This window comes from Hyla sarda, chromosome 9, assembly GCF_029499605.1.
Source record: "Hyla sarda isolate aHylSar1 chromosome 9, aHylSar1.hap1, whole genome shotgun sequence".
Lineage (NCBI taxonomy): Eukaryota > Metazoa > Chordata > Amphibia > Anura > Hylidae > Hyla > Hyla sarda.
In genome coordinates this window covers 132,520,243-132,592,331 of record NC_079197.1, presented here as the reverse complement: position 1 = coordinate 132,592,331, position 72,089 = coordinate 132,520,243, and the positions used below count along the sequence as shown (strand labels likewise).

The 72,089-nt window shown below is 43.5% G+C and overlaps 1 protein-coding gene across 1 annotated transcript; it reads left to right on the top strand.

The window, feature by feature from the left end:
- The first annotated feature begins 12,945 nt into the window (after window positions 1-12,945).
- Window positions 12,946-48,204, top strand: LOC130290907 (protein FAM162B-like). The gene is made up of 4 exons (XM_056539115.1): window positions 12,946-13,177; window positions 36,142-36,247; window positions 37,008-37,116; window positions 47,256-48,204. Exons 1-4 carry the CDS (start codon window positions 13,024-13,026, stop codon window positions 47,361-47,363), a joined length of 477 nt encoding a protein of 158 aa, XP_056395090.1. The 5' UTR covers window positions 12,946-13,023; the 3' UTR covers window positions 47,364-48,204.
- Window positions 48,205-72,089: the final 23,885 nt, after the last annotated feature.

Genomic DNA, 72,089 nt, shown 5'->3' with positions numbered 1-72,089 from the left:
AGACCATCCCGCTTTGCGGCGGGCTCTGGTGAAAACCAGTAGTGGCTTAGAACCGGTCCACTAGCACGGTCCACGCCAATCCCTCTCTGGCACAGAGGGTCCACTACCTGCCAGCCGGCATCGTGACATGTGTAATGAAAGAGAAGGCCTTGACATTAGTACCAAGCTTGTCCTTCTGCAGGAGTGGTGGAGGGTCTGGAAGCTGTTGGAGCACTCCTTGCCTGGAGGCTACAGAATGGCTTGCACACTGGAAGTGGTGGTGTGTGCTGGAGGCCAGGAGATGTGACCTGGGTCTGTAGGGAGCTTTGAAAGAGAGGGTAGCCTTTCAGCTGCTTTGCAAAGGATGAGGGTTATAGGGGGGGGGGGATTTCTATTTTTCTAGACAAGCTTGGAATGTCTGTCCACTGAGAGGGTGGCTTAAAGGGGTACTCCACTGCCCCAGCATTTGGGACATTGTGTTCTGAATGCTTGGAGCAGGTGGTGGGGGTTGTGATATCATGGCCACACCCATCATGATGTCACACTATGCCCCCTCAATGCAGGACAAACATCTCTACACAATTTCCAATCTATAGGCCCCCAAAGTAGGTAACTAGGTAGGTAGGTAGCTCAGTAGGTAATCAGGTAGGTAGATAGCTATGTAGGTATCTGGTAGCTATGTAGGTAGACATGCAGCTATGAAGGTAAGCAGGTAGCCAAATAGGTAGCCAGGAAGCTAGACAGGTAGGTGGCTAGCTAGGTAAGTAGGTAGGTATTCAGATAGGTAGGTAGGAAGGTAGCTATGTAATTAAAGGGGAACTCTAGTACTTAATAACTGTGGGTAAGGGATAAGTGACTGATACGGGGGTCTGACCACTGGGACTTCCCGCAATCTCCTGCCCGGTGCCCTGGCTCTCCTCAGCCCACCGACATGCATCCTCCATGCATATCTCTGTGGGTAGGGGATAAGTTAAGTACTAGAGTTCCCCTTTAAGTAGGTAGGTAGCTAGCTAGGAAGGTATCTATGTAGATAGGTAGGTAGCTATGTAGTTATGTAGGTAGGTAGCCAGGTAGGTAGCCAGGATGAAAGAGGAGGAAAAAAAACTCATGCTTACTTTAGGTCTCATGCAGCAATATCTTCACAACGCAGGCTGGCTTCTTCTTTCTTCCCCCACAGTACAGGCATGGATGAGTGATGTAATCACACATGCACTGTCTTGCTTTAGAGGTCTCCTCTTAGTGTAGATAGCCGGCCCTATGGCCTGGGAATCTTTAAATTGTAAGCACGTGTGCCCCCTCTCTTCCTCAGAACATTCGGCAGTCATGAGCCTACTCTTCAGTGGCCTGCATTCCCTTGGGTGTGCACCAATGGCGGGTTACGGTTTTGCCAAAGTATAGGTGCACCACTGGTTGGGAAGAGCATGTCACCAAAGCATGATACTTTTCTGTAAGGTAATCGCAGAAATGTTAACCCTTTACACTCTGTAAGACCTTAGTGTATGCAATTAAAGGGGTGCAATGCACATAAATACATTTGCAATATAGTCTCTAGAAGCTTGTAAACATGTGTGCCTTATGCAAGACCTTTTATGCACATGACAACTTCTTGTGGAAAGTAGGTGAAACAGTTTGACTAGAACACTCTATCTTTACTTAGGGGTATATATATATATATATATATATGAAGAAAAGCTCTAACTGAAAGAGGGCAAAAACCACACATTATTTTCTTTGAGCGTTAGTTTGCAGCAGTAGGCAATGTTTCTTCTGAAGTGTAGTCTATAGGACATGTATAGGAGCTTTACCCCCAAAAAGACTCAAGTATTTACAAGAATGTTTAACCACTTGTTTTTTTTTCTATCTTTTTGGATTTTCCAATAATCATATTCTATGTTGCTCGAAGGATTTCCTTCATGTGACTCTGTTCTGTTTACCGTGTTCCTATCGGCATGACTCTGCCCAGCTTGTCTTAGAAAATCCCGCTTAGATCATTCAAAAGTGATTAAAAACAAGTAAGAGCGCAAATGAAATGTTACAAAGAGATCAGTAACATAGCCTGCATATGAGTAGGAACACTGCAAGCGATGATATATGGCAGGCAGATGGCAGCCTGTGAATCACACTAGAGATCCAAGGCCCACCCCAGGGGAGAGCAGACCTCCCTGAGCACACTCTACATTTATGGCTGTCTCAGTGCCATTTTAATGATATTAAGAGACAGAACCTTGCAGATTATAATGACTTTGTTCTTCAGCTCCCACCAGAAATACATACGATGAGAAGAAAAGTAATGCATCAAGTGTCCAGACTAATTTGCCGGTAATTCAATAAAATTGATGAAATCTGTGTTAAGATTTGATTAAACTTACAAAAGCCAAATAATGTTTTTAGCTAATATGGTAACGGTAATGGAACAGAAAACATGCCTCACCTAAAACATACTGGGGATGATTTATCAAAACCTGTGCAAAGGAAAAGTTGAGCAGTTGCCCATAGCAACCACAGATTGCTTCTATAATTTTAAATCCCTAAAATACTTAGGACATGCATGTACCCCTGCACCCGCTTAAGAGCTGAGCGTGATTCATAACCGGTTGGTCCCAGGTGCTATCAGCAGCTGGGACCCATGGCTAATGCCGGACATCATCGACTAGGCTGATTTCCAGCATTAACCCTTTAGCACTGTAATCAACTAAAAGTGCCAAAATCCAGTTGCCAGTTAGCTCTGGGTGCTGATCTGGACCACTGTGGTGATGTCATGGGGTCCTGATCAGCTGAGAGGATAGGAGGACTTCCCTAACCTAGCTCTGTCCCGTCCGATCGGTTCTCCATCTGTGCAGGTAGCATCAGCAGCCTATACTAATGGATAGCCAATGACATTGATCAATGCTTTGCTAATGCACAGCATTGTTCAGTGTAGGCAATAAAAAGTCTCCTCACCGATGTCATGTGAATCAATACAAGGTCTCGGTGTAAATGGGGAAAAGGTTTCCTAAATTTCGTGTGATCTCTCTCACACTCTCTAATACTGGTCACTAAAAGTTCAACATAGTACCTCATGGCAAAGAACTCTCTGAAGATCTTAAAAAAATTGTTGCTCTTCATAAAGATGTCCTAGGCTATTAGAATATTGCAAAGACCCTGAAACTGAGCTGCAGGACAGTACTTTGACAGGACAGATTCCATTCAGAACAGGCCTTGCCATGGTTGACCAAAGAAGTTGTCAGAGGTTGTCTTTGGGAAATAGATATATTATTTGGGAAATAGATATATGAGTGTTGCCAGCATTGCCACAGAGGTTGGTAGGGTGGGGCGGAGTAATCCTATCAATGCTCAGTCCATACGCCACACACGGCATCAAACTGGTCTGCATGGCTGTCATCCCAAAAGGAAGCCTCTACTAAAGATGAAACGCAAGAAAGCCTGCAAACATTTTCTGTAGACTGTGGACATGCATTACTATAGCGGTGTCCTGTGGTCTGATGAGACCAAGAAACACTCCAGATGAGGAGTACAAAGACAAGTGTGTCCTGCCTACCATCAAGCATGGTTGTGATCATACAATTTTTTCTAATCCTGGACAATCCCTTTAACCTCTTAAGGACCCAGGACGTACGGGGACGTCCCCGCACCCTGGGCTTTAAGGACCCAGGACGTCCCCGTACGTCCTGGCGTTTTCCGGTCTCTGCCGCTCGCCGGGCAGAGATCGGAACCGGATGCCTGCTGAAATCCTTCAGCAGGCATCCAGGGCAAACGCTGAGGGGGGCCATGTAGGCCCCCCATGTCGGCGATCGCCGCAAATCGCAAGGGAAATCGCCCTTGCGATCTGCAGCGATACCGGGCTGATCGGGTCTCTGGGACCCGACCACCCGGGAATTTCGCATGATCCCGGCTGTCACAGACAGCCAGGACCATGCTAAAGAATAGGAGCGAGGTGGCAAGCCTGCCACCTCCTCCGATCCCCTGCGATCCGTCGGTTAGTTAACCGACCAATCGCAGGAGGGGGGGCAGTTACTTCCTCCCGTCCTGCCCGGCCCCTTGAAGTCCGGAGAGGAGGACGCGGCAGGGGACGGGGGAGTGCTGGGGACCGGCCCCGGTACTTACCTCGTCCCTGAAGACCCGGATCCAGACGATGAAGACGGCGGCGGCGGCGACAGGTGAGTATATCTTCAGCCGCGGTCAGGCCCTTTACAGCAATGCACGTCGCCGTAAAGCGACATGCATTGCTGTAATAGGACCCTGTAAACTACAACTCCCAGCATGCCCAGACAGCCCTTGGCGTCTGGGCATGCTGGGAGTTGAAGTTTTACAACTTCTGGAGGTCCACAGTTTTTGGACCACTGTGCCCTTCCAGATGTTGCAAAACTACACATCCTCAGCATGTCCTTACTGTCCAGGCATGCTGGGAGTTGTAGTTCTGTAACATCTGGCCCTTCAGATGTTGCAGAACTACAACTCCCAGCATGCCTGGACAGTTTTGGCATACTGGGAGTTGTAGTTTTGCAACATCTGGAAGGGCACAGATTGGGAACCACTGTATTAGTGGTCTGCAAACTGTAGTCCTCCAGATGTTGCAAAACTACAACTCCAAGCATGCTGGGAGTTGTAGTTCGGCAACATCTGGCTCTAAAGATGTTGCCGAACTACTACTCCCAGCATGCCTGAGAATGTTTGGGAGTTGTGGTTTTGCAACAGCTGGAGGCACACTGGTTGGGAAACATTGTTTCCTAACTCAGTGTTTCCCAACCCATGTGCCTCCAGCTGTTGCAAAACCACAACTCCCAAACATTCTCAGGCATGCTGGGAGTAGTAGTTTTGCAACAGCTGGAGGTCCCCCCCTGTGAATGTAAAGGGTACATTCACATGGGCAGGGGGCTTACAGTGAGTATCGGGCTGCAATTTGCAATGCAGAAAATTTTGCGCGGCAGCTCAAACTCGCAGCGGGAAACTCGCTGTAATCCCCGGCCCGTGTGACTGTACCCTAAAAACACTACACTACACTAACCCAAAATAAAATAAAAAGTAAAAAACACTACATATACACATACCCCTACACAGACCCCCTCCCTCCCCAATAAAAATGAAAAACGTCAGGTACGCCACTCTTTCCAAAAGGGAGCCTCCAGCTGTTGCAAAACAACAACTCCCAGTATTGCCGGACAGCCGTTGACTGTCCAGGCATGCTGGGAGTTTTGCAACAGCTGGAGGCACCCTGTTTGGGAATCACTGGCGTAGAAAACCCCTATGTCCACCGCTATGCAAATCCCTAATTCAGGCCTCAAATGCGCATGGCGCTCTCACTTTGGAGCCCTGTCGTATTTCAAGGCAACAGTTTAGGGCCACATATGGGGTATCGCCGTACTCGGGAGAAATTGACTAACAAATCTTGGGGGTCTTTTTCTCCTTTCACTCCTTATGAAAAGGTGAAGTTGGGGTCTACACCAGCATGTTAGTGTAAAAAAATAAACTTTTTACACTAACATGCTGGTGTTGCCCTATACTTTTCATTTTGACAAGAGGTAAAGGTGAAAAAAGCCCCCCAAAATTTGTAACGCAATTTCTTCCGAGTACGGAGATACCACATATGTGGGCGTAAAGTGCTCTGGGGGCGCACAATAAGGCCCAGAAGGGAGAGTGCGCCATGTACATTTGAGGTGATTTGCACAGGGGTGGCTGATTGTTACAGCGGTTTTGACAAACGCAAAAAAACCAAAACCCCACGTGACCCCATTTCGGAAACTACACCCCTCACGGAATGTAATGAGGGGTGCAGTGAGAATTTACACCCCACTGGTGTCTGACAGATCTTTGGAACTGTGGGCTGTGCAAATTAAAAATGTTGTACAGCCCACTGTTCCAAAGATATGACAGACACCAGTGGGGGGTAAATGCTCACTTTACACCTTGTTACATTCCGCAAGGGTTCTAGTTTCCAAAATGGAATGCCATGTGGGGGTTATTTTGCTGTCCTGGCACCATATGGGCTTCCTAAATGCGACATGCCCCCCGAGCAAAATTTGCTCTCAAAAAGCCAAATATGACTCCTTCTCTTCTGAGCATTGTAGTTCGCCCGTAGTGCACTTCAGGTCAACTTATGGGGTACCTCCATACTCAGAAGAGATGTGGTTACAAATTTTGGGGGGTATTTTCTGCTATTAACCCTTGCAAAAATGTGAAATTTGGGGTAGAAACACACCTTTTAGTGTTTTTTTTATTTTTTTTTATTTTTTACGTATGCAAAAGTCGTGAAACCCCTGTGGGGTATTAAGGCTCACTTTATTTCTTGTTACGTTCCACAAGGGGTCTAGTTTCCAAAATGGTATGCCATGTGGAGTTTTTTTTGCTGCCCTGTCACCATAGGGGCTTCCTAAATACGACATGCCCCCGAGCAAAATTTGCTCTCAAAAAGCCAAATATGACTCCTTCTCTTCTGAGCATTGTAGTTCACCCATAGTACACCTCAGGTCAACTTATGGGGTACCTTCATACTCAGAAGAGATGGGGTTACAATGTTAAGGGGGTATTTTCTGCTATTAACCCTTGCAAAAATGTGAAATTTGGGGGGAAACACACATTTTAGTGAAATTTTATTTTTATTTTTTTACATATGCAAAAGTCGTGAAACCCCTGTGGGGTATTAAGGCTCACTTTATTCCTTGTTACGTACCTCAAGGGGTCTAGTTTCCAAAATGGTGTGCCATGTGGGGGATTTTTGCTGTTCTGGCACCATAGGGGCTTCCTAAATGCAACATGCCCCCCAAAAACCATTTAAAAAAAAAGTACTCTCCAAAATCCCCTTGTCGCTCCTTCTCTTCTGAGCCCTCTACTGCGCCCGCCGAACACTTTACATAGACATATGAGGTATGTGCTTACTCGAGAGAAATTGGGCTACAAATATAAGTATACATTTTCTCCTTTTTTCCCCTTGTAAAAATTCAAAAATTGGGTCTACAAGAACATGTGAGTGTAAAAAATGGAGATTGTGAATTTTCTCCTTCACTTTGCTGTTATTCCTGTGAAACACCTAAAGAGTTAAAACATGGACTGAATGTCATTTTGAATACTTTGGGGGTTGCAGTTTTTATAATGGGGTCATTTGTGGGGTATTTCTAATATGAAGACCCTTCAAATCCACTTCAAACCTGAACTGGTCCATGAAAAATTGTGTTTGGAAATTTTGTGAAATATTGGAAAATTGCTGCTGAACTTTGAAGCCCTCTGGTGTCTTCCAAAAGTAAAAACACGTAAATTTTATGATGCAAACATAAAGTAGACATATTGTATATGTGAATAAAAAATTTTTTGGGGAATATCCATTTTCCTTACAAGCAGAGAGCTTCAAAGTTAGAAAAATGCAACATTTTCTAATTTTTCATAAAATTTGGGGATTTTTTACCAAGAAAGGATGCAAGATACCACAAAATTTTACCACTATGTTAAAGTAGAATATGTCACGAAAAAACAATCTCGGAATCAGAATGATAACTAAAAGCATTCCAGAGTTATTAATGTTTAAAGTGACAGTGGTCACATGTGCAAAAAATGGTCCTGAGGTGTAAAATGGCTGGGTCCTTAAGGGGTTAATGATCTGTGGATTTCCAGTCAAGCAAATAGTTACACACTCTTTCAGTAGTGATATAAAGGCTATCACATGCAGACTGCTTAGTATTGCCAGAACTCAGATAAGCTACTGTAGTAAACTTAGAAGTTTATGACATAATTGAAACTGACAGAGTCGTCTTATTCTAGAAGTAAAAACTCAGCAAGTGGGGCTGAAGCTATATAGTAAATACACGTGACTTTTTAAAATGTATAACTTAAAGGGGTACTCCACTGGCCAGTGTACTCCACTGGCTATGTGTGCACTGCGGGGGTCGGCCATACCCCTCAATGCAAGTTAACGGCCACCACACCCCCTCACATAGACTTGCATTGAGGGGCGTGGCCTGACTTCAGGATGACACAGAGTTCAGAACTAAATGTTCCAAACCCTGGCCAGTGGAGTACCCCTTTAAGGAGTGTCTGTCGTGTGACAGATGTGCTTTGCAATATTCCCTGCTAAAGGAGAGTAAGTGGGTACATTCTCACCTACTAAAGGGCCCCCAATTGGAATATCGGGGAAAAAAAGTTCCGCACTTATGTGCACATTTGGTCACAAGAGCTCTCACTTCACTAATGGAAAGAAGCTCATGTGAACACTTCATACACAGCACATATGTTGCCCTAGGCACTGAACCTAAACAGCTATCCCAAGTCCTTCATCTAAATAGATGTCACATGTGTGCACTATCAATCCATTCCCGGTCTATGGGACTGCTGAAGATAGCCACGGACCATCTTTGTAAGAAGCTCAATACCTAACCAAGATTGATTTTCAATTCCTCATTGATAATGCATATGAAAAAATACCCGCCTAAAAGTGCACTTTTTTTGTACAATTTTGGGTGGTAGACTCAAAGAGGTTTCACTGTACACCTTAAAGGAGTACTCCGCCCCTAGACATCTTATCCCCTATCCAAAGGATAGGGGATAAGATGTCTGATCGCGGGGGTCCTGCAGCTGGGACCCCCACAATCTCTGTGCCTCACCTGGCGATTGTTTAGAACGCTGGGTGCGGGCGTCGTGACGTGGCGGCCACGTCCCTCGTGATTTTTAAGTCTATTATTATTATAATTACCTGCCAAAGCACTTTCGTGGTGTACTATCTAAGCGGCCCGTGCAGATTTTATTGTACAGGCAAAACAAAACGAAAACTCCACATACGGATCAAAGAACATTTTAAATCAGTTAGAACAGGGATTGGAGTCCAAGGGTTCATAACCCATATGCAAACTGTACATGGGGGTGATACCAGGGATTTAAGATTTGCAGGCATAGAAAGAGTGATGTGCCCGGATAGAGGTGGAGACATGAGAATCTAGCCCGTACAGAGGCACTATGGGTTATAAGAGCTGAAGCTTTAGGAGCACTGGGTCTGAACGACCGAAATGAAATGGGCTCCTTCCTTTAAATTGTTGCATTAAGTTGCTGTTATAGGTACAAGTCTGCTTTATAATGCATATTTTTAGATATTTTTCTATGTATTTTCTATTTGTTCTTATGATGCACATAATGGGTGTATACTATTTAAAGACCGTACTGAGCAACAGAAAGCTGTCACCAGGGACCTGAGGAAACACCCGTGAGCGTGAAACAGCGCTGTCATCCAGGTGTGTAGCTCCTGCCGCTCCAGCTCTGCTTGGTCTAGGGGTGTCGGAAGTTGAAACCTGCTGTTTTTTGTTGAATAAATCAGCACAAGCAAGATATCCAGGTGTGTGCTCTGCTTCTTTCTTCTTTTCATTGACATTTGTAAATTACTTCTATTTAAAAATCTTAATCCTTCCAGGACTTATCAGCTTCTGTATTCTCCAGAGGAAGTTCTTTTCTTTTTAAATTTATTTTCAGTCTGACCACAGTGATCTCTGCTGACACCTCTGTCCGTTTCAGGAACTGTCCAGAGCAGGATAGGCTTGCTATGGGGATTTGCTCCTGTTCTGGACAGTTCCTGACATGGACAGAGGTGTCAGCAGAGAGCACTGTGGTCAGACTGAAAATAAATTAAAAAAGAAAAGAACTTCCTCTGTAGCATACAGCAGCTAATAAGTCCTGGAAGGATTTTTAAATAGAAGTTATTTACAAATCTGTTTAACTTTCTGGCACCAGTTGATAAAAAATAAATAAAAAAAATTATAATAATGTTTTTCACCGGAGTACCCCTTTAAGAAAGCATGACAAAAGAGCTGACAGGCCACTATACATGATAATACTGGCAGCACACCCTAAGGTGTATGTATGAGCATCTTTGTGTATCTCCACAATTCAAGTAGAGGCAGGGTACCTAAGAACCAGTACCCAAAGGACAACAAACCTTATTTACCCCCATTCTGCAAAACATAACTTATAAAAAATAAAGAGTGGGTTGTGCTTATGACCTTAATCTAAATCTAAGTTCAGCTCTTCACCCTCTTATAAACCTACATTAGGAGTAGCTAGCAGCCATAAAAATTGCAAACAAACAATCTCCAGCATAACATAGCAGAAAGTTCCTACAGTGTAGTGAGTGCTAGTGATGAGTGGCAGGGGCCATATTCGAATTATGGACGAATATTCGTCCTATGTTCACGAATAGAGATGAGCGAACTTACAGTAAATTCGATTCGTCATGAACTTCTCGGCTCGGCGGTTGCTGACTTTTTCTGCATAAATTAGTTCAGCTTTCAGGTGCTCCGGTGGGCTGGAAAAGGTGGATACAGTCCTAGGAGACTCTTTCCTAGGACTGTATCCACCTTTTCCAGCCCACCGGAGCACCTGAAAGCTGAACTAATTTATGCAGGAAAAGTCATCAACTGCCGAGCCGAGAAGTTCATGACGAATCAAATTTACTGTAAGTTCGCTCATCTCTATTCACGAAATTTGCATATTCGCTATAGTAACATAGTTCATATCATAGTTCATAAGGTTGAAAAAAGACCAGAGTCAATAAAGTTCAACCTATAACACTAATGAGTCCCTACTGAGTTGTTCCAGAGGAAGGCAAAAAACCCTCATACTAGAGGTAAAAATTCCTTCCCGACTCCAAATATGGCATCAGAATAAATCCCTGGATTATTGTTCTGTCCCTATAAATCTAGTATACATAACCAGCTATGTTATTATTCTCCAAAAAATGCATCCAGGCCCCTTTTAAATTCTTTTACAGAGTTCACCATGACCACATCCTCTGGCAGAGAATTCCACAGTCTCACTGCTCTTACAGTAAAGAACCCCTGTGCTGGTGTAGAAGCCTTCTTTCCTCTAAACGTAGAGGATGCCCCCTTGTTATAGATACAGTCCTGGGTATAAATAGATCATGGGAGAGATCTCTGTACTGCCCCCTGATATATTTATACATAGTTATTAGGTCTCCCCTAAGCCTTCTTTTTTCTGAACTAAATAACCCTAATTCTGATAATCTTTCTGGGTACTGTAGTCCCCCCATTCCCTGTATTACCCTAGTTGCCCATCTTTGAACCCTCTCCAGCTCCACTATATCTTTCTTGTACACTGGTGCCCAGTACTGTACACAGTATTCCATGTGTGGTCTGACTAGTGATTTGTACAGTGGTAGAATAATTTCCTTGTTGTGGGCATCTATGCCCCTATTGATGCACCCCATGATTTTATTTGCCTTGGCAGCAGCTGCATGACAATGGTCAGTACAGCTAAATTTACTATTAACTAAGACCCTTAAGTCCTTTTCCATGTCAGTTGTCCCAAATGTGCTCCCATTTAATACATAATCCCAGCCCGGATTTTTCTTCCCCATGTGCATTACCTTACATTTATCAGTGTTGAACCTCATCTGCCACTTCCCAGCCCAAAACTCCAACCTATCCATATCCATTTGTAACAGTGCACTGTCCTCTATAGTGTTTACCGCTTTACATAGTTTAGTATCATCTTCAAAGATTGCTACTTTACTATTCAACCCCTCTACAAGGTCATTAATGAATATATTAAATAGGACAGGACCCAAGACTGACCCCTGTGGTACCCCACTAGTAACAGTCACCCAATCAGAATAAGTACCATTGATAACCACCCTCTGTTTCCTATCTCTAAGCCAGTTACTTACCCACTTACACACATTCTCCCCCAGTCCAATCCTTCTCATTTTATGCACCAACATTTTATGTGGAACCTTATCAAATGCTTTGGAAAAATCCAGATATACGACATCCAGTGATTTCCCCTGGTCCAGTCTGGAGCTCACCTCCTCATAAAAGCTGATCAAGTTAGTTTGACAGGACCGATCCCTCATAAAGCCATGCTGATATGGAGTCATACATTTACTTTTATCAAGATTCTTTCAAACAATTTACATACAACGGAGGTTAAACTAACAGGTCTATAATTTCCAGGGTCACTTTTTGACCCTTTTTTAAATATTGGTATCACATTTTGCCATTCATCAGTCCTGGGGAACAGTCCCTGTTACTACAGAGTCCCATAATATTAAAAATAGGGGTCTGTCTATTAAATGACTTAATTCCTTTAGAACACGGGGGGGTGAATGCCATCTGGACCTGGCTATTTTCTATTTTGATTTTTTGTAGGGGGCATTGTACTTCTTCCTGGGTTAGACAGGTGACCTGTACTGGGGAGTTTACCTTATCTCGCTGTATTTCACTTGGCATTTCAATTTGCTTTTTCCTAATCCCCGTTTATAGTTTCTTCCCCATCATTTTTTAAAGGGGCCCACACTTTCATTTTTTTACCTTTTTGCTATTTATATAGTTAAAGAACATTTTGGGGTTAGTTTTACTCTCTTTGTCAATGAGTCTTTCTGTCTCTATTTTTGCGGCTTTTATCTGTTTTTTTACATATATTAAATTTTTATCTATAACTTTTTAATGTTTCTTCACTGCCGTCCTGTTTTAGTAGTTTAAGTGCTTTATTTTTGTCATTTATTGCCCCTTAACCTTTTTATTCATCCATATTGGTTTTCTTTTATTTCTGACCCTTTTATTTCCATAAGGTATATACATCTTACAGTGAGAATTTAAAATATTTTTAAAAGTCTCCCATTTAGTGTCAGTATTCTTGTTTTTGAGGACATTATCCCATTTTATATTGTTAAGGGCGTGTTTTTAGTTACAGTAAAACCTCATTCAGACGACAACCCAAAATTGTCCAAATAAAGGTGGTCTTCTGAAAGGTTTCCCTGTACTGTACCTTCCAGGCAATGTTTTCAGACAGGTGACCAGCTGCCTACGTGCAATTTATCTTAAGCAGTTCATAAAAGTGCAGCTGTAAGTTGTCTGTCTGGGAAGAATTCAGACATTTGTAGCTGTCACTGTGACTAAGGAGAAATGTGCAGCCAATGGGACTGGGACTTTCACACTTCCTAAAGTGACGTATACACCCTGCACTAACACTGAGCAGTAAGGGGTTAGTGTGCAGACATGCCTGCTGGAGCTCAGCTGTTTACAGAGGCCTAGCAGAAGCAAATCCACTGCAGACACAATGTCAAGACTGACTTCTGTCGCTTTAAGATCCCTAGTTAGGGGCACCCTATTTACTCCTAGGACTAGTACAAGGAATACCCTGCACACAAGATCATACTGCCAGAATGCTAATCCTGCCACAACAAGTGCGACTAAAAACGAAGCCTATGCTGGTGAGTACAGCGCGCAATGCGATGCACGTGGAAAGTATCTGCTAACCTAGTAGTTTGCATGTCAGATTTCCTTGTTATATAGAAATATTATGTTATGCACAGTTTGCGTTACTACTGTAACTTTATAGAGGTGACCTTTTACTTTGTAACTACTGTTGCTGAGCTATAGCTGGCGATATATGGGAAACAATGGCCTCCAGTCTATTCTGTTATCCTATGGAGAGCAAAAGAAATCATTCCGAATCAGATATGTGTGGCAGAGAATGGATTTCCACATTGAAATTTGAATATGCGAAAAATAAAAACAAACAGATCAACAGTCTGAGTGCTGTAACCCAATACATATATATATATATATATATATATATATATAGATATAGATATATATATATATATATATGTTGCAGAAAGGTGGAATGTGCTATGCTCAGGGGTGCGGATGGTGCTTGCGGGGTGCCGATGGCTGCTGGTATCCTACTGTCAAACTCCAGGGAAAACTGGATACTTGTCTGGGCGATGATCGGTAATATATCAGATGAATAAGAACAGTCCTGGAGCGTGAACGGGAATGCTATTTTATTTAATATAAAAGACAATGCGTTTCGGGACGCAGCTCCCTTTTCTGTCAGGTCACCATGAAATCCGTAAACACAACTCTGCAAAAATGCCACAAAATACTCAATGGAAAAATGCTGAGTGGATTCTATTCCATGTAGTGTCTTATCTGTCACTACAGAAGAAGGTGTACAAGCCCTCATGTCATGCTTTTTCAAATACAATAATAACATAAGATCAGTGTTTCCCAACCAGTGTGCCTCCTGCTGTTGCAAAACTACAACTTCCAGCATGCCCGGACAGCCAAAGGCTGTCCGGGCATGCTGGGAGTTGTAGTTTTGCAACAGCTGGAGGCGCAATGGCTGAGAAACACTGTCAAAGGCTGTCTAGGCATGCTGGGTGTCTTAGTTTTGCAACAGCTGGAGGCACAATGCCTGGGAAACACTGCCAAAGGCTGTCCGGGGATGCTGGGAGTTGTAGTTTTGCAACAGCTGGAGGCGCAATGGTTAAGAAACACTGCCAAAGGCTGTCCGGGGATGCTGGGAGTTGTAGTTTTGCAACAGCAGGAGGCATACTGGCTGGGAAACACTGACAAAGGCTATCAGAGCATGCAGTTGTACAGTAGTTTTGCAAACGTCAAATATACATAATTTTGGATTGCAAAAAATACATTATTCTTTTTTTTTGGGGGGGGGGTGCTTATGACTTGGTTAGCTTTGTACGTCATTTATTTTTTGGCAAGTATCGACATTTTCCAATTTTTCTATCAAATTACATCAAGAAAAATTATTGGTGCTCTTTATTTCATCAAATTCTTTTGATTGTATTTCACATGGCAGTGAAAGCTATTTTGCATAAAGTAAAGTGGGGCACTGACATTCCAGACTTCTGACAGTGTGGTGTAGGGCTGGAGCAGCTGAGCCAAAAAATAGTTTTGTTAGCAGAGCTCCAGTGATGCCTGTCTTCTTTATTTCGGGGACAGGCTCACACTGCAGCAGCTGTAGGTTTTGTTTGTTTTTGCAGTACTGATGTATGCAGTTCACTTTGTGATGTTTTTGTTGTAACATTTATTTGGTTACAGAATCTGTTGGTGCTATATTTAAATATAAAAATTATTATTATTATAAAATATTATTATTATTATTATTATGACATGACTTTAAACAAATATTTACAACCTCAGCAAAAGCAAAACCTTAATATTAGCTAGATTCCAGAACAATCTTAAAGGGGTACTCCCGTGGAAAACTTTTATTTATTTTTTTTAAATCAACAGGTGTCAGAAAGTTAAACAGATTTGTAAATCATAGAATAAAATAATGTATGGAGTGGCTCTTGTTATATCTATGCCAAAATAGACCTGGGCAGCCCAATAATAACACCTATACCCACGGTGTTTAAAGTTATATAAAAATAAAACACAGGAATTGGGGCTCAAAGGTCAATGATAGTGGATACCAAGTGTAAGTGAAAATAAGTATAATAATTTATTAATAATCGGCAATATTATAATACTATAAAATAATGGTATACAGTGGTAACCGTAACCCACAGGGCCCTTGTGGAATCACAGTATTCACTAAAATAATAGTATCAGGATAAAAGTAAATATTTGCTCAAATAAAAAATATAACAAACTCGCAGCGTTTCTGCCGGCGGGGGTGCGATTCGCATAGCGGGACGCGCCCGCTCGCGAATCGAATCCCAAGTCACTCACCTGTCCTGGCCCCCGGCTGTCATGTCCTGGCGCGTGCGGCTCCGCACCTTAGGGCGCGCGCACGCCAGCTCTCTAAGATTTAAAGGGCCAGTGCACCAATGATTGGTGCCTGTCCCAATCAGCCTAATTAGCTTCCACCTGCTCCCTGTCCATATTACCTCACTTCCCCTGCACTTCCTTGCCGGATCTTGTTGCCTTGTGCCAGTGAAAGCGTTTAGTGTTGTCCAAAGCCTGTGTTCCAGACCTCCTGCTATCCATATTGACTACGAACCTTGCCGCCTGCTACGTCTGACCTTGCCTCTGTCTAGTCCTTCTGCCAACTCTTCCTTCTCTGCCTCGGCCTTCTTGGACTCTTGGTCTTCTGGAAATTTTATTCTGGCCTCTTTGGTGAATAAGTTCTACATCCCGGTGATCCGTCTCGTCAAGCCGCTCTACATTTCCTCGGTCAACGGAGTTAAATTGGACTGCACCGTGCGGATTTCTCCTTCTCAACTGTACCTCTGAAGTCCTCCTCGGTCTGCCATGGCTCCAGCATCATTCTCCCACCCTTGACTGGACCACCGGGGAGATCAAGAATTGGGGCCCTGCTTGCCGCAAGAAATGCCTCACGTCTCCTCCCAGTCCCGTCAGGCAAGCCTCGGTGCCTCCTCCTACACCTGGTCTCCCCAAAGCCTATCAGGACTATGCTTTGCCTTCTCATAGCCCCTGTCCTTGTAACACTCTGCCCCGTGCCAAGCTTCACCCTCTGCCCCCCTCCCCATTCCCACTCCTGCTGAACTGCCTGCATTTGATGAGGAAACCCTACAATCGCTCCCAGTGTCCTCGTCCCACATGAAGCAATTGCCGGACAAAAAAAGGGGGAGACCTAAGGGGGGGGGGTACTGTTACGCCGAGCGCTCCTGGTCCCTGCTCCTCCCCGGAGCGCTTGCGGCATTTCTCTCTCTGCGTTTCTCTCTCTGCGATTCTTTCTCTCTCCCGGTCAGCGGGTCTGACCGGGAGCGCTGCACTGACATTGCCGGCGGGGATGCGATTCGCATAGCAGGACGCGCCCGCTCGCGAATCGCATCCCAAGTCACTCACCTGTCCCGGCCCCCGGCTGTCATGACCTGGTGCGCGCGGCTCCGCTCCTTAGGGCGCGCGCCAGCTCTCTAAGATTTAAAGGGCCAGTGCACCAATGATTGGTGCCTGGCCCAATCAGTCTAATTAGCTTCCACCTGCTCCCTGGCTATATTACCTCACTTACCCTGCACTTCCCTGCCGGATCTTGTTGCCTTGTGCCAGTGAAAGCGTTTAGTGTTGTCCAAAGCCTGTGTTCCAGATCTTCTGCTATCCACATTGACTACGAACCTTGCCGCCTGCCCCGACCTTCTGCTATGTCTGACCTTGCCTCTGCCTAGTCCTTCTGTCCCACACCTTCTCAGCAGTCAGTGAGGTTGAGCCGTTGCCGGTGGATACGACCTGGTTGCTACCGCCGCAGCAAGACCATCCCGCTTTGCGGCGGGCTCTGGTGAAATCCAGTAGTGACTTAGAACCGGTCCACCGACACGGTCCACGCCAATCCCTCGCTGACACAGAGGATCCACGTCCAGCCTGCCGAATCGTGACGCAAACCTCATAAAATAACATGAAATCAATAATAATTGTAAAATTGCCACCAAAGTATTGCAAATTAGCCTATAATAGAATATTATCCACACAGTTATTAGCAGCAAATGGCAGTCCTCATGCAAACACACTGCTTCAGCGTAATTTGGTCTGCAGCTGAGGTAACCAATAGCAACCGTATATATGTCCTTATTGGAATAATGGAACTTAGTGTCTGATAGTCTCCACTGAATAGATATAGCAATGGACTGTCGGCAAATGGCTAGTTCATAGGCATATACACTGTAGCAATGTAGAAAATGAGATAGTAGCGCTTAGTGTAGGAAGATGCTTTTAGATCTCACCGCTCCAGGGCTGCTGCGCTGGATGTCACAGGGAAGCCGCGATCTCTTTTTTGTGTCAGCGATGTGTCACACGCTCTCAAGCATGAGTGGGCCTGCCGGAGACTCGGCTGTCTCCAATGGTGGCAGTGCCGGGTTGCGGTGTGCTCTCGGCAGCGGTCTTTCAGCGTTGCATTATAGTGGGCTCTCGGCCGTGGTCCTACAGCGCTTCTATCTCCTGGATGGATGGACAAGATAGCGGCGTCCTCATGGCAGCGAGGCGCGCATATGGCAGACTAGGTGGCGAAAAAAAATAAAATAAATGCCTCTCGTCTGGTCAGTGTGGTAAGTGACCGACTAGGGCTTAATAACTCTTAATAGAGGTGGTCGCAATGTTCATAAAACGGGATGCTGGACGCGTTTCAAAACTATCTCAGTTTTTTCCTCAGCAGCAATCATAGATACATAGATGATATAGGGCTATATTGTGAACTTTATATATAGTTAACTCCTCCTCTACCAAATCGTCACTTCCAGTGTCAATAAACTGTAGTAGTAGTAGTAGTACAAAATCATGAATGAAGGTATTTTGCTTCAATGGAATATATAGAGAATAACTATATTTAATAGAATCCATATAGAATTTATAATTATGAAAGTGTATTGACACTGAAAGATACAATATGATCTGAAATAAATAGGTGCATTATCATTATAAACATAAAATAGGTAGATACATATATATTTTCACTGAGAGCTACATATGTATACTCTACTACATATAAAAATATTAAAAATATGAATCAATTGATATGAATAAATCTACCTCAAATAACTATATAAAATTAATATAAAAATAGAAGTATATAAAAATATACAAAAATAACACATGATGACAGATATAAATATATTCAGAGCAAAATATAAAATTATTATAATGATCTATAATTGTGTGACACATGATGGCTGGAATATGGAAATGTAAAAATACATATAAAAAATATACCAAAAGTGTATGATTAACCCCTTAAGGACCGGGGGTTTTTCCGTTTTTGCATTTTCGTTTTTTGCTCCTTGCCTTTAAAAAATCATAACTCTTTCAAATTTGCACCTAAAAATCCATATGATGGCTTATTTTTTGCGCCACCAATTCTACTTTGTAATGACGTCAGTCTTTTTGCCCAAAAATCTACGGTGAAGCGGGAAAAAAAATCATTGTGCGACAAAATTTGTAACTTTTGGGGGCTTCCGTTTCTACGTAGTACATTTTTCGGTAAAAATGACACCTGATATGTATTCTGTAGGTCCATACGATTAAAATGAAACCCTACTTATATAGGTTTGATTTTGTCGGACTTCTGGAAAAAATCATAACTACATGCAGGAAAATTAATACGTTTAAAATTGTCATCTTCTGACCCCTATAACTTTTTTATTTTTCCATGTATGGGGCGGTATGAGCACTCATTTTTTGCGCCGTGATCTGAAGTTTTTAACGGTACCATTTTTGCATTGATAGGACTTATTGATCGCTTTTTATTCATTTTTAAATGATATAAAAAGTGACCAAAAATGCACTATTTTGGACTTTTGATTTTTTTTGCGCGCACGCCATTGACCGAGCGGTTTAATTAATGATATATTTTTATAATTCGGACATTTACGCACGCGGTGATACCATATATGTTTATTTTTATTTTTATTTACACTGTGTTTTTTTTTTTATTGGAAAAGGGGGGTGATTCAAACTTTTCATAGGGGAGGAGTTAAATGATCTTTATTCACATTTTTTTTCCACTTTTTTTTTGCAGTGTTATAGGTCCCATAGGGACCTATAACATTGCACACACTGATCTTCTATGTTGATCACTGGTTTCTCATAAGAAACCAGTGATCAACGATTCTGCCGCATGACTGCTCATGCCTGGATCTCAGGCACTGAGCAGTCATTCGGCGATCAGACAGCGAGGAGGCAGGAAGGGGCCCTCCCGCTGTCCTGTCAGCGGTTCGGGATGCCGCGATTAGCCGCGGCTATCCCGAACAGCCCGACTGAGCTAGCCGGGAACTTTCACTTTCACTTTTAGCCGCGCGGCTCAGCTCTGAGCGCGCGGCTAAAGGGTTAATAGCGTGCGGCGCCGTGATCGGCACTGCGCGCTATTAGAGGCGGGTCCCGGCTTCACTATGACGCCGGGCCCGCCGTGATATGACGCGGGGTTACTGTGTAACCCCGCGTTATATCAGAAGAGCAGGACCAAGGACGTACCGGTACGTCTTTGGTCCTTAAGGGGTTAATATTTGAAATTGTAAAAAAGTTAAAAATGGTAACACATATAATGTGGACTAAGAAATATAGAGAACTAGAGAACACACAGGGGGAAAATGGCAATAAACTAGCTATATAGTAAAAAATAGCAAAAAAATTGCAGTAAAAAATAGCAATAAAATAGCAGTATAATAGCAGTAAAATAGCAATATTGCTAGGATACTACACCAAATAGTTGAATAATAAGCAGTACTAAATTAATGCATTCATGTAGATGTGAGAAAGGGCCCGATAAAGGGTCGGTCGTGTTGCTGATAATACAGCCAGACACACGATCGGCCATCCAAAGGGACCTCCCCACATAATTTAGTCTAAAAAGCCGAACAGTTCAATATCGTTATTAAAATTAGGGGAAAAATTTAAAATGTGCCGACAAGGGGTGCTTTTGGTTTTGCTTTTTGATGTTATACTTATGTTCTAGGATCCGAGTTTTAAGTGCACGGGATGTACGTCCCACATATTGTTTGTGGCACGGGCACTGAATTAGATAAATCACCCCCTTGCTGGCACAGTTTAAACAATCTTTAATAGTGAAGCTAAAATCATTGGAGGTTGAGTTGACTTATACTGTCCTTTTTTCAAAATTGGTCACTTTGCAGTTAGGACCACATCTAAAAAAAAAACCTTTTAAGATCTACTGGGGTGGAAACCATATTTTTTTGTATATTTTGGCGAACGGTGGGAGCTATCTTAATTGCTAAATTAGGGGCTCCGGTATAAATTATAGGAGGTCTTTCCGGAATAATATCACCTATCATTTTGTCCTGTTGGATTAATGGCCAGTATCTTTTAATAATATTTTCAATTTTTCGGTATTGGGTGTTGAATGGGATGATTAGTTTGGCATTATCAATAGTAGTATTAGTGATGGGACTTGGATTTTTAGGTTGGAAAAAGGGGACTCTGTCCAACTCTCGTATTTTATCCAGAGACTGTTGTATTTTATCAGGTGGATACTGTTTGTCAAGAAATTGTTGGGTAAGATTTTCTGCTTCAATCTGGAAAAGGTATGCATAGATACCTAGATATCCCTCAGATAAAGACCGCCTCTCATTTTAAGGGGTGGGTCTGTCCCAACGTGTTTTCCTTACACTTGGGGGATTCATCAGAAAACTACAATTGGAGAACAAATAGTCACCATAACAATTGATAGCATGCAAAGTAAACATGATAACAAAAAGTTAGAAGTGGGTACCAGTTGAGCAGCCGATCCTGGGTCACATGCCCAAATGGGGTCACTTACAGAACATGCCGTAGAACATTGCCGTAGACGGCATGTAGAGGGAGATGTAGGGCAATAACCAGTTAACTTTCTCTCTATGCCCATAATTCCCCTTCACTTGAAGTTTCTGCAGAAACCAGCAGCCTGGCAGTGGAATTTTGGCGGGTATTTCATAGGACATAATACCAGCCCTGTGCTTTCTGCAGCCTATTTCATCCTATACATCCACTATTCATCCTGGTTCCTGAGATGTTGATATCCTACTAAGCCTTTTCTCTGGCCCCTTTTTGAGTCCCCCAGCTGCCATGACAACCCATTGACACCCCTTTGATGCCTCTAATAAATAATCAGCAGTTCAGGTTAAGAGAATCCATAATACATGCCTCCTCAGGCAGGATCTACAGGCTAAGTCTATTGTATACAGCAATAAAACAATGAGGGAGACAGCACTTGAGGGGAAATGAGCACTTTGTTCACACACATGCGTGACCGGTTAATCACTCTATCAATATTTATTCTAAGCAGTATAGATTTCATCCAGAAATACATAAAGTGCTATATATGAAATATCTATATGGTGTTTTATTTCATGCCTCACACAGTTTTATCAATAAACATGCAAATACATGCAAGTGTAAATCACATCAATATCAATAAATTATCCCCAAATGTGCCAAAAACACAATTCATAAATAATAATAATGAGTAATAACCAGTGCCATTTGGGCATAACAAGCCTATTGAGCGGCACCCATAAAGGTAAGCATATGACTGCCCCTGATGAAGCCAACTTGAAACACGTGTCGATGGTGAGGTAGACACAGGTGAATTAATCTTTCATACATTAAGTACTTTATTATCTGACCCTCTGGTGTATTTTTAAAAAGATGTATATAAATATGCACTTATTGTATGTTCTAGGTGGCATGGCCCTTATACCTGTGTAGCTACAGTCCAGCATAAGATTTGTCTACAGTTGGTATATGTGAATTGGACACACTTATCTTAGGGGTTGTTATATTCAAAGGGGTACTCCACCCCTAAACATCTTATCCACTATCCGAATAGTGTTGCTCGCGAATATTCACAATTCAAATTTTATTCGCGAATATCGCATATTCGCGAATTCGCGAATATTCGCGAATATAGCGCTATATATTTGTAATTACGAATATTCGTTTTTTTATTTATTTTTATTTTTATTTTTTTCACAGTACACATCACAATGATCATCCCTCTCTGCTTCCAGCCTATGTGGTGTAAGAAGGCTCTAATACTACTGTGTGAGACCGGTGTGCGAATTTTCGCATATGCAAAATTTGTATATGCTAATTTGCGCATATGCGAATTTTCGATTTTCGCATATGTTAATTTTCGCACACGCGAATATACGCATGTGCGAAAATAAAACGAGAATATTACGAATATGCGAATATTCGCGAATATGACGAATATTCGTCCATATATTCGCGAATATTCGCGAATTCGAATATGGCCTATGCCGCTCAACACTATATCCGAACTCAATTTATTTTGACTAATCACCTGAACATGCAGGTGCACTTCGCAGGGTTATGTACATACCAATACTTAAAAAGTACCTGTCACAAAATAAACTTTTCTAAACTAACTCAGGCTATGTTCCCTAACTACTAATACTTCTCCCACCCTTAAAAAAATTTCAGAGCTTTGAAAAGCTCTGCATCATACCTTTATTCTTGCTCACATAGTGCAATCTCCCAGCAGAAGAAAGTGGGTGTTTCCCAGCAAGCATGACATCACTGAGGCCTGCTGGAGGACCACTTCCGCCCTCACATCGTTGCAGAGCTGTGATGAATAGAAGACCTCAAGCTCTGTGCAGCCTTCAGTGAGGCTCTTTGCAGCTTTCAGTGAGGCTCTTTGCAGCTTTCAGTGAGGCTCTGTGCAGCTTTTAGTGAGGCTCTTTGAAGCTGTCAATCAAGCTCAGTGCAGAGAAACAGTTCCTGGGTTTGGACTCCGGCAAGGCCACAGGAGGAGACCAAGCTCACTGTAATTGCAGAAGGGACCAGAACAGCGCCACCTCGCGGATGTTTTTTCTATTACATTGTAAACATATTTATGTTGATAATTTTAAAAGCAAGTGAATGGGAAAGTGTCTGCTAATTACACAAGGAACACTATATTAAAAGTTTTATTTGGTGACAGGTACTCTTTAAAGCATGGACTCTATGATAACACTACTTATCCATACTATGGCCCAGTATTAAGATGACCACAGGCTGCACAGCCTATCTTACTGTACATCAGTAGGTCTTAGAGAGGTTATCCACCATGCCTTGGGTTGCACCAGTCACCATGCAGCTCTGTTCCTTTATGGGTCATTGTAGCTGCTATGCCACTCCCTGTCAGGAATCTTTAATTTCCCTCACACCATCATGTAGACCCTGTACAACACAGAGTGATACCAGAAACAACTGGGGTAAACACAGTCCCAGTCCAAGCCTATACGCACACACAGGGCTGCCATCAGGAATTCCAGGGCCCCTTACACAGCTCAAGGCCTGGGCCCCCACGGGGCCCCCCCCCACCCCTCCTCTCCCCGTGGCACACGCTGGATATTATTATAGTATCGGGCTCAGAAACATATCACTCCTGCAGTGACAAAATAATACCATCATACTGTAAGAAAATAAAACCACAATACACAAACCAGTATCACTAATAACACCCCTATACAAGGGGCATATAATTGCACCATCACCACTACCATTACCACTGATATATTGTTATTGGATAAAAACCACTGTACAAAAACCAATACCCCTCTAAGGGTAGGGTCACACACAGTGCATCCGCAGCATATTCTGATGTGCTGCTGACAGTCACAGAGCGACTGCAGAGCGAGCCCCTACTGTGGCGGGGTAGCTCTGTGTGTCAACCCGTGACTACCGGCGGGAAACAGACAGCTACGAATGGACACACAGAGCTACAGGAAGCACGCTCTGTGACTGTCGGCGGCGCATCCACAACATCAAATATGCTGTGGATGCGCTGTAAGTGGCCCTACCCATAAATTGACCGTACAGAATATCACCAGCTGTACCCAGGTGCTGCAGACTGTATAAGTGATTACAGGTACATACTCACAGGTGGTGTCTTCTCTGTTCGCAGTCGTTCACTTTTCTCTTTCTTCTCGATCTGTCCTGGGTCATCATGAAGACGTCTCCCGACCACAACTCGTCTCCACTGAATCTGCCAAACAAACATTTTAGGCTTCTCGCTACAGCAAAATTCTCATCTTTATACAAACCCTCTATAGACAGGGCCCTCTGTCTCCGTATAGTATTAGGCCCCCTTACATTGCTCCAATATAGTGTAAGGCTCTCTCACATTGCCTCCTGAGTAGCAAGCCCCTCACATTACCCCCATAAAGTATTAGGCCCATATTAATTAGGCCCTATAGATTATTAGGCCACCTTACAGTGCCCCCACAGATTATTAGGCCCCTTCCATTGCCCTAATAGATTATTATGCCCCCTCACATTTCTCCAATAGATTATTATGCCCTCTTACATTGCCCCCATAGATTATGCCCCATTACATTGCCCCCATAGATTATGCCCCATTACATTGCCCCATAGATTATGACCCCTTACATTGCCCCATAGAATAGGGGGAAAAAAACACCACTCACCTCTCCTTCGTTCCCTCGCAGCTCCTGTTGTTCATCTTCTGTTTCAGCCTCCTGTGTGGACAGAGTCATTAGGAGCTGCTGCCACAGAGGAAGCCCGGGCTAGAGTGACAGGACGCTGGCTCCTTCCTATCACGTGTGCCGCCGCCGCGGTGCTCATTCAACACCGTGTGCGTCTTAAAGGTGCACTCAGTGTTGAAAGTTGTGGCTGCTCGGGAATTCAGGACAGGTGTCCCAGATTTCCTGGTGGCCTCCCCTTCACCTGCGGGCCCGGTCGCAGGGGGAACGGCGGCCCACAGTTGAAGGGTCCCGTTACTCCACTGCAGGGAACGTGCCACCACGGTTCCTAGCATGGAAGTTACTGACATGGTGCAGCCATAGGGCTCCGGGCCCCCTGGCGGCCCGGGCCCCTTACTGGAGTACCGGCTGTACCCCCCTGAAGGCGGCCCTGCGCACACAGCCTGTACCACTTCTCAAGGACACTTAGGTTGCAAGCTAACTTGAACTTACAGTATAACATAAATTTGTAGCTACATACTTGCCTTACATTAGACATAATACTTTTTATAATTTACATAGTTACATAGTTATTGTTCACAAGGTTGAAAAAAAAACAGAGTCCATCAAGTTCAACCTATAACCCTAATGAGTCCCTATTGAGTTGATCCAGAGGAAGGCAAAAAACCCTCATACTAGAGGTAAAAATTCCTTCCTGACTCCAAATATGGCATCAGAATAAATCCCTGGATCAATGTTCTGTCCTTATAAATCTAGTAGAGTGATCCCTCAACATACGATGGTTATTCATTCCAAATGAACCATCGTTACTTGAATCCATCATATGTTGAGGGATCCGTGCAATAGTAATATAGAATGTTAAACTCACGTGTCCCCGCCGCTCCAGACTATCACCGCTGCCCTGGATTGTAGCTCCACATCGCCGTCATCATGTCCCTAGGGTGTGCAAACCACTCCCGATCGTCACCACTTCCCTGGATCATTGCTCTCCAATGCAGTCATCACGTCGCTGCGCACGCCGCTCCTATTGGATGATGGGACGGCGTGCTCGGCGATGTGATGACAATGAAGGAGAGTGAAGGCCATGCAGCGGAGCATAAAGAGGACGGTCTGGAGCGGCATTGACAGGTGAGTGACACTCACCGGAGCACAGGGGGCACATTAAACGCTATTCGGCAGCAGCTGAAGCAGTCTGTGCTGCCAGATAGCTGTTTATGTGATGGCCCCGACATAAAAAAGCATTGTATGTTGATGCTGCCTTCAAAATGTGATGGCTTCTGAGATGCCATTGTATGTTGAAAATATCGTATGTCGGGGCCATCGTAGGCCAGGGGATCACTGGATACATAACCAGCGATGTTATTACTCTCCAAAAATGAATCCAGACCCCTTTTGAACTCTTTTACAGAGTTCACCATGACCACCTCCTCAGGCAGAGAATTCCACAATCTCACTTCTCTTACAGTAAAGAACCCCCGTCTGTGCTGGTGTAGAAACGTTCTTTCCTCAAGACGTAGAGGATGCCCCCTTGTTATAGATAGGTTATAAATAGATCATGAGACTCAGATATATGAAAAAGAAGGAAACAGAAGAAAAGGAGCACTAATGTGCCATGATTCTGTGATGAAAGTATATAAAGGTGAACAAAGTTTGGTATGCTCACCTGAGGGTGTTGTGTTACAGACACAACACCGTAGAAGGCTTTGATCCCAGATCCCTGGGAAGCACGTAGTGATGGAAGGACGTCTGGTTAGTAGAGAAGGAAGGTGGGATCTAGGATCCGTAAAATCGCGGTGCTGAGAAGCGCTCGTTTCCAGTGTAGAAGTGTAGAATTATCCACAAACACGGATATTCCACAAGGCAAAAGATGTTTATTCATGCAGGTAGATACAATTGATAATGCGTTTCGAGGAGCGGAGACCCCCTCTTCATCAGATCCAATATCTCTGCACAGTGCTCTCTGCTGACATCTCTGTCCATTTTATGAACTGTAAAGAACAGCATATGTTTGCTATGGGGATTTCCTTTTACCCTGGACAGTTCCTAAAATGGACAGAGATGTCGGCAGAGAGCACTGTGCTCATGATGTCAGCAGACAGCTCTGTGTTTCAAACGGAAAAGAATTTCCACTGTAGGATTCAGCAGCTAATAAGTACAGGAAGGATTAAGATTTTTTAATAGAAGTAATTTACAAATCTGTTTAACTTTCTGGCACCAGTTGATTTAAAAGAAAAAAAAAAGTTTTTCACCGGAGTACCCCTTTAACCCCTTAACCTCTTCAGGACATAGGGCGTATGGATACGCCCTGAATCCCGAGTCCTTAAGGACCGAGGGCGTATCTATACGCCCGTGGGAATTCCGGCCCCCACCGCTAGCCGGTTGGGGACCGGAGCCGGATGCCTGCTGAAATCGTTCAGCAGGCATCCCGGCATATCGCCCAGGGGGGTCATTATGCCCCCCCATGTCGGCGATCGCCGCAGATCGCTGGACAATTCAGTCCAGCGATCTGCGGCGATTCCGGGTCAATCGGGTCTCCGGTGACCCGGTGACCCGGAATTACTTGCTGTTCGGGGCCGTCTCTGACGGCCCCGAACAGCCAGAGCCTGCAGGGGTGAGGTGGCACTGATGCCACCTCACGATCGCCCTGATTCGTCGGCCGGATTACCGGCCGACCAATCAGGGCGCCTGCTGCGGGTGTCACTCCCGCACCCGCTCCGCCCCTCTTCTGGAGGACGTGAGCGGGTGCGGGAAGACGACCCCCGGTGCTGGGGACCCTGATCCCCGGCGCCCCTGTTGGGATCGGGGCCCCAGGAGCAGCTGCGGCGGCGGAGAGACGAGGGACTGACCTGTGCGGCGAGGATCGTTGGAGGTGAGTGACAGCCTCCTGCTGTTGCTTAGCAACAGCTCCCAGCATGCAAAAAGGGCATGCTGGGAGCTGTAGTTATGCAACAGCAGGAGGCAGACCACCACAACTCCCAGCATTCCCTTATGGGCATGCTGGGACTTATGGTTTTGCAACAGCTGGAGGCACATTCTTTCCATGGAAAAGTGTACCTTCAGCTGTTGTCTAACTACAACTCCCAGCTTGCACCAACAGCTAAAGTGCATGCTGGGAGTTGTAGTGGTGCATCTGCTGGTTGCATAACTACAACTCCCAGCATACCCGTTGGCTGTCGGTGACTGCTGAGAGTTGTAGTTTTGCAACAGCTGAAGGCACACTGGTTGTGAAACTCAGAGTTTTTTTTTACCTAACTCAGTGTTTCACGACCGGTGTGCCTCCAGCTGTTGCAAACTACAACTCTCAGCAGTCACCGTACACCATGCACCGTACATGCTGGGAGTTGTAGTTTTGCAACAGCTGGAGGCACACTGGTTGTGAAACACTGAGTTAGGTCACAAACTCAGTGATACATAACCAGTGTGCCTACAGTTGTTGCAAAACTGCAACTCTCAGCAGTCACCGACAGCCAACGGGCATGCTGGGAGTTGTAGTTATGCAACAGCTGGATGTCCCCCCCAATGTGAACGTACAGGGTACACTCACATGGGCGGAGGATTACAGTAAGTATCTGGCTGCAAATTTGAGCTGCCGCAAACTTTCTGCTGCAGCTCAAATTGCCAGCGAGAAACTACTGTGAACCCCCGCCCGTGCGACTGTACCCTAAAAACACTACACTACACTAACACAAAAAATAAAATAAAAAGTAAAAAACACTACATATACACATACCCCTACACAGCCCCCCTCCCCTCCCCAATAAAAATGAAAAACGTCTGGTACGCCACTGTTTCCAGAACGGAGCCTCCAGCTGTTGCAAAACAACTCCCAGTATTGTCGGACAGCCGTTGACTGTCCAGGCATGCTGGGAGTTTTGCAACAGCTGGAGGCACCCTGTTTGGGAATCACTGGCGTAGAATACCCCTATGTCCACCCCTATGCAATCCCTAATTTAGGCCTCAAATGCACATGGCGCTCTCACTTTGGAGCCCTGTCGTATTTCAAGGCAACAGTTTAGGGTCACATATGGGGTATCGCCGTACTCGGGAGAAATTGTGTTACAAATTTTGGGGGGTATTTTCTGCTTTTACCCTTTTTAAAAATGTAAAATTTTTGGGAAAACAAGCATTTTAGGTAAAAAAAAATAAAAATTTTTTACATATGCAAAAGTCGTGAAACACCTGTGGGGTATAAAGGTTCACTTAACCCCTTGTTACGTTCCCCGAGGGGTCTATTTTCCAAAATGGTATGCCTTGTGGGTTTTTTTTGCTATCCTGGCACCATAGGGGCTTCCTAAATGCGGCATGCCCCCAGAGAAAAATTTGCGTTCAAAAAGCCAAATGTGACTCCTTCTCTTCTGAGACCTGTAGTGCGCCAGCAGAGCACTTTTCACCCCCATATGGGGTGTTTTCTGAATCGGGAGAAATTGGGCTTCAAATTTTTAGGGGTATTTTCTGCTATTATCCTTTTTAAAAATAAAATTTTTTGGGGAAAACAAGCATTTTAGGTAAAATTTTTTATTTTTTTTTTACATTTGCAAAAGTCGTGAAACACCTGTGGGGTATTAAGGTTCACTTTATCCCATGTTACATTCCCCGAGGGGTCTAGTTTCCAAAATGGTATGCCATGTGTTTTTTTTTTGCTGTTCTGGCACCATAAGGGCTTCCTAAAGGTAACATGCCCCCCAAAAACCATTTCAGAAAAACGTACTCTCCAAAATCCCCTTGTCGCTCCTTCCCTTCTGAGCCCTCTACTGCGCCCGCCGAACACTTTACATAGACATATGAGGTATGTGCTTACTCGAGAGAAATTGGGCTACAAATACAAGTAAAAATTTTGTCCTTTTACCCCTTGTAAAAATTCAAAAATTGGGTCTACAAGAACATGTGAGTGTAAAAAATGAAGATTGTGAATTTTCTCCTTCACTTTGCTGCTATTCCTGTGAAACACCTAAAGGGTTAATACACTGACTGAATGTCATTTTGAATACTTTGGGGGGTGTAGTTTTTATAATGGGGTCATTTATGGGGTATTTCTAATATGAAGACCCTTCAAATCCACTTCAAACCTGAACTGGTCCCTGAAAAATACTGAGTTTGAAAATTTTGTGAAAAATCGGAAAATTGCTGCTGACCGTTGAAGCCCTCTGGTGTCTTCCAAAAGTAAAAACACATCAATTTTATGATGCAAACATAAAGTAGACATATTGTATATGTGAACCAAAAAAAAATGTATTCGTAATATCCATTTTCCTTACAAGCAGAAAGCTTCAAAGTTAGAAAAATGCTAAATTTTCAAATTTTTCATCAAATTTACGGATTTTTCACCAAGAAAGGATGCAAGTATCGACAAAAATTTACCACTATGTTAAAGTAGAATATGTCACGAAAAAACAATCTCGGAATCAGATTGATAAGTAAAAGCATTCCAGAGTTATTAATGTTTAACCCCTTAACGACGCAGGACGTATATTTACGTCCTGCGCCGGCTCCCGCGATATGAAGCGGGATCGCGCCGCGATCCCGCATCATATCGCGTCGGTCCCGGCGCTAATCAACGGCCGGGACCCGCGGCTAATACCACACATCGCCGATCGCGGCGATGTGCGGTATTAACCCTTTAGAAGCGGCGGTCAAAGCTGACCGCCGCTTCTAAAGTGAAAGTGAAAGTGACCCGGCTGCTCAGTCGGGCTGTTCGGGACCGCCGCGGTGAAATCGCGGCGTCCCGAACAGCTGATCGGACACCGGGAGGGCTCTTACCTGCCTCCCCGGTGTCCGATCGACGAATGACTGCTCCGTGCCTGAGATCCAGGCAGGAGCAGTCAAGCGCCGATAATGCTGATCACAGGCGTGTTAATGCACGCCAGTGATCAGCATTAGAGATCAGTGTGTGCAGTGTTATAGGTCCCTATGGGACCTATAACACTGCAAAAAAAATGTAAAAAAAAAGTGTTAATAAAGGTCATTTAACCCCTTCCCTAATAAAAGTTTGAATCACCCCCCTTTTCCCATAAAAAAAATAAAACAGTGTAAAAAAAATAAAAAATAAACATATGTGGTATCGCCGCGTGCGTAAATGTCCGAACTATAAAAATATATCATTAATTAAGCCGTACGGTCAATGGCGTACGCGCAAAAAAATTCCAAAGTCCAAAAAAGCGTATTTTGGTCACTTTTTATATCATTAAAAAATGAATAAAAAGTGATCAAAAAGTCCGATCAAAACAAAAATCATACCGATAAAAACTTCAGATCACGGCGCAAAAAATGAGTCCTCATACCACCCCATACGTGGAAAAATAAAAAAGTTATAGGGGTCAGAAGATGACATTTTTAAACGTATAAATTTTCCTGCATGTAGTTATGATTTTTTCCAGAAGTGTGACAAAATCAAACCTATATAAGTAGGGGATCATTTTAACCGTATGGACCTACAGAATAATGATAAGGTGTAATTTTTACCGAAATATGCACTGCGTAGAAACGAAAGCCCCCAAAAGTTACAAAATGGCGTTTTTTTTTCGATTTTGTCGCACAATGATTTTTTTTTCCGTTTCGCCGTGCATTTTTGGGTAAAATGACTAATGTCACTGCAAAGTAGAATTGGCGACGCAAAAAATAAGCCATAATATGGATTTTTAGGTGGAAAATTTAAAGGGTTATGATTTTTAAAAGGTAAGGAGGAAAAAACGAAAGTGCAAAAACGGAAAAACCCTGAGTCCTTAAGGGGTTAAAGTGACAGTGGTCAGATGTGCAAAAAACGCTCCGGTCCTTAAGGCCAAAATGGGCTCCGTCCTGAAGGGGTTAAGGACCAGGCCATTTTACACCTTAGGACCAGAGCGTTTTTTGCACATCTGACCACTGTCACTTTAAACATTAATAACTCTGGAATGCTTTTAGTTATCAATCTGATTCCGAGATTGTTTTTTCGTGACATATTCTACTTTAACATAGTGGTAAAATTTTGTGGTAACTTGCATCCTTTCTTGGTGAAAAATCCCCAAATTTGATGAAAAATTTGAAAATTTTGCATTTTTCTAACTTTGAAGCTCTCTGCTTGTAAGGAAAATGGATATTCAAAATATTTTTTTATTTTATTTACATTTCCAATATGTCTACTTTATGTTTGCATCATAAAATTGACGTGTTTTTACTTTTGGAAGACACCAGAGGGCTTCAAAGTTCAGCAGCAATTTTCCAATTTTTCACAAAATTTTGAACCTCGCTTTTTTTCAGAGACCAGTTCAGGTTTGAAGTGGATTTGAAGGGTCTTCCCATTAGAAATACCCCACAAATGACCCCATTATAAAAACTACACCCCCCAAAGTATTCAAAATGACAATCAGTAAGTGTTTTAACCCTTTAGGTGTTTCACAGGAATAGCAGCAAAGTGAAGGAGAAAATTCACAATCTTTATTTTTTACACTCGCATGTTCTTGTAAACCCAATTTTTTAATTTTTACAAGGGGTAAAAGGAGAAAATGTATACTTATATTTGTAGTCCAATTTCTCTCGAGTAAGCACATACCTCATATGTCTATGTAAAGTGTTCGGCGGGCGCAGTAGAGGGCTCAGAAGCGAAGGAGCGACAAGGGGATTTTGGAGAGTACGTTTTTCAGAAATGGTTTTTGGGGGGCATGTTGCATTTAGGAAGCCCCTTTGGTGCCAGAACAGTAAAAATAACCCACATGGCATACCATTTTGGAAACTAGACCCCTTGGGGAACGTAACAAGAAATAAAGTGAGCCTTAATACCCCACAGGTGTTTCACGACTTTTGCATATGTAAAAAAAATATTTTTTTTTCCACTAAAATGTGTGTTTCCCCCCCAAATTTCACATTTTTGCAAGGGTTAATAGCAGAAAATACCCCCCAAAATTTGTAAGCCCATCTCTTCTGAGTATGGAGTTACCTCATAAGTTGGCATGAAGTGCATTACGAGCGAACTACAATGCTCCGAAGAGAAGGAGTGATATTTGACTTTTTGAGAGCAAATTTTGCTCGGGGGGCATGTCGCATTTAGGAAGCCCCTATGGTGCCAGAACAGCAAAAAAAAAACACATGGCATACCATTTTGGAAACTAGACCCCTTGAGGAACGTAACAAGGAATAAAGTGAGCCTTAATACCCCACACAGGTTTCACGACTTTTGCATATGTAAAAAAAATATATATTTTTTTTTCACTAAAATGTGTGTTTCCCCCCAAATTTCACATTTTTGCAAGGGTTAATAGCAGAAAATACCCCCCAAAATTTGTAACCCCATCTCTTCTGAGTATGGAGGTACCCCATAAGTGGACCTGAAGTGCACTACGTGCGAACTACAATGCTCAGAAGAGGAGGAGCACCATTGAGCTTTTGGAAAGAGAATTCGTTTGGAATAGTAGTCAGGGGCCATGTGCATTTACAAAGCCCCCCGTGGTGCCAGAACAGTGGACCCCCCCACATGTGACCCCATTTTGGAAACTACACCCCTCACAGAATTTAATAAGTGGTGCAGTGAGCATTTACACCCCACTGGCGTTTGACAGATCTTTGGGACAGTGGGCTGTGCAAATGGAAAATTACATTTTTCATTTTCACGGATCACTGTTCCAAGAATCTGTCAGACACCTGTGGGGCGTAAATGCTCACTGTACCCCTTATTACATTACATGAGGGGTGTAGTTTCCAAAATGGGGTCACATATGGGGGGGGTCCATTGTTCTGGTACCATGGGGGCTTTGTAAACACACGTGGCCTTCAATTCCGGACAAATTTTCTCTTCAAAATCCCAATGGCGCTCCTTCTCTTCTGAGCATTGTAGTGCACCCATAGAGCACTTTACATCCACATATGGGGTATGCTCTTACTCAGAAGAAATTGGGTTACAAATTTTGGGGGGCTTTTTTTATTTTCCCTTGTGAAAATGAAAAATTTAGGGTGACACCAGCATTTTAGTGAAAAAAAATTTTTTTTTTCACTTTCCCATCCAACTTTAATGAAAATTTGTCAAACACCTGTGGGGTGTTCAGGCTCACTATACCCCTTGTTACGTTCCGTGAGGGGTGTCGTTTCCAAAATGGGGTCACATGTATGCATTTATTGTTTTGTGTTTATGTCAGAACCACTGTAAAATCAGCCACCCCTGTGCAAATCACCAATTTAGGCCTCAAATGTACATAGTGCGCTCTCACTCCTGAGCCTTATTGTGCGTCCGCAGAGCATTTTACGCCCACATATGGGGTATCTCCGTACTCAGGAGAAATTGTGTTAAAAATTTTGGGGGTCTTTTTTTCCTTTTACCTCCCGTGAAAATAAAAAGTAAAGGACAACACCAGCATGTTAGTGTAAAAAATAAATTTTTTTTACACTAACAGGCTGGTGTAGACCCCAACTTTTCTTTTTCATAAGGGGTAAAAGGAAAAAAAGCCCCCCAAAATTTGTAGTGCAATTTCTCCCGAGTACGGAGATACCCCATATGTGGCACTAAACTGTTTCCTTGAAATACGACAGGGCTCCGAAGTGAGAGAGCGCCATGCGCATCTGAGGACTAAATTAGGGATTGCACAGGGGTGGACATAGGGGTATTCTACGCCAGTGATTCCCAAACAGGGTGCCTCCAGCTGTTGCTAAACTCCCAGCATGCCTGGACAGTCAGTGGCTGTCCGGAAATGCTGGGAGTTGTTGTTTTGCAACAGCTGGAGGCTCTGTTTTGGAAACACTGCCGTACAATACGTTTTTTATTTTTTATTAGGGGGACAGTGTAAGGGGGTGTATATGTTGTGTTTTACTCTTTATTATGTGTAAGTGTAGTGTAGTGTTTTTAGGGTACATTCGCACTGGCAGAGGTTTACAGTGAATTTACCGCTAGGAGTTTGCGCTGCGGTGAAAAATTTGCCACCGCCCAAACTTGAAGCAGAAAACTTACTGTAAACCCGCCAGTGTGAATGTACCCTGTACGTTCACATGGGGGGCAAACCTCCAGCTGTTTCAAAACTACAACTCCTAGCATGTACTGACAGACCGTGCATGCTGGGAGTTGTACTTTTGCAACAGCTGGAGGCACACTGGTTGGAAAACCTTCAGTTAGGTTCTGTTACCTAACTCAGTATTTTCCAACCAGTGTGCCTCCAGCTGTTGCAAAACTTCAACTCCCAGCATGTACTGATTGCCGAAAGGCATGCTGGGAGATGTAGTTATGCAACAGCTGGAGGGATCGCAACTACAACTCCCAGCATGCAGAGACAGCTGTTTGCTGTTTAGGCTTGCTGGAAGTTGCAGTTTTGCAACATCTGTAGAGCTATAGTTTAGAGACCACTGCATGTTGCAAAACTACAACTCCCATCATGCCCAGACAGCAAACTGCTGTCTGGGCATGCTGGGAGTTGTAGTTTTGCAAGATCTGGGGGTGCACAGTATAGAGATCACTTTGCAGTCGTCTCAAACTGTAGACCTCCAGCTGTTGCAAAACTGCAACTCCCAGCAAGCCTAAACAGCTCTCTGGGCATGCTGGGAGTTGTAGTTCTGCAACATCTGGAGGGTTACAGTTTAGAGACCACTATAGTGGTCTCAGACTGTAGCCCTCCAGATGTTGCTAAGTAACTCACCGGCTTCCGTTGGATCCAGGAAGCTGCGTCGCCGTCCTCTTCTTCCGTCGATCGTCGCCCGCTGCCGCCGCCGCTGCCGTCGCCGATGGGTAAGTGGATCTTCGGCGCCGGTCCCTGTCGGTTTCCCCGTTCTGCCCCGCCTATTGTGGGGGGGCAGGACGGGGAAACCGAAAGTAAACCCCTCCGCCCCCGATCTGCTATTGGTGGTCGCGTCTAGACCACCAATAGCAGAGATAGGAGGGGTGACAACCCTGCCACCTCACTCCTATCGCTACAGGGGGTTCGTGGGTGTCTAGGACACCCGCGATCCCCCTTCTATTCCGGGTCACCGGGTCACCATAGACCCGTATGACCCGGAATCGGCGCAAATCGCAAGTGTGAATTCACTTGCGATTTGCGCCGATCGCCGACATGGGGGGGTCTAATGACCCCCCTGGGCATTTGCGCGGGGTGCCTGCTGATAGATACAGGTACGCCCTTGGTCCTTAAGTACCAGGGAGCAAAGGCGTACCTGTACGCCCTTGGTCCTTAAAGGGTTAATCCTTTTCCATGTCAGTCATCCCAAGTGTTCTCCCATTTAACACATAATTCCAGCACGGATTTTTCCTCCCCATGTGCATTACCTTACATTTATTAGTGTTGAACCTCATCTGCCACTTCTCAGCCCAAACCTCCAACCTATCCAGATCCATTTGTAACAGTGCACTGTCCTCTATAGTGTTTACCGCTTTACAGAGTTTAGTATCATCTGCAAAGATTGCTACTTTACTATTCAACCCCTCTACAAGGTAATTAATTAATATATTAAATAGAATAGGACCCAAGATGAACCCCTGTGGTACCCCACTAGTAATAGTCACCCAATCATAATAAGTACCATTAATAACCACCATGTTATATGATATCTTGCTAACAAAAACATATATTTTTATTCTATTCTACATTTAGGTCAGCATCTGTATAGAAATGAGAAAAAACCAACAGACTTTGACAAGAGAGTGCTAGTGTGGGCCGGACGTTACAAGAAACAGGAAGACATCCCACCATACGTATCGTGAGTAGTATAAAGTATTGCTTCAATATTCATTGAAATGTTTCCAAGAGTTTCCATATATTTCATGGTTCTAGTCCTAAATAGCAAAGCCTACAAGCATTGATTGACTGCTTAGAGATTTGTGTAACCTATTGTTCCCCTCTCGCTTTCGCACAAAGAGGCCCATGTTGGAAATCAATAGTATTCTGTATATGGCTAGGTCTGGACAAGAACTTTTGTGACATTGAGTTAGAACTGTGTCTATTTTATGTCAGTTTTTTTTTTTGTTGTTAAAGGGGTACTCCGCCCCTAGACATCTTATCCCCTATCCAATGGATAGGGGATAAGATATCTGAACGCGGGGGTCCCGCCACTGGGGCACCCCAGACATCCGCTTCACAGAGCAAACTTCGTTCCGTGCCGGATGACTGGCAATGCGGAGCGGAAGCTTGTGAGGTCACGGTCATGCCCCACTCGTGGTGTCACGGCCACGTCCCATCAATGCAAGTCTATGGGCCGTCATGCCTCCTTCCATAGACTTGCATTGAGGGGAAGTGGCCATGACGTCACGAGCGGGGCGTGATGTCATGAGCCCCTGGCGCTGCCCTTGATGCTCTAAACGAACACCAGGTGCAGCAGGGAGATCACCACCTTTGGATAGGGGATAAGATGTCTAGCGGTAGAGTACCCCTGTAAGGGCATAGTTTTATTTATTTTTTTTCATAGATTTAGTTACCAGGTCCCAAGTACAAAACTAATACTTTTATTGATTTTCTCACAGATGGGAGGTCATTTCAGCTGCCAGAAGCAATTTCCGCATAAAGATCTGCATGGCCATGATATTTGGCACAATTTTTGGATGCATCTTGATGGTGCGATCAGGCAAGAAGGTTAGTGGATGACTTTCGAGTTTTCCTACATTTTTTTAAACTATTATTTGAACTTTTCGGAACGTCATTGAACCTATGGGAGGTGATCAAAATTTAGCGATTCTGGCTTTGAGAATAATTTTTTTTCTTTACACAGGATGAATAATGTCATATTTTAATAGTTTGGACATTTCTTCCCAAATAAACTTAAAGGGAATCTGACAGCAGCATCACCCACACTAACCTAAATATACAGGTTAAAGAGTACCTCCCAGTTCACTGCCCCCATCCTGATAAACCACCCTGTCTTTATTTGTATTATTTATTCATTTTCCACCTTTATATTGCTCTGTATATTCTGCTCAGTCAGATTTACAGACTGGGAAGGGGCGTTACCCAGCAGGCACAAAATTATCTGAAGCCACACAGGGGAGAACTTCCTCCCTCACTTTTCTACATACAGCCCAGAGCAGTTTAGTGTGTGAGATGAGCTATAATAGGCAAAAGCTGCACCCCCCCCCCTCAGCACTACAGACTGCATTTCCTGATTTTGGACTTCTGCCAGGCCAGCAGAAGTCCAAAGCCTGTGCATAAGATGGGAGAAATGTGCTCTGGACAAGTAGGGAGACACCTAGTGGCAGCTTTTTTTTAACCACAATTAAAACATAGAAAATTCATTTTTTAACCCCTTAAGGACTCATGACGTACCGCTACGTCATGAGTCCGCTCCGGATCTATAACGCGGGGCCGTGGCTTATAGCGCGCGGCATTGATCGCGCTGCCGCGTGCTATTAACCCTTTAGATGCGGCGTTCAAAGTTGAACGCCGCGTCTAAAGTGAAAGTATGCTGGTTAGCTCAGGGAGCTGTTCGGGATAGCTGCGGTGAAATCGCGGCATCCCGAACAGCTTACAGGACAGCAGGAGGGTCCCTATCTGCTTCCTTGCTGTCCGATCGCCGAATGACTGCTCAGTGCCTGAGATCCAGGCATGAGCAGTCAAGCGGCAGAATCATCGATCACTGGTTTCCTATGAGAAACCAGTGATCAATGTAAAAGATCAGTGTGTGTGTCACGATGCCGGCTGGCAGGAGGTGGATCCTCTGTGCCAGAGAGGGATTGGCGTGGACCGTGCTAGTGGATCGGTTCTAAGTCACTACTGGTTTTCACCAGAGCCCGCCGCAAAGCGGGATGGTCTTGCTGCGGCGGTAGTGACCAGGTCGTATCCACTAGCAACGGCTCAACCTCTCTGACTGCTGAAGGTAGGCGCGGTACAAGGGAGTAGACAGAAGCAAGGTCGGACGTAGCAGAAGGTCGGGGCAGGCAGCAAGGATCGTAGTCAGGGGCAACGGCAGGAGGTCTGGAACACAGGCTAGGAACACACAAGGGAACGCTTTCACTGGCACAATGGCAACAAGATCCGGCGAGGGAGTGCAGGGGAAGTGAGGTATAAATAAGGAGTGCACAGGTGAACATACTAATTAGAACCACTGCGCCAATCAGCGGCGCAGTGGCCCTTTAAATCGCAGAGACCCGGCGCGCGCGCGCCCTAGGGAGCGGGGCCGCGCGCGCCGGGACAGGACCGACGGAGAGCGAGTCAGGTACGGGAGCCGGGGTGCGCATCGCGAGCGGGCGCCACCCGCATCGCGAATCGCATCCTGGCTGGAGGTGGTATCGCAGCGCCCCGGGTCAGTGGATCTGACCGGAGCGCTGCAGTAGCGAGAGTGTAGCGAGCGCTCCGGGGAGGAGCGGGGACCCGGAGCGCTCGGCGTAACAGTACCCCCCCCCCCCCTTGGGTCTCCCCCTCTTCTTAGAGCCTGAGAACCTGAGGAGCAGACTTTTGTCTAGGATATTGTCCTCAGGTTCCCAGGATCTCTCTTCTGGACCACAACCCTCCCAATCAACTAAAAAAAAAGTTTTCCCTCTGACCTTCTTGGATGCCAGTATCTCTTTGACGGAGAAGATGTCCGAGGAGCCGGAAACAGGAGTGGGGGAAACAAGTTTGGGAGAGAAACGGTTGATGATGAGTGGTTTAAGAAGAGAAACGTGAAAGACATTAGGAATACGAAGAGAAGGAGGAAGAAGAAGTTTGTAAGAGACAGGATTAATCTGGCACAAAATTTTGAAAGGACCAAGATAGCGTGGTCCCAACTTGTAGCTAGGGACACGGAAGCGGACATATTTAGCGGAGAGCCATACCTTGTCTCCAGGAGAAAAAATGGGGGGAGCTCTTCTTTTCTTATCAGCAAACTTCTTCATGCGTGATGAAGCCTGTAAGAGAGAATTTTGGGTCTCTTTCCATATGGTGGAAAGATCACGAGATATTTCATCCACAGCGGGCAAACCAGAGGGCAAGGGGGTAGGGAGGGGGGGAAGAGGGTGACGGCCGTACACCACGAAAAATGGGGATTTGGAGGAAGATTCAGAGACTCTGAAGTTATACGAGAATTCGGCCCATGGTAGAAGATCTGCCCAGTCATCCTGGCGGGAGGAAACAAAATGTCGTAAATAATCACCCAAGACCTGGTTAATTCTTTCTACTTGTCCATTGGATTGAGGATGATATGCAGAAGAAAAGTTTAATTTAATCTTGAGTTGTTTACAGAGAGCCCTCCAGAATTTTGACACAAATTGGACGCCTCTATCCGAGACGATCTGCGTGGGCAACCCGTGAAGACGAAAAATGTGTACAAAAAATTGTTTCACCAACTGAGGCGCTGAAGGAAAACCAGGAAGAGGGATGAAATGTGCCATTTTAGAGAATCGATCAACGACCACCCAAACAACAGTGTTGCCACGGGATGGGGGTAAGTCTGTAATAAAGTCCATACCAATCAGAGACCAAGGCTGTTCGGGGACAGGCAGAGGATGAAGAAGACCAGCGGGCTTCTGGCGAGGAGTCTTATCCCGGGCACAGACAGTGCAGGCTCGCACAAAGTCCACGACATCCGTCTCCAGAGTCGGCCACCAATAGAAGCGAGAGATGAGTTGCACGGATTTCTTGATGCCCGCATGACCTGCGAGATGGGAGGAGTGACCCCATTTGAGGATTCCGAGGCGTTGGCGTGGAGAGACGAAGGTTTTTCCTGGAGGAGTTTGCCTGATGGAGGCTGGAGAAGTGGAGATCAGGCAGTCAGGAGGAATGATGTGTTGCGGAGAGAGTTCTACTTCCGAGGCATCCGAGGAACGAGAGAGAGCATCGGCCCTAATGTTCTTATCGGCAGGCCGAAAGTGAATTTCAAAATTAAATCGGGCAAAGAACAGAGACCATCTGGCCTGGCGAGGATTCAGCCGTTGGGCAGACTGGAGATAGGAGAGGTTCTTGTGATCGGTGTAAATAATAACTGGAAATCTTGATCCCTCCAGCAGATGCCTCCATTCCTCAAGTGCCAATTTAATGGCTAGAAGCTCTCGATCCCCGATGGAGTAGTTCCTCTCCGCCGGAGAGAAGGTCCTAGAAAAGAAACCACAAGTAACAGCATGCCCGGAAGAATTTTTTTGTAGAAGGACCGCTCCAGCTCCTACTGAGGAGGCATCAACCTCCAATAGGAAGGGTTTAGATGGGTCAGGTCTGGAGAGCACGGGAGCCGAAGAAAAGGCAGACTTGAGCCGTTTAAAGGCGTCTTCCGCTTGAGGAGGCCATGACTTAGGATTGGCATTTTTTTTGGTTAAAGCCACGATAGGAGCCACAATGGTAGAAAAATGTGGAATAAATTGTCTGTAATAATTGGCGAACCCCAAAAAATGTTGGATAGCACGGAGTCCGGAGGGGCGTGGCCAATCTAAGACGGCAGAGAGTTTGTCTGGATCCATTTGTAGTCCCTGGCCAGAGACCAAGTATCCTAGGAAAGGAAGAGATTGGCATTCAAACAGACATTTCTCCATCTTGGCATACAGTTGATTGTCACGAAGTCTCTGAAGAACCATACGGACATGCTGACGGTGTTCTTCTAGATTGGCAGAAAAAATCAGGATATCGTCCAGATATACAACAACACAGGAGTATAAGAGATCACGAAAAATTTCATTAACAAAGTCTTGGAAGACGGCAGGGGCGTTGCACAGGCCAAAGGGCATGACCAGATACTCAAAGTGTCCATCTCTAGTGTTAAATGCCGTTTTCCATCCATCCCCCTCTCTGATGCGGATGAGATTATAAGCACCTCTTAAGTCCAGTTTGGTAAAGATGTGGGCACCTTGGAGGCGATCAAAGAGTTCAGAGATGAGAGGTAGGGGGTAGCGGTTCTTTACCGTGATTTTATTAAGACCGCGGTAGTCAATGCAAGGACGTAGGGAGCCATCTTTCTTGGACACAAAGAAAAATCCGGCTCCGGCAGGAGAGGAGGATTTGCGGATAAAGCCCTTTTTTAAATTTTCCTGGATGTACTCAGACATAGCAAGAGTCTCTGGGGCAGAGAGAGGATAAATTCTGCCCCGGGGTGGAGTAGTGTCCGGGAGGAGGTCAATAGGACAATCATAAGGCCTGTGAGGAGGTAGAGTCTCAGCTTGTTTTTTGCAAAAAACATCCGCAAAGTCCATATAGGCCTTAGGGAGACCGGTTACAGGGGGAACCACAGAGGCACAGCAAGGGGTACTGGGAACCGGTTTAAGGCAGTCCTTGAAACAAGAGGAACCCCAACTCTTGATCTCCCCAGTGGACCAATCCAGGGTTGGGGAATGGATTTGAAGCCAGGGTAGTCCAAGGAGAATTTCGGAAGTGCAATTGGGGAGGACCAAAAATTCAATTTTCTCGTGATGAGGTCCGATGCACATTAGAAGGGGCTCCGTGCGGAAACGTATGGTACAGTCCAATCTTTCATTGTTAACACAATTGATGTAGAGGGGTCTGGCGAGACTGGTCACCGGGATGTTGAACCTGTTGACGAGGGAGGCCAAAATAAAATTTCCTGCAGATCCGGAATCCAAGAAGGCCATAGTAGAGAAGGAGAAGGTAGAGGCAGATATCCGCACAGGCACAGTAAGACGTGGAGAAGCAGAGTTGACATCAAGGACTGTCTCACCTTTGTGCGGAGTCAGCGTACGTCTTTCCAGGCGAGGAGGACGGATAGGACAATCCTTCAGGAAGTGTTCGGTACCGGCACAGTACAGGCAGAGATTCTCCATGCGGCGTCGTGTCCTCTCTTGAGGTGTCAGGCGAGACCGGTCGACCTGCATAGCCTCCACGGCGGGAGGCACAGGAACGGATTGCAGGGGACCAGAGGAGAGAGGAGCCGGGGAGAAAAAACGCCTCGTGCGAACAAAGTCCATATCCTGGCGGAGCTCCTGACGCCTTTCGGAAAAACGCATGTCAATGCGAGTGGCAAGATGAATGAGTTCATGTAGGTTAGCAGGGATTTCTCGTGCGGCCAGAACATCTTTAATGTTGCTGGAAAGGCCTTTTTTAAAGGTCGCGCAGAGGGCCTCATTATTCCAGGATAGTTCTGAAGCAAGAGTACGGAATTGTACGGCGTACTCGCCAACGGAAGAATTACCCTGGACCAGGTTCAACAGGGCAGTCTCAGCAGAAGAGGCTCGGGCAGGTTCCTCAAAGACACTTCGAATTTCCGAGAAGAAGGAGTGTATAGAGGCAGTGACGGGATCATTGCGGTCCCAGAGCGGTGTGGCCCATGACAGAGCTTTTCCAGACAGAAGGCTGACTACGAAAGCCACCTTAGACCTTTCGGTAGGAAACTGGTCCGACATCATCTCCAAGTGCAGGGAACATTGGGAAAGAAAGCCACGGCAAAATTTAGAGTCCCCATCAAATTTATCCGGCAAGGATAGTCGTAGGCCAGAAGCGGCCACTCGCTGCGGAGGAGGTGCAGGAGCTGGCGGAGGAGATGATTGCTGAAGCTGTGGTAGTAGCTGCTGTAGCATCACGGTCAGTTGAGACAGCTGTTGGCCTTGTTGCGCTATCTGTTGTGACTGCTGGGCGACCACCGTGGTGAGGTCGGCGACAACTGGCAGAGGAACTTCAGCGGGATCCATGGCCGGATCTACTGTCACGATGCCGGCTGGCAGGAGGTGGATCATCTGTGCCAGAGAGGGATTGGCGTGGACCGTGCTAGTGGATCGGTTCTAAGTCACTACTGGTTTTCACCAGAGCCCGCCGCAAAGCGGGATGGTCTTGCTGCGGCGGTAGTGACCAGGTCGTATCCACTAGCAACGGCTCAACCTCTCTGACTGCTGAAGGTAGGCGCGGTACAAGGGAGTAGACAGAAGCAAGGTCGGACGTAGCAGAAGGTCGGGGCAGGCAGCAAGGATCGTAGTCAGGGGCAACGGCAGGAGGTCTGGAACACAGGCTAGGAACACACAAGGGAACGCTTTCACTGGCACAATGGCAACAAGATCCGGCGAGGGAGTGCAGGGGAAGTGAGGTATAAATAAGGAGTGCACAGGTGAACATACTAATTAGAACCACTGCGCCAATCAGCGGCGCAGTGGCCCTTTAAATCGCAGAGACCCGGCGCGCGCGCGCCCTAGGGAGCGGGGCCGCGCGCGCCGGGACAGGACCGACGGAGAGCGAGTCAGGTACGGGAGCCGGGGTGCGCATCGCGAGCGGGCGCCACCCGCATCGCGAATCGCATCCTGGCTGGAGGTGGTATCGCAGCGCCCCGGGTCAGTGGATCTGACCGGAGCGCTGCAGTAGCGAGAGTGTAGCGAGCGCTCCGGGGAGGAGCGGGGACCCAGAGCGCTCGGCGTAACAGTGTGCAGTGTTATAGGTCCCTATGGGATAACAATGATCAGTGTGTGCAGTGTTATAGGTCCCTATGGGAGCTATAACACTGCAAAAAAAAAGTGAAAAAAAAGGGTAATAAAGATCATTTAACCCCTTCCCTATTAAAAGTTTGAATCACCCCCTTTTCCCATAAAAAAAAAAAGCAGTGAAAATAAAAATAAACATATGTGGTATCTCCGCGTGCGGAAATGTCCGAATTATAAAAATATATTGTTAATTAAACCACACGGTCAATGGCGTGCGAGCAAAAAAATTCAATAGTCCAAAATAGTGCATATTTGGTCACTTTTTATATCAAGAAAAAATGAATAAAAAGCGATCAAAACGTCCGATCAATGCAAAAATGGTACCGCTAAAAACTTAAGATCACAGCGCAAAAAATGAGCCCTCATACCACCCCATACGCAGAAAAAAAAAAAGTTATAGGGGTCAGAAGATGACAATTTTAAACGTATACATTTTCTTGCATGTAGTTATGATTTTTTCCAGAAGTATGACAAAATCAAACCTATATAAGTAGGGTATCATTTTAACCGTATGGACATACAGAATAAAGATAAGGTGTAATTTTTACGGAAAAATGTACTGTGTAGAAACGGAAGCCCCCAAAAATTACAAAATTGCGTTTTTTTTTTTCAATTTTGTCTCACAATGATTTTTTTTCCGTTTCGCCATAGATTTTTGGGTAAAATGACTGATGTAATTACAAAGTAGAATTGGTGGCGCAATAAATAAGCCATAATATGGATTTTTAGGTGCAAAATTGAAAGAGTTATGATTTTTTAAAGGTAAGGAGGAAAAAACGAAAATGCAAAAACGGAAAAACGCTGAGTCCTTAAGGGGTTAAACAAAGTACATTAGAAAGATTATTTATTTACCATAAGGAGTGCAATAGCTAACATTTTTTTAACGAGAGTGCCCATTTAATAATACAGGTGATGCTAATTCATACACAGTTTACCTTATAAAAATCTGTACAGCAATTTGTTGTAATCCTTAGAAAAAGAAATATGCAAATTAGCCTTTATCTGCAATTCTAAAAATTACAGCTGAACAGCTGCACGGATTTTTATATGATAAACTGTGTCACCTCGACTATTACCCTGTGTATTTAGGTATTTAGGTGTTGGTTATGCAGCTGTCAGATTCCCTTTAAAAAGTTTACTTGGCAAGCATAGAAATGAAGACACAAATCTCCACCAGGGGTCACTATAACTTTAATGTTACTCAACAGTGTAAAGTGTAAGTCCTATACTTCTATACCATGTGATCTTTATCTCCTGCATGGGGAGACGCAGGCTACGTTGGATGTTGGGGCTAAGGCAACCATACCAAGCTCAGCAAAATTCCTTGTACGAGTCCCATTCATGAGAAAAGGGCTTGTTTACAAAACTTCGCTGAGCTTGGTACGGAAATTTACACCCTCAAATGGTGGTTTAAGGATTGCATGCATTTCTGAAGACACAGACACTTGATATCATTGGTATTTATCCCCAATCCGAAGGATAGGGCATAAGTTATAGAGCGCTGGGGCCCCCTGCAATCTCCTGCGCGGGGCCACAGCAATGTACAGGAAAGGGGGCATTCTGCCCCCACATGACGCTGCAGCTGGCACGCCACCTCCATGAATCCCATAGAGATCCATGGAGGAGGCCTGCCTGTCCCGGCTTTCTACTGGGGATGACACGGTCCTTCCGGCAGACTGCCACGGCCCCGTATAGGAGCGCTTGGACCCCCCACAATCTATAATTTATCCCCTATCCCCTTCGGATAGGGGATAAGTTGTAAGCACTACAGATCTCCTTTAGGATATGTTCACACGTTCGCAGATTTGATGCACAGGATTTGATGCATTTTCTGCTGCAGATTTCAATGTAAACTAAATTACAGAGCACAGCTTCTAATCTGCAGTTACAAATCCTGTGCATCAAATCTGCACAGGACCCTGTATGTGTGAACGTACCCTTAATAGGGATTATACACATAACATAACACAAAGCAATTCATACAAATGAAATTAAAGACATAAACAAATGAATAAATGTAATTTACTTCTTTCTAAACTGCCTGAATCAAAATTCATTTAATGCCAAGTCATGCACATAAGAACCAATATGAAAATTAGCTATCATCTAGAAGAAATGGGGATTATCAGCCAAGACAGAATGTCTTCCAAAAGGAAAGGATCCATCTGTAGACAGCTGATTTGGGGTTGTTGCTTCCCATCAATACAAAGCATGGTACTGGTTGGCTGGGCGAAATACCTTTGATGAAAGTGTTTCTCCTTGTGAAAACCACCAGATGGTGTAAAGTGTCTCATATGCCAGTCTGTAGATCCTATAGACCAGTGTTTCTTAAGCGCAGTCCTTAAAGGTCTAATCTGCTGCTAGACATGTTATCCTCTATGCAAAGGATAGGGGATAACATGTCTAAAAGGTGGGGGTCTGGCCACTGGGGAACTCTGTGATCTCTGCCACAACACCCCAGTCATCTGGTGCACGGAGCGAACTCTAGTCATCTGGTGCACAGCCGCCAAGCCCCCTCCAATTATGTCTATGGGAGGAGGCGTGACATGGATAGGGGATAACATGTCTAGGGGCGGAGTACCCCTTTAAGTATCCTGAACAGGACATCTTTTGAAGATTTTCTTAGTCATTTACATGTGATATAATTATGGTCAGTGCATCAGGCATCACCACAATTATATCCCCTGTGAGAGACTAAGGAAATCCTGAAAACATGATCTTTTGGGGGGGGGGGGGGGTGACTTGTGTACCGTGTTTCAGAAACATTGATCTAGACTGTAATGTATATCATGTGTGGCTGGAGAACCAATGGCCAAGTGCAACTTTTCATGATGATTTGAAATGTTACAGCAGATGCTATTCTAACTATAGAGTATGTCTCATTTTGTATAAACTGTTTGGGCAGGCCCTTCTAAGCTCCACATGTTGAATTCCCAATACATAAAAATGTTTTCTTGAGTATGGTGTGGAAAATGTTAAACGGCTTACATAGAGCCCAAATCATAATGTCATCAATGTTATGATACTGTATTTCGGGTATTGCTATGAAGGGAGTATCACACTCTAGCTACTACCTATGATTCTTTATTCTAATGATTTGTGGGGGTCCTAGAGGATCCATCCCAGATTGAGCTCAGCCTGACAGGGGCCAAGCTATAGTGCCAGATAGAGTGACATGTATATGGATGTCAGTTTGCTGTGTACAGAAATAAAGAGGACAAACCCTTAATGTCAAATTTTGAAGCAACGTAGTAGAATGTGGTACAGAACATCCACTAGCTCGGTGTTGGTAAATGGGATTTCATGGTTTGCTGTGATTATTAAATAGTTGTAGTCCAAGTAGTCCAAGCCTTATTCTACTTTCTTCATGTTAAAGACGTCCTTTCTTTCTGTCTCTAGGCTCTCCAGGAAGAAAATACACTGCTTCATAAGAATACAGAGAAGAAGGCAAAATGGAGGGAGGAAGCAGCACAAGAAGGGATCAAGAGTTCAAGACCAGAAATTTAGCTAGGGAATTTTTCCTAATCTTTTTTAAAAACTAGAATGCCTTAATGCGTCAACTTTTACCTTAGGTCTTTGATTTATTATTGTGCCTAAATAAAAATGTGTCTAGGTATAGTTCCTCTTCTTATGTCTTCATGTCTGGTAGTGTTAACCCACTGTTCACTCTTAAGATGACAAAAGCTGTTACTTGGTAGCACAAAGATCAATACTGAACAGACGAATTTGTCTTATGTTCATTTAAGCTAACTGGGATATTTTGGACTAAGCTACCTCGAAGCTAGACAAAACAGCTTCCTGAAACTTTTAACTTTTTAGAAATTGTTAAATGGATTGTCTGGCATCTCTTTTCTTTTTTATTCATGTATAGGTTGGGAAAAAATATAAAAATGAAAAAATCTGTAATCACCTACCCAATACTCCCCATTCCAAAGGTGTCTGTTCCATACTTTTTACTGCTTCCTGGTAATATCTCAACATTCAGTCGATCATTGGCCAAAGTGGTTACCTACCTCAGCCAGCGATTGGTAGGGCACCAGGAAGTGGGAAGTATCAGGACGCAGGCACCATCAGAATAGCGCTGGTGGGAGATTGGGCAGGTACTGTAAGTCCACCTCTCTTTTATTTTTATATTTTTCAATTCCAGCGTGAGCACTATTAAAAAAAAAACTGAAATGCCAGATAATCTCTATAAAAATAAACTAATTTGTTAAAAGATAAAGTAATGAAATAAATAAAGGATACATACATAAATCTACTATGGTGCTATGATTGGTTTCTTAGGTATAAAGTATATTGGGAAAACTTGAAACAGTTTTTCTACCTCATTTGGCAAATCCATTAAAAGATTACCTTAAATTTAAAGTTTGCGAGCCTTATTTTTGAATGAAAAAGAAGAATCACATGATTGGTGCTGACATTTCTTTAGGTGTGTAAGTGCCATAGCAATACCAATAGAATGCATCTGTAATAACAGTATAGCACTTGCTTTTGAATATGTGGAAAAGAGATAAAAGAGACAGGGAGAGGATAGCGCCTCGCGTAATTCAGTGGGATAATCCCGGTCCGCAACCCCAGTGTTTGTAGTACTCACCTGGGGTATGGCTTGATATGTGCATATCTCCCCTCCGTGTGGGGTCAGATGGTCTCTGGCTGCAGCCCGCAGGATCCAGCCGGGTCCTCGATGAGAGGTCGGCAGTAGACTTGTGGAATGGTGCAAAGAAGATTGCAAAAAAAATGGTCTGCGATGGCGCTGCCTTGTAGAGATCGGAATGAAGCTTCGGTCTTATAATTAAAATCTCATTTATTGGAACATAAACTGAGATATGGACATGCAAAACGCGTTTCGAGGGTAAGTTCCCCCTTTCTCAATTGCAAGAATTACAGTATACTGTAATTCTTGCAATTGAGAAAGGGGGAACTTACCCTCGAAACGCGTTTTGCATGTCCATATCTCAGTTTATGTTCCAATAAATGAGATTTTAATTATAAGACCGAAGCTTCATTCCGATCTCTACAAGGCAGCGCCATCGCAGACCATTTTTTTTGCAATCTTCTTTGCACCATTCCACATTGCTTTTGAATAGAGACCCCAAAGGTTTGCTTTTCATTTAAATGTAGCATCATTTTAAATAACTTTTTCCAATAGGCTGTTATGTGTGTACACAAGAATCAACAGCATATCTTGCCATTATAAAACCTGTATCTTGCATTTATTATCAGTTTTCCCCTCTGTACAATCCATCTCTAATTGTCAAGTTTCCCTGGGCGGGGACAAGCTACTGTGATGTTTCCCATACATACACAGAGAAAAAGGAGATTCTGCTCACCTTATATACACATGGAAGCAGCAGGAGAGAGAACATTATAGAGCAGCACTGAACAGTGTAGAGTCTAGATTTGGGTTAGGCTATATAAGGCTGGCTCCACACGACCATCGGAGGCTCCACAGGATCAGAGAGCACTGCATTTTGTACTATTCTTCCCATCAAATCAAAGGATAAAACAACAGAACCCGACGGACCCCATTATACGTTTTTGCTCATCATTCCACAGGTCCGGCACCCCCAACATGGTTTCTGTTGTAACAGTATCCATGACGGTGGTGTGAGCAGAGCCTAACACTTACTGGAGCCAGCAGTGTCTCTTTTTGTGTGACTTACTGCATCTCCTTTTTCCTCTCTCCCCTCCCTTCTTCATAGACTTCTATTAGGAGCAGCTCTAAAATGATCATTGATCATGGATTTTTACTAGCGAATGATCAGTGTAGGAGGTGGGTATTTGAAAAAGATGTCAGATAAGTGTAGGGAGAGGTACGTTTGTTTTTACTTGTAAATTTCCACAAGGTTTGTTGAGAAGAAAGTGCCCATTTAAAAATAATATATTCCTTTTAAATTCATTTCCCTAACATTTCATTAAAAATCAGAGGTGAGCTGAGCACTGACAGTAGTCCAGTGGGGAAATTTAAAAATGTTAGCAGCCCATATTGTATGTAAGTAGATATTTCCTTGAATGTAAAAACATATGTGTATGCTAAAAATGTAAAATAAAAGTATTGTATAGTTACTGATTCTATTTCCTAGCTGCAATGCTGTGCATCAACAATCTCCTCGTCTTTCAGTACAGGTCGTGCTGGTTGTAAGTTTGCCAGGATTTGTCCGGAATGCAGAGTGATGCAAAGTATTCATTTATTAATTATTGTTTTAAATGATATATATATTTTTTATATGGTTTCATATAAAATAGTGTAATGTATTATTTAAATCTGGACAGGGCTCCAGTAATAAATCGTTGATAAAAAAAAATTATAAAATAATGATAGGATTAAGAAAACAAATATAGGTATAAAATAAAACAAATTAAGTACATAGGAATGAGAATATGCCACCTTAATGAATTGTCTCTGATTAAAGATGAGCGTAGTTACAGGAATTTGATTTGTCACAAACGTCTAAGCTCGGCGGTAGATGCCTTTATCCTGCATAAATGAGTTCAGCTTTCCGGTGCTCCCGTGGGCTGGAAAAGGTGGATACAGTCCTAGGAGACTCTCTTAGGACTGTATCCACCTTTTCCAGCCCACGGGAGCACCTGAAAGCTGAACTAATTTATGCAGGATAAGACCTCAACTGCCGAGCCGAGAAGTTCGTGACGAATCGAATTTACTGTAAGTTCGCTCATCTCTATCTCTGATGTTATGCTAAAAAACAATTATTACCGTGGGTTATGTTGGATCCAATATACAGTGATAACCAGGATGACTGAATTAATATATCAGATGCCAGTCACATAAAACTTTGTTGAATAACAGTTTGATTCATATAGGTAGTTTCTATGCAAGATTAAATACTCGCTGGATAACCAGAGATAGCAGAGCAGCAGTATAGTAGCGATATAGTCTGTCCCGCTGGATAAACTATACAGGATGGCACGGGCTGTGCCCGGCCTGCAGATACAAAAATACCTGTATGAAAGATGATGGCAGCTTTGGTGGTGTGTGATGTCGATATGTGCTGACTCCGCTATGCGAGGGATTGTCGGCTGTCTCCACTGTCATAAGGCGTGGATCTGCGTCCGTCTCACTGCTGCGATGTCTGGGCAGCAGGAGTCACAGGTACAGCCTTCAGCTGTGGCGTCCTCGTGTAATAGGTGAGAGGTTGTAAAGCAAGTTTCACACTTGTCAGTGGTCTCCTATTGGAGGGACTGCAGCGCTTGCAAGGACGTATGAATGTACATATACAGTGGCAATAAGGTGACAGTATTCAACCATATGGTGTACTGATACGGTCAAACGCGTTTCGGGGAAGTCCCCCTTTATCAATGGCTAGATATAGGTATAGGTCTCCATGGCATGAGGGTCTTTTTTTATAGTGTGCCATACTAATAGGCACAGTGGCGTTGCTAGGGTTGGTGTCACCCGGTGCGGTAGAAAATGGTGTCACCCCATACCTCCCCCCCCCCTCAGTAAGTTTTTAGCCTGTTGTGACAGACACCACTGTTGTTGCGCATTGTGAGAAATTCCAGTATAATACTCAGATATACCAGTTGCCACAGAATAGGAAAGTGTTAAAGAAGTTTTCACAATTTAAATATACAGCTCCCAGAATTACTTAAAGGGGTACTCCACTGGAAAACATTTACTTTTATATCAACTGGTGCCAGAAAGTTAAACAGATTTTTAAATTACTTCTATTTAAAAAAAAGTACTGTAAGGATTATCTTAATCCTTACAGTACTTATCAGCTGCTGTATGCTCCACAGGAAGTTGTGTAGTGCTTTCCAGTCTGACCACAGTGCTATTTGCTGACACCTCTGTCCATGTCAGGAACTGTCCAGAGCAGGATAGGTTTACTATGGGGATTTGCTCCTACTATGGACAGTTCTTGACATGGACAAAGGTGTCAGCACAGAGCACTGTGGTCAGACAGAAAATAAATTAAAAAAGAAAAGAACTTCCTGTGAATCACTTATACAGCAGCTAATAAGTACTGGAAGGATTAAGATTTTTAAATAGAAGTCATTTACAAATCTGTTTAACTTTGTAGCACCAATTGATAAAAAAAAAAATATATGTTTTCCAGTAGAGTACCCCTTTGAGCAATGGTAAGGTTATGCTGGGAGTTGTAGTTTCACTCACCATAACTGTAGAACTGACAAGCGACTACAGCTCTGATAGGACATAGAGAGGAGAATGTGCAATGATATCAGTGACTACAGGTGACGTCTTCTCTATAGTGAGGAAAATACACAATGATATCAGTGACTACAGGTGACATCTTCTCTATAGTAGGAGAATACACAATGATATCAGTGACTACAGCTCTGATAGGACATAGTGAGGAGAATACACAATGATATCAGTGACTACAGGTGACGTCTTCTCTATAGTGAGGAGAATACACAATGATATCAGTGACTACAGGTGACGTCTTCTCTATAGTGAGGAGAATACACAATGATATCAGTGACTACAGGTGATGTCTTCTCTATAGTGAGGAGAAAACACAATGATATCAGTGATTACAGGTGACGTCTTCTCTATAGTGAGGAGAATGTACAATGGTATCAGTGACTACAGGTGACGTCTTCTCTATAGTGAGGAGAATACACAATGATATCAGTGACTACAGCTCTGATAGGACATAGTGAGGAGAATACACAATGATATCAGTGACTACAGGTAACATCTTCTCTATAGTCTTCCCTTATCTAATTCAGATGGTACATACCGCCTGGTCCAGCTAAAACTTCTGTCTGTAGAATGTGATGCCCAGACGTCTCCTCACTATGTCAGCACATTCTCATCCTCTATATGAAAACAATTATTATTATAAACCTGCCAGACACTGTATCCTCTAAATATAATACTACTATACACTATACTCTTTGATTATAAACCTTCCATACACTGTACCCACTGAATATAAATCTGCCACACACTGTACCCTCTGAATATAATACTACCACACACTGTACATTCTGAATATTATACCAACACATACTGTACACTCTGAATATAAATCTGCCACATACTGTACCCCTGAATATAATACCGCCACACACTGTACCCTCTGAATATAATACTACCACACACTGTACATTCTGAATATAATATCATCACATACTGTACCCTCTGAATATAAATCTTCCACATACTGTTCCCCTGAATATAATACCGCCACACACTGTACCCCTGAATATAATACTACCACCCACTGTACCCTCTGAATATAATACTACCACCCACTGCGCCCTCTGAATATAATACTACCACCCACTGCGCCCTCTGAATATAATACTACCACCCACTGTACCCTCTGAATATAATACTACCACAAACTGCGCCCTCAGAATTTAACGTTGCCATACAGTGCACCATCTGAATATAATACCACAACCGCAGTAACACCCCTCAACATCCGTTAGCTGATGCTATTACCACGGGAGGGGGGTTTTGGTGGTGTTGCTAGTGGATGATGGGGGTGCTACTACTGGGGGGGTGTTGCTGGAGGATGATGAGGGTGCTACTGGCCACCCCCCCTGGCAGTATCACCCCCATCATCCATCCGCAGGATCATCCTCCTGGCAGGAGCACCGCCATCATCCACCATCAGGATCTGCTGATGGAGGTGCTACTGCTGGGGGGGGGGGGTGTTGCTGGTGGATGATGAGGGTGCTACTGCCAGGGGGGGAGCATTAGGTAGGCAGAAGTTCCCCCACTTTAGGTAGGCAGCAGTTCCCGCACATTAGGTAGCATATTTTCCCCACATTAGGCAGCATAGATTCCCCACATTTGGTACGTGTTCCCCCACATTAGGTAGCAATTTCCCCACATTAGGTAGCACAGATTACCCACATTAGGTAGCAGTTTCCCCACATTAGGTAGCATAGATTCCCCCCATTCGGTAGCACAGATTCCCCACATTAGGTAGCATAGACTCCCCACATTAGGTAGCATAGAATCCCCACATTAGGTAGCATAGACTCCGCACATTTGGTAGTAGTTACCCCACATTAGGCCGCAGGTTCCCTTGCAGGTTACCCACAATGGGTCAAAGTCTCCCCACATTAGATCGCTGTTTAACCCCCCCCCACAAAAAAAACCCCACATACAACACAGGCTGACGGACGGGCGCACAGCGGCGATGAAGGCCGGGGGGAAGGGGGGGGCTGCTGACGGGCGCACAGCGCAGGTGAATGCTGGGGGGGATGGGGGGTGCTGCCGGTCGGGTACAGCCGCACCCCCGCACCCGGGTCGCAACGCCACTGAATAGGCAGATCCTGTTAGGATTGGGAATTACTAATTGGCATTCCCTTCCAGATGATTGAAATCCATGGTGTGGATCCTGTTAGTTCCAATAACTAAACCCCAAGGCCGAAGCCCGGGGTGTAAACCCCTATTGCTTACCCCTTAAAAATTAGCTTTTATTAATTATAGTTAAAAAGTAATTCCCACAACAAAATGATTAAAACTGACAACCATGTGATCCAAATATATCAGTAGGTGCATTAAATAGGATCAGTGTCCTCTCAGGTACTAGGTAGCCCTGCAGTGGCTGCCTGTTCAGGGGATCACTCTGGTGTCGCTTAAAAAATACACACAATTGCCGCCTCTACATGTTTCGCCGCTTCCGCGGCTTTCTCAAGAGGCAATGGTGGCAATGGCCCCTTACTACCCTAGGGTAGTTTGTTCTATATAGATCCTGTTAGTTAGGATTGGGAGTTACTTGGGAGTTGGTAGAATAAATTGGGTTTATACTGAATGTGGCATCCTATCGATAATTGGTAAAATGAATAATGATATATGGTATAACTAATGTTACCAGATAAATCCTAAATATCCCTAAAATATCAGTGAGAGAGATGCAGTGTTTCTGTCAATTATTCAGCTAAAGAGATTGACAGAATTTTCAGAAACACTGCATCTCTCTCACTGATATTTTAGGGAATTTTTTTTTTTTTAAATCAACTGGTGCCAGAAAGTTAAACAGATTTGTAAATGACTTCTATAAAAAAAAAAAAATCTTAATCCTTCCAGTACTTTTTAGGGGCTGTATACTAAAGAGAAATCCAAAAAATAAATGCATTTCCTCTGATGTCATTACCACAGTGCTCTCTGCTGTCCATTTTAGGAACTGTCCAGAGCAGGAGAAAATCCCCATAGCAAACATATGCTGCTCTGGACAGTTCCTAAAATGGACAGCAGAGGTCAGCAGAGAGCACTGTGGTCATGACAGCAGATGAAATGCATTTTTTTGGGGGATTTCTCTTTAGTATACAGCCCCTAAAAAGTACTTGAAGGATTAAGATTTTTTTAATACGGTGTACCCCTTTAATTCGGTCATCCTGGTTATCGCTGTATATTGGATCCATGCTAATAATTGACTTTCAGCATAACATCAGAGACAATTCATTAAGGTGGCATATTCTCATTCCTATGTACTTACTTTGTTTTATTTTATACCTATATTTGTTTTCTTAATCCTATCATTAATTTATAAATTTTGTATTGACTATTTATTACTGGATCTGGAACAAGGACCCTGCCCAGATACCAGTCTATGTATTGAAATTATACATTATACTATTTCATATGAAACCAGCTACATCATATTTCTCTAGTTACATTTTCAATTAATTACACACCATTATATCAACCAGTTCATTCCTTGAGGTCTGATTTCTATTATTATTGCTTTTAATTTTTTTAAAATAATTTTAATGCTGAATGTTGCTCTCTCCATTTTATTGAGAGGAGGTAAGTAAAAACCAATTTACTAGTCAGACAGATTGAGATAATTGGTAAACCTTATCTGTGATGGGGGAGAACATTATCTGCAATGCGGGAGAACATTATCTGTGATGGGGGAGAGAACATTATCTGTGATGGGGGAGAGAAGATTATCTGTGATGGGTGAGAGAAGATTATCTGTGATGGGTGAGAGAAGATTATCTGTGATGGGGGAGAGAAGATTATCTGTGATGGGTGAGAGATTATCTGTGATGGGAGAACATTATTTGTGATTGGTGAGGAGAACTAATGTGGGGGAAATAACATTAGCTGATCTGCGATGGGAGGAGAACATTATATGTAATGGGGGAGTGAACATTAATAGGAATCAGATAGATAAATGTCAATTTTATTGCAAGACAAGAGAATCATATAATGCAAATCTTTCTTTACTAGCTCAGAATAGCAGCAAAGAGTTAACAGAATTAAGAGGAAAAACTTCAGAGCTCAGAGATAAGGGTGGTTATTTTGTGAATTCTTTTGTTTCCATTGTTTGCTTATAATTTATTCTCTGTATATTATCCCCGTACTGAGTACTTTATACTAGTCCCGGCGGTGCCCTATATACACCATTACTCTTTCCCATATTGTAATGTTTATCCTGTCCCCGTTTTTTCCCCTTACTTTATCCTTTTTCGCTTTATAGTTTTCTCTCATTCTTACTTTGTACCTGTTGTCCATAGCTCGCTCCTTAGTATGCTTTTCTCGCTGTTAGCAGGCAGATTCTTCTCTCCTCCTTGATCCTGATGTGATCCCGTCGGGTCTTGCGAGACTTTCTACCTCAGCATTGTATTACACTCCCTGTTCACGTGTCTTCTCCTCGCAGACGCCGGGGATTCTCTGGACCCTGCCACCACCTGCTGAACATGCATTATATCGTTAACATTTTTTGTTCTTCTTCCTCTCTATGCCCCTTTTGTTACATGGCTAGCCCTATTTGTGGCATATGTTCATATTTCCTCTCACTTTAATTCTGCATCCATTGCCCTAACAAATTAAGTTGCTATTAGGAAATCCTCCTTATCTGGGTCTCCCTGAGGGAAAAAATATGATTTTGAATATGCCATAAAGGATTATATTAAAAATCTTGATGATGAATCTGTGGCAAGGTCTGTTAGACTAGCCATTCAAACGGCAATGGGCTCTATGCATGAGTCTATAACCAAATCTATAGTAATGGCGGTCACTCTGGTGTCTTCTTCAAACACTCAGAATCCACATCCTTCCACCCCGTCCTACGTTTTCTTGTTGGCGGAGGACTCAATTTCAGGTATGGCTAAGGGCCTCAAAAAATCTGGAAAATGTTCTAAAAAAAGACACTTCTGCACAACCGATCCCCCTTCCTCTAAAAGAGTGGCCTTATCTCGAGGGGTTCTGGTCATTTTAATTGCTGCACCTTAAAAAGGTAGCCTGACTAAAGGTGTTCAAAAATTGCACCCAAACCCTCATCTCGCAAGGAGGTTCAAGCTAAGCAGATTCACAAAGCCTCTATTAGGCTTAAACCAGATTCCTATAATACAGCCTCTAGTAATGATTTCTCAGAGGAGTCTAAAGCCCATGCCACTTCTCAGTATGATGATTCACATATGGTAACTGAAAAATCAGATACAATGATCTTGGACAGTAATTGCAAACCCTTTTTCAACCCTGAACATATTAAGCACCCATGTTCAGGGTAATGGGTACCTCACCCTCAAATATCAAAATTCTTGTGTGCCTGGCTTAGGAAGCCCTTGCCTAAGTCACCTAGATGTAAGCTGAAAGCGGAGTGCCCTAGACCTACTCTCCCAAATAAAGCCTCCCAAATTCCGGATCTGGACCCAATATTGATAAAATATTTGCAGAAATCAGGGAAAAATCCCACAAAAGGGATTGACAGATCATTAAAATTTTCCCAGGACAAATTCCTTGATCTGTTAGGACCCCTTACCAAGATCCGGGATTTGTCGGAAGAAGCAGCATCTTCTGGTCGCAAAGTCGATCACATTGTAGGGCCATCATTCTCAAATTAGACCCTCAACTTATGCACCTAGCCAATTCTGAACCAGAATCGCATACAGATGGTTTGGTGACTCATTCCTCAAAGAGATCAGTAAATCTGTGGGGTTATTCTCCTCACTACACAAATTTCTATGGGAGGGCCAGAAATGGCAACTCACTGTCTACCTTTTGGTCTCTTTCCTCAGCCCTTTGGTGCTTTACAAAGCTTTTAAAACCAGTGATTGCTTCACTACGAAGCAGAGGAGTGCTTCTAATAATATACCTAGATGACATTCTCATCATGGACCAAACTTATTCTTTCATTCAAGCTCACATGCAATGGACCATATCATTACTGTCAAGTTTGAGATTCTTGATCAATTTCAAGAAGTCCGTTTTGACCCCTATAAAGGAGGTAACATTTCTGGGTTTTACCATCAACACCCATTCAGCCCTCCTAAGTTTACCTGCCAGAACTTATTCGCAAAGAAATTCGATCACTGTTGAACAAGGATTTGATATATCTGAGGAGCATTGCTCGAATAGTAGGCCTTCTATCTGCTTCTATTCAGGTAATATTTCCAACTCCTCTCCACTACACTGGCCTTCAACGCCTCAAGACACAATGTCGAAGAGATGGCCTGGCATACTCAGACAAGATATCTTTAACCCCAGAAACCAAGGAGGAACTGCTATGGTTGCTTTACCATATGCAAGAATGGAATCGCAAAGCTACATTCAATCCCATTCCAGATCTTATTAAAGAATTGGATGCGAGTCACCTTGGATGGGGCACTCATTGTGGACCTCTGTCCACTGGAGGCAAATGGTCAGTAGAGGAGTCTTCACTTCCCATCAACTGTTTGGAGCTCATGGCTGGGTCTTTTGCCCTCAAGATTTTTGCAAAATACAGATCACACTACTGCATCCTTTTGTGGATGGACAATATTTCCGCAGTGCAATGTGTAAATCATCTGGGAGGTGCAAAATCAAAACTCCTGGCGGATATCGCCAAAAGCTTTTGGCCCTTCTGCCGAGATAGGAGTATGGTCCTCCAAGCGGAATACCTGCCGGGTCTCTACAACATGGTAGCGGATTAGAACTACAGTTTCCACTCTGACAACAGCTATTGGAAACTCGACCCACAAGCTTTTCACCAGATCAATTCCTTATGGGGACCTCTCAGCATAGAAGCTTAGGGGAGAGATGCTTTTACCCAAATATGACCTTAAACAACCTTGTATGCTTTTCCCCATTTGCTCTCATTCTGACAGTTCTACTTCAAACACTTTTTCAGAAATCGACTCTAGTCATAGTAACACCCTGGTGGCCAACCTAGTGTTGGTTCCCCAAATTTTGGGAATGACCATAGATTTTCCTTGTTTTCTTTCATCATCTCAGAACATCCTTCTAAATCCAGCAGGGAATCCTCATCCTTTGATCCTATCGGAGCTTCTTTCTCTAGTAGTCTGGTTAATCTCGGTTCAACAAGACCTGATTTCACAGACAACTAGAGACATCCTTACTGAATCCTGGGCTCCAGGTACCAGATCAGCTTACAGATCAGCCTGGAAGTTTTGGGTTCATTGGTGCATGCAACGGGATCTGGATCACTTACATGCATCTTTTGCACACATACTAAATTTCCTCTCATCTTCTTTTGAAGAAGGCAAAGCATATCAAATAATTAATGTCTATCACTCCGCTATCTCTTTTTATCATTACCCCATCGATTCCATACCTGTAGGCAGACACCATTTGGTCTGGAAGTTGATGAAGGGTATCAAGTTTAAAAGACCCCCTCGTCCTAGATACCATTCATCTGGGACGTTACTCTTATATTCAGTCTGTTTAAGTCTTGGGAAAATAATGATCTCCTACCCTTAAAATTGCTTTCCTTCAAATTTACCATTCTTCTCTGTTTTATTTTTCTTAAAAGAATCTCCGATGTAAGGGCTCTAGATATTTCTCATAGACACTTCTCCACAAGGTGTTCATTTCACTATAAATAGACGTACTAAAACCAATCTCCATACTATTTTTTCTCCATACTATTTTATTTTATCTGCTGCACTCCTCAAAGTTACCCATCTGTTTGTGCTTCATAAAAAGAGCTTAAACAGCACATCTTAAAACTTCAGTCTGCTTTAAAAGCTTTGCCTGGGGCAGACCTTGCCGACACAGTATAATCATAGTGTGCCTTGTTTCTGTGTTATGTCTTGTCATTGTATATGACCTGTGACATGACACTGCCTTCCGCAACCACAACTTTTGTTTCAGAGTTTAGCTGTTCCTCATCCAAGTGTCCCTGTCATTAAATAAAACTTTTGACATGTCACAGTGCTGAGAACCCTGCCAATCAGAAAATCAAGCAAATAAAAGCACAATAGTGTTTTAATCTACATGTGAAAATTATGATCACTATCCCCTGTTTGGTGGAATTGGCCAGTCATGACTATGATTCAACAAAATCTCTGACTGCGCAAATTAACCTACAGTAGAAAAAAAGATGCTGTTTTGGAGGCAAAGGTCAGTGTAATGCCCCAACGGGTGTGGACCCGCTGTGCCACTTACCGGTTTGGCTTTGGGCAAAGCTTGTGAGCGGAGTCTAAGTATCTCCCTGGTTTTCACCCTTTATCCCGCAGGGAGATACCAGGTCACTACACAAGCGTGGTCCAGGTGAAGTGGCAGCTGGCCTAGCAGGCCGAAAGATCCTTAATGGAAAGGACCTGTGTTTGCAGGCAGGTGGAACTGGCTGAGGCCAGGGGGAGTAGCACAGCAGCAGGGCTTGTAGAAGCTGACCATGCAGATGGTGTAGCAAAGCTGAAGCAGGGAATAGCGGAGCTAAGTAGCACAGGTGCTGGTGGTGTTTTTAACTCTATCAGTCTATCAGTCCGAGGTCTGTACCAGGAGAGACAGGAAAGTACCAGGGGTCAGGCGAGAGAGACGGAGTCACAAAACAGGCAGAAGTCTGGAACATGGAATCAGCAGATAATCAACAGAACCTTCGCTATGGAAAACCAAAATGTTGCTTAGGCACGGAAGGCAGGGCAGAGTGTCCTTAAATAGGTACTGCTGATCAGGGATTGGATTTGGAAGTGTAATCAGAGGCGCGCACAAACCCTTAAAGAGACAGGCTTCGTGCGGCCCCTACTAGAGGCACCAGGGACAGATGCTGAATGAGTCCGTGCGGGAGTCACATTCAGGAGCCTGCAATGAGGAAGAGGAGCTGAGCGAGCTGTTCAGCCAAGGTAGGCAGAAGTAGATGGTATTCGATGGCGGTCGTTACAGATGGTCACATCAAATATTGATTTGATTTAGATTTCTCTTCTGTACAGTTTTTAGTATTTTTTAAAGCATTTATACTTTCCAGCATTTTCAACCTGCCTAAAACTTTTGGACAGTAATGTTTATACATTACAGCGGTCCCTCAATTTACAACATTTATTGTTATCTGTATCCTGAAACCATAACTGAGAAGCTAGTAATTGGTTCCAAAGTCTCCAAAATGTGAATGCTAAATAAATAAAAATAAAGATTAAAGAAACATGACAATATAACTAATAAAAATAAAGCAAATCCTGACATTTTAAAGTCATAAATAGCTGCAAGAAGCTATAACATAGAGGGAAGATGCTTATTCAGGGTCCACTACAGTTTGCATAGTGTACCGGAGATACAAAATGGAGCCAATCTCACCTTGCGTCCAAAGGATCAGCTAGCCCTGGAACAGGTAAGAATAAATCTACATTCTACTGTAAGGAGGCACTACTAAGGTTTGAATATAGGAGGGGTGTGGTCTGTATACAGGGGGGCCTGTTCAGCAGTCTGTATACAAGAGGGTTTGGTCTGGGATCTATAACATGGTCTGTATGCTGAGGAATCTGGCTTGGGGTCTGTATAGTTATTAAGAGGATTTGATGTGTGGTCTGTATTCAGATTGGGGCGTGATGAAGAGGGTAATATATGCAATTTGTGATTCAAATAGTGTAGGTTAGGATATGCTAATAACATGTAAATGGGAGGGGGGATTGTTTTTTGTTCCCCTATAAATAATCTCTCAGATGTCTTTGCTCAAAAGATTTAAATAATGTTGCGCAAGCTTTCTTAAAATTCGACTTACCAAACTTTTGGAAATGAAACCAGTTGTGCAGCACAATTTAACTCTTTTGTCACAGTAAAACAAGAGAGCAAAGCAGCGCTAGTTAACTCGTTGGGGAGGTGTATATTTCTGTATAATGTATACAGTGAAGAGAGTGATGCTTACCATCTCATCGCTGGTCCAGGCCTCTTCTTGTGTAGCTTCATCTCTAGTCATGATGTCACGAGGGGAAACGCTACACAGGACTCAGGCCAGCGACGAGATGGCCCGGACCAATGAGAAGATAGTAAGTATCACTTTCTTCATTGTATACATTATGCAGCCATATAAAAGTCTGTATGTTTTATATACCCCCTTCCCCCATGGAGTTAATTGACGCTGCTCAGCAGCGCTAATTAACTACTTCCTTGCTAGGTTGAGCTGTACTTGCAGCCAGCAGCTGCAAGCACAGCTCAACCCCAACATTTCCAGGTTCCTGTGAGCCCAAGCTGCCAATGTTTGAAGATTTGGCGAGCCACAACAATTTGGACGGCTCACTTAACTCTAGTTCTGATATGTGCTTTCAGTTCTTCAATGTAAAAGTGACAAGTTATTTTTAATAAAATACCGACAACAACAGATAACTAGCCTAAAAATATTGTTTACAATCAGTTAAAACCTTTTAAGGTAGCCACTAAGCAAGTTTGTATCTTTACACCCATCAAGCCATGCATGTCCATTGTCATAGAAGGGCCTTAGGTCTAAGGGCCAATTGGCAAATGTTTTATGCCGCTACATTATTTTCTCCTCACTATTGACAACCAAAAAAAAGATGAAGAAGGGTAAATGTCAATACCAACGAGTGTTACAAAGATAATTATTTTGTGCTTTAATTGATCAATGGGATTTATAAGGCAGTTTAATTTTGACTTCTTTATATTTCTATTTATTGAGCTATAAACTGTACTGTATGAAATACTTCAGGAAGTTTAGAAGATTTATTGACCAAAGCCAGATAAATCAATGAAAGCTGATGTCAGGACTAATACTGGCATTTTGAGGTCACTGGAAAGTAGATTTGTGTGTTATCTGAATACAAGTTGTAATTGAATTCAGAAAGATGAAATTAGGTCACCAAGAAGGAGAATGCACAAAGAAGAAGGAAGCAGTCCCTTGACAGACCCTTGGGGACATCTCCTTTGGAAATCAATAGCAATGTTCAAGCTGTGTTCAAAATGAAGCATGAAGTGCAAAGAGAAAACCAAGAGGAATTTCAGGTGACAGAAGATTTATACATACCAAGTACATGGTCAACAGCGTGAATTATGGAAACTGGATCAATCACTCCGTCTGTGGCAACAGGGACTCATGTTCTCAGTTAGAAAGACATTCAGTTGTTTTATTATGACAAGGCTAAACACAAGTGAAGAAAAGCAGAACTTTGAGGTTTTATAGGTGTCTCAAAAAGGCAACTCCTTTTTGTATGTCCTACTAGGGCAAATGGACATAAAAATAGGTAACCACTCTTTTTAGTGCCAGGGGAGTGCAATTCAATAAAGAGTAGCTCTAGCTCTGGGGGACCTGTCCTATCTGTGATGGCCAGCCATTGCCTGCTACTGATACGTATATCTATATGATAATATATAAACTGCTTTTCATCAACTGTTTCAAAAAGCATCTACAATACAACATACTTTTTTTTACATCCTACGATAAAAGTAGCTGCACGTATACAATATCTGTTAGCAAAACACTTATTTATACTTATCCCCCCCCCCCCATATGCATGGACACTAGGATCAGGCAAGAGTTCTTCTAAGTTAAGAGGGGGAGAAGAAGGCTCTGGCAGACTCCTCTGGTGCTGGCTTTTCTTCTCAGGAACAAAGGGATTGGGCAGTAAAAATTCAACATGACCAATACTTTTCTCCTCTGACACATGATGAGAGTTGGGATGTCCCAAACATATTGGGTGGTTTTGTCAAAATTAGAGGGTTCAGCCAGCACATATCTATTATTTATGGCTAGCTTAAATAGTGCTCATCAATGAAAAGTTCTATACCATTTTGCCTAGGAAAGATCTAGAACATTTTGCCTATAATGTCTAAAATGCAAACTAGTACTTAAAGCGCAACTGTCATGAAATTTTGGTACAATAACCTGCACACAGCCTTTGTACTGTGTGCAGGTGGTGGGTATAGCATTATTTTTACCTGAAATTTGCAGGCTTTCATGACTGCAAAAAAGGCTTTTATTCAAAGCCACTGATGGTCGGATAGGCGTGGCGTGAGGTACACGATGCCCCGCCGCCGCCAAGCCCACCCCCACGCCTACCCCGTATGTCCGCGCTGGGACCTCTGTGTGATTGACACATAGGTCCCAGCGCATGCGCCCTTCAGCTAATCTAACCTGCACGCTGCTGTGTGTCATCCAGCAAGTGCTCGCTCCCGCCACCGTCTTTCCCCTCAGTGCGCCTGTGCAGTGCTAGGTGCAGAAAACGCGTTTCCTCTCTGCACCTAGTATCGAGACGCACTGAGGAGGAAGACGGCAGCGAAAGCGAGCGCTTGCTGGATGACACACAGAGGTCCCAATGCGGACATACGGGGTAGGCTTGGGGGTGGGCGTGGCGGCGGTGGGGCATCGCATACCTCACGCCACGCCTATCCGACCGTCAGTGGCTTTGAATAAAAGCCTTTTTTGCAATCATGAAAGCCGCCAACTTTCAGGTAAAAACATTGTTATACCCTCCACCTGCACACAGTACAAAGGCTGAGTGCAGGTTATTGCACCAAAATTTTGCTTTAAAGTTGCGCTTTAAAGGTAAACTAATACACAAGAGCAGATATGAACCCTATGAGATCTTTGGGGTTATAGATTCGGGATAACACTGTACAGGAACTAAATATATTATTAATGGCTTTAAGGTATCTTAGAAGTAAGGAAAAACCTTCTGTATATAAAATATAAACTGTTTTGCCATAGGCAAAGTGAAACATGTCAGGCCATTATGTTAGGTTAACTCCGCCATAATAGAAGGTAGAATTTCACCAGAAAACCAATGGTGTGCTTTCTGTTTGTAACTTTATCTTTCTCATTTCAAAACAGGGATTTTATGTGGAATCAGAAAACTGATGTTACACTCACGTTTCTGAAGACAGGAACTCTGGTGGATATGGAACTGCTGGACCTGTGTGGCAGATGACTCGGACCGTACCAGGGAGGGGAGTCTAAGGTGCCGCTGGTTTTCACCAGAGCCCATTCAAAGTGGGATGGACTTGCTGCTGCAGGCAGCACCCAGGTCTCTACCCCTGGCACGGCTCGATCACACAGGCGGCTGAGGAGATGAGAGGCACAGGAGGGATAAGGCAACTCGTAGTCTGGATAGCAGAAGGTCAGGGCAGGCGGCACAGTAGTGTAGTCAGATTGTAGCAGGAGTTCAGTAGGCAGGCGGCAGAGGAGCAAGGTCAAGTCACAAGAGCAAGAGATCTAATACACGGCAAGGCAATACAATGGAACGCTTTCTCAAAGGCACAAGGCAACAAGGTTCCGGCAGGGAACTGAGGAGGGTGGAGGAATTTCTAAACAAGCCACAGGTGGATTACACTAATGAGCGTACTGGCCCTTTAAATCTTAAAGCTCTGGCACGCGCGCGCCCTAAGGGACGGGGACACGCGCGCCAGAGCAGAGAGGCAGAGGCAGGAGAAACACCCGGAGAGAGTGATGGACTGGGGCTCGCATGCGGGCGCATCCCGCGATGTGAGTCCCAGCCCCGTCAGCAGCAGAAGGTTAGGGGACTATGCGCTCACGGCCAGCGTTTGTGGCCGGAGCGCATAATGTACCAACTGAATTGAAATAAAAAAATAGAAATATGGATGCGTAGCTCTACAACATAAAATGTACAAGGTTAACTGGATACCTCTCACCCAAAAGAGGAAAAAAGGGAATTGAATCAAGGAAAATAAAATATACCAGTCCTCAGTGCACTAACTCATCAAAGAGTTATATGGTATCAGTCTGGGAAATGCCAAGAAAAGAATTCAATACAATATACCAAAAATTATAAATTTATTAATGTACCTCAATATATAAGATATAAATGTCAGATGACAATAAAATATTAATGTTAATAATGTGCCAAACGTGGGGCCCCACGTTGGCATCTGAATATGCTAAACGGATACCACCATATGACTTGATAAAACCAATATGTGGATATGGTCACTATTCACACCAGGAATAGAAAAACGCACAATGGCTCAAATAAAGCCTATGGAAAAAATTGTATCCCCTATAACGGGGTGAATTGTCCTACAATACAAGGAACAACCTGTAAATGAAAATACAGCCTACAAATCAGATATAGTGTAACAACCTGTAAATAAAATGCAAACAAATGCAATGTGAATCCTCCAATGAAAATGTGAATAAATACAAGATAAGACGCTGATGATATCAAATAGTTGTGGTTTTCAGTAATAACCTGTAAATGAATATATCGCAGTCCTGATATAATCTTGTGTGAATAGTGGCCACTTTCATATTTCCCGCATATAATCAGGCAGTCTCTCTTTTTTTGCCAATTGCATCCACTTAAGGATGGTAAACTGGATCAATGTTTCCGTATGCTGTGTTCTCTAGGATTGCTGTATTATAGCTATGTTGGTATAAAGCGTAATAGCTGTAAATGAATTGTCGGCACTTTCGTGCCACTCACCGCTCCTACGATCTGGTTGACTGTGTAGCGCTCAATAGTGTTGAGCGGCATAGGCCATATTCGAATTCGCGAATATTCGCGAATATATGGACGAATATTCGTCATATATTCGCGAATATTCTCATATTCGTTATATTCTCGTTTTATTTTCGCATATGTGAAAATTCGCGTATGCGAAAATTAACATATGTGAAAATAAGCATATACAAAATTAACATATGCGAAAATTCGCATATGCTAATATTCGCATATGCGAAAATACGCATATGCTAATATTCGCATATGCGAATTTGTGCACGCCAGTCTCACACAGTAGTATTACAGCCTTCTTTACACCACACAAGCTGGAAGCAGAGAGTGGTGATCACTGTGATGTGTACTGTGAAGAAAGAAAAAAGAAAACGAATATTCGTAATTACGAATATATAGCGCTATATTCGCGAATATGCGATATTCGCGAATAATATTCGAATTGCGAATATTCGCGAGCAACACTAGCGCTCAAGCTGGGGTGGCGATGTGCGGCCACGTCTCCCTCAGCGAGCTGCGAGAATAGCGGTGTTCGGCCGGTCAGCGTGTGTCTCGGCGGCGTCTGACGTCAGCAGTCAGCTGATTGCAGGTCAGCTGACTGTTTTGTAATGGACGTTTAGTTTGAGCAGATGTTAAAGTCTCTTAACTTTTCCAATATATTATTCAGCAAATGATCATCATATGGTCAGCAATCCCAGGTGGATATAAGGCAATTCTTTCATTCCTGAGGTATCAATGGCAACAAGTCCTCATAGATATTAGCGGGTAAAAAACGCACCAGGATGGGTGCTAAATGTGAATATGGTTCAGTGGAATCAGTGGACTGCATTTGGAAGCCGGATTCCACTGAACCATATTCACATTTAGCACCTGCAATCAGCTGACTGCTGACGTCAGACGCCGCCGAGACACACGCTGACCGGCCGAACACCGCTATCCTCGCAGCTCGCTGAGGGAGACGTGGCCGTACATCGCCACCCCAGCTTGAGCGTTACACAGTCAACCAGATCGTAGGAGCGGTGAGTGGCACGAAAGTGCCGACAATTCATTTACAGCTATTACGCTTTATACCAACATAGCTATAATACAGCAATCCTAGAGAACACAGCATACGGAAACATTGATCCAGTTTACCATCCTTAAGTGGATACAATTGGCAAAAAAAAGAGAGACTGCCTGATTATATGCGGAACATATGAAAGTGGCCACTATTCACACAAGATTATATCAGGACTGCGATATATTCATTTACAGGTTATTACTGGAAACCACAACTATTTGATATCATCAGCGTCTTATCTTGTATTTATTCACATTTTCATTGGAGGATTCACATTGCATTTATTTGCATTTTATTTACAGGTTGTTACACTATATCTGATTTGTAGGCTGTATTTTCATTTACAGGTTGTTCCTTGTATTGTAGGACAATTCACCCCGTTATAGGGGATACAATTTTTTCCATAGGCTTTATTTGAGCCATTGTGCGTTTTTCTATTCCTGGTGTGAATAGTGACCATATCCACATATTGGTTTTATCAAGTCATATGGTGGTATCCGTTTAGCATATTCAGGTGCCAACGTGGGGCCCCACGTTTGGCACATTATTAACATTAATATTTTAAAATTATATTTTATTGTCATCTGACATTTATATCTTATATATTGAGGTACATTAATAAATTTATAATTTTTGGTATATTGTATTGAATTCTTTTCTTGGCATTTCCCAGACTGATACCATATAACTCTTTGATGAGTTAGTGCACTGAGGACTGGTATATTTTATTTTCCTTGAATTGAAATAAAGTCTACAAAATGTGTGTTATGTCCATCATGTTCTTCAGGTAAGGTTATCCTCTTTTCTTATACCTGAATAAGTTTTACCAAAACTTCTGGCTAAATGATAGCACAAGTATCAACAATTTTGTTTTTAAGATGAGCAACATTCTGTATCCTCACAGAGCAAACAAGTACCTTGACATAATCCCACAGAGAGAAATTACAGGGGTTAAATCAGTAGAAATCAGACTCCTATGACCAATCCATTTTTCGTAAAACTGCATATTAAGATTATTTCTACACATCTGGAATGAGGTGGAACAGCCATCTTGTTGGAAGAAGACTTCTCTTTCTATTATTAAAGGAAGGTCTTATATATTGGGACTCCATACACCACACCATATATTGACTTTTAGTTAGTCAACTGTGTTAGATGGATCAGTCCAGTGAGGGTTGCTGTCTGACCAGTACCAGTGGTTCTGTTTGCTGACCTCAACCTAGACAAAGAAATTGGCCTCATCACTGAACAGAACCCTCACCCATTAGCTGTCTGCCAGAGCTGCTTCCCATGCAATACACAGTGACCGGAGTCAGAAGCAGACAGCTCTGTACATTGTGTAGTGGTCATGCTGGATTACTACAGCTCAGCTCTCATTCACTTTGATGGGAAATGAGCTGCAGTTTTCCATCTCAGGCACTACACAGTGTATGGAGCTGTCTGCTTCTGGCTTTGTTTATTGTGTATTGCGGGAGCCTGGCCCTGGAATGCAGCTGATCTGCGGGAGTACCAGTTGTAAACACCTGACCATTGAGCACAGCTGAAGTAATCCGGTATATCCTAAAGAAAGATCATCAATCATCAAGTTTGGGAAAAGTTGTGCAAGGACCTCCTGGCAACTCTAGGACCTTCAGGGCTTATAGACAAGGCCTATAGACATTGACGCCATCATGTTTAAGATTTACCACAAGACCTGCAACTCGCTTCAGTGAGTACATTTATTTTGCATTTAACTCACTGAAGACCAACAAGTGTACATACCTCAGTAAAGATACTCAAGACTAGAACATACACCTCAATAGAAACGCTTGGGGAGATCATAGACTGCGCAAGCCCCCATACATACAACTTGTGTTGTGTTTCTAACCCATGGGGTGCCTCCTCTCGCCAGCCACTGTTTTGTTGTACCATCACATGAAACTTTACCTTAATTTATTGTTTACTTATATTGTGTCTAGAGTGTGACCTCAGTAGTGTGGGGGAGGGGGGAGCATAATCATTAAAGGGGAACTCTGGTACATAACATCTTATCCTTTTTCACATGAAAGAGGATAAGGGTCTGATCGCAGGGGTCCGACCACCTGGACTCCGCACAATCTCCTGTCCTAGGTCCATCTCTCGAGTGATCTCAGCTCTGTGCAAGGAGACTGTCGACCTCCACACAAAGCCATGGTCAAGATGCCCCCTCCATACATCTTTATGGGAAAGCTGGAGATACATAAACGCTGTATCTTAGGCTCTCCCATAGAGATGCATTAACGGGACCTGTCGACCACGGACGCTTTGAGCAAGAGAAGAACCGGTGTTCTGAACACACATGTTCCAAACACCAGATGCTGAGGAGGAGATCGCAGGGAGTCCCAGCTGTTGGACCCCCCACAATCAGACACTTATCCACTATCCTGTGGCTAGAGAATAAGATATTATGTAACGGAGTTCCCCTTTAAGAACCATTGGGAGGGATTTGTCAAGACATTTAGAAAGCTCTTTAAACGGCTTTTTTTCTCTATGTTTGTCGCACAAAATGTCGCACAATTTGTCCATGGGACTTTTTGTGCGACAATTGCTTTAGAAACATTTTCATCATTTTTACCCATTTAAAGCACTTTGTGCAGTGGTCACTGATTTAAGTGCGAATATCGCAAAATTGTCGCATGATCACAGAAATAGACGGTTTCTCACGTCAATTGAGCCCTGCCCTACATTTTCTGTGCGACTTTTGAGTCAGGGTATATGCAACTTTTTCACTCAAAACTCGCATGTCCGCACAAAATCTGCGACTTTTTTAGAAGCATGCCTCAGCAAAATTTATCCATGGGCCATTTGATTAATTTGGCAAACGTCTGCAACGATTACAGCAAATGTTGTGCTCTAAAATAGTTAAGAATTCGCACCACTCTTTGTAAATGCCCCCTATATCAGTTAATGGCTTATTTATTTCAATGTGTAGATAGTGGAAGCCCAGTGGTAGTAATCTTTTCAATATACTGTATTACTACACAATAAAGTAAACCTGAATTACAGCTTTCAAGCCTCTCAGTCAATAATATAAGAAAGCAATTTAATTGGAGTTATAAATTCCCTTTTTAGTGTTATCCTAAAAAAAGTTGAATGTAAAAGGTGAATTTATTACTTACTAACGGCCACATGATGTCACTATTTCTCTGGCTATATCTCCTTATGTTGTGTTAAACTCGTCGAAATGTTTTTCTAATGTGTTCATAGCCTGAAGATAGGAAGAGATGCTTAAAAAGTAAAGTGATACTGTATCAATAAGAAGATGCCCATTTCTGAAAGTATTACGGCCTTAATGATAGACATTTATGGATGATAATGTAAAAGTATAAAAACTAACTGCTATAGCTTTAAAAATTGCCCACAGAAGTGTCTAAAATATACAGTAAGTAGAATTTGTAGACAGACGGTGCAATTCTGAAAGGCCATACACTGTCTCTTTATTGTGAGCAGTTATTGTGTCTGCAGCATGTATTCTGTATATGAATCCATTGGGAGGCATTGTATATATAAATATTAAACTTTACGTGATAATCTGTTCATCCAAAAATACAGTAAAAGAGTTAAGTTTGCAAATGAAGAAGGGTTATCTAAAAAGCATGTTTAAAGTATTCCTTTAGGTTTTTGATCGATAGCAAAGACCAGTGTTTACCAACCTGTTTGCCTCCAGGTGTTGCAGAACTACAACTCCCAGCATGCTATTGCAAAACGCCCAATAAAAAAATTTGGGGGTGGTAATATGGTTGTTGTGGGCAGGATTGGGCAGCCACAGAACATATAGCGGGTCCCGCAAAATCCTGTGTAGTCCTGCAAACATCTGAAATGCCACAGGGGGCTACTGAAATAGCACAAGGAGGTGATGAAATGGCACAAGAACTCTAAGAGCCTGACAAGACGATTGTGGGGGCTGGCGGAATTGGATGCACATGTTGCGGAAGTGGGCGGGAACTCACTGCTCAGGTATATACAGTGCATAGTGAAAGTATTCGCCCCCCTTGAACTTTTTTGACCTTTTGCCACATTTCAGACTTCAAACATAAAGATATAAAACTGTAATTTTTTGTGAAGAATCAACAACAAGTGGGACACAATCATGAAGTGGAACTAAATTTATTGGATATTTCAAACTTTTTTAACAAATAAAAAAACTGAAAAATTAAAGCGTGCAAAATTATTCAGCCCCTTTACTTTCAGTGCAGCAAACTCTCTCCAGAAGTTCAGTGAGGATCTCTGAATGATCCAATGTTGACCTAAATGACTAATGATGATAAATAGAATCCACCTGTGTGTAATCAAGTCTCCGTATAAATGCACCTGCACTGTGATAGTCTCAGAGGTCCGTTTAAAGAGCAGAGAGCATCATGAAGAACAAGGAACACACCAGACAGGTCCGAGATACTGTTGTGGAGAAGCTTAAATCCGGATTTGGATACAAAAACATTTCCCAATCTTTAAACATCCCAATGAGCACTGTGCAAGCGATAATATTGAAATGGAAGGAGTATCAGACCACTGCAAATCTACGAAGACCTGGCCGTCCCTCTAAACTTTCAGCTCATACAAGGAAA

Bases quoted from the DNA above. Each gene is read 5' to 3' on its own strand.
- LOC130290907 (XM_056539115.1), top strand. From the start codon at position 13,024: ATGTCAAGACTGACTTCTGTCGCTTTAAGATCCCTAGTTAGGGGCACC. The intron at 36,248-37,007 runs GTGAGTAGTATA...ATTTTCTCACAG, and splicing joins GACATCCCACCATACGTATC to ATGGGAGGTCATTTCAGCTG. The intron at 37,117-47,255 runs GTTAGTGGATGA...TTCTGTCTCTAG, and splicing joins TGGTGCGATCAGGCAAGAAG to GCTCTCCAGGAAGAAAATAC.